At 37.7% G+C, this 72,089-nt stretch overlaps 1 protein-coding gene across 2 annotated transcripts; it reads left to right on the top strand.

Annotated features, from left to right (window-relative positions):
- Window positions 1-25,410: 25,410 nt before the first annotated feature.
- CUL4B (cullin 4B) lies at window positions 25,411-63,709 on the top strand. Of its 2 annotated transcripts, none has more exons than XM_036270834.1 (21): window positions 25,411-25,465; window positions 26,227-26,775; window positions 28,904-29,019; window positions 39,921-40,024; window positions 40,529-40,598; window positions 42,144-42,217; window positions 43,013-43,175; window positions 43,325-43,414; window positions 43,705-43,787; window positions 44,632-44,699; window positions 45,640-45,758; window positions 46,748-46,940; window positions 47,801-47,905; window positions 48,387-48,497; window positions 48,933-49,018; window positions 50,122-50,229; window positions 51,516-51,629; window positions 52,296-52,401; window positions 53,505-53,677; window positions 56,210-56,362; window positions 61,484-63,709. In XM_036270834.1, the coding sequence occupies exons 1-21, from the start codon at window positions 25,438-25,440 to the stop codon at window positions 61,577-61,579; spliced, it is 2,709 nt and encodes a 902-aa protein (XP_036126727.1). In that variant the 5' UTR covers window positions 25,411-25,437; the 3' UTR covers window positions 61,580-63,709. The 2 variants fall into 2 exon arrangements, with proteins under 2 accessions (XP_036126727.1, XP_036126726.1); XM_036270833.1 differs by having other exon boundaries at window positions 25,419-25,465; window positions 48,933-49,024.
- The last annotated feature ends 8,380 nt before the right edge of the window (window positions 63,710-72,089 follow it).

Here is a 72,089-nt window from a genome sequence, read left to right as displayed (position 1 = left end):
AGTTATCTGTACTTATGAGTCTGTTTCTGTTCTGCTTATTCATTTGGTTTGTAGATTCAATTGTTGGCAGGTGTGTATTTATTGACATTTATTGTTCATATTTTTTTATCTTATTTTTCTTCAAGAAGACCCTTCAACATTCATATAATACCGGTTTGGTGGTGATGAACTCCTTTAGCTTTTTCTTGTCTGGAAAGCTCTTATATGTCCATTGATTCTAAATGATAGCTTTGCAGGATAGAGTAATTTTGGTTGTAGGTCCTTGCTTTTCATCACTTTAAATATTTCTTGCCACTCCCTTCTGGCATGCAAAGTTTCATTTGAGAAATCAGCTGACAGTCTTATAGTAACTATCTGCTTTTCTCTCGCTGCTTTTAAGATTATCTCTTTGTCTTTAACCTTTTGCATTTTAATTATGATGTGTCACCTGGCTGGCATGGCTCAGTGGTTGAGCCGGCAACCAATGCACCAAGAGGTCACTGGTTCGATTCTCAGTCAGGGCACATGCCCAGGTTATGGGCCCAATCCCCAGTGGGGGGCATGCAGGTGGCGGCCAATCAATGTTCTCTCTCATCAATGTTTCTATCTCTTTCTCCCTCTCACTTCCTCTCTCTAAAATCAATAAAGAAAAAATTTTTTAAATATTATAATGTGTCTTGGTGTGGGCTTCTTTGGGTTCATTCTATTTGGGACTTTGTATGCTTCCTGGACTTGTGTGTCTGTTTCCTTCAACAAGCTAGGGAAGTTTTCTGTCGTTATTTTTTGAAATAGGTTTTCAATTTCTCGTTCTCTCTCTTCTCCTTCCAGCACCCCCATGATACAAATGTTGGTATGCTTGAAGTGGTCCCAGAAGCTCCTTACACTAGCCTCATTTTTTTTTTCTTTTTGCTCTTCTGATTGGGTATTTTTTGCTTCTTTATATTCCAAATCAATGGTATGCTTCTTGGCTTCACCTACTCTACTATTAACGCCCTGTAAATTATTCTTTATTTCGCTTAGTACATCCTTCACTTCTCACTGGTCTTTTTTTATGCTCTTGAAGTACTCACTAAATTCCTTGAGCATGCTTATAACCAGTGTTTTAAACTCTGCATCTGTTAGATTGCTTATCTCCATTTGCTTATTTGTTTTTCTGGAGTTTTGTTCTGTTCTTTCATTTGGGACAAGTTTCTTTGTCTTCTCATTTTGGCTGCCTCCCTGTATTTGTTTCTATGTTCTAGGTAGAGCTGCTATGTCTCCTTGGTTTGATAGGGTGGCCTATTGTAGTAGGTGTCCTGTAGGGTCTTGTGGCACAGCCTCCCTGATCACATCAGTACTCGAAGTACACCCCCCATGTGGACTGTACATCCTTCAGTTGTAATTAAATCTTTTTTTTTTCCTTTTTTTATTAATCCTCACCTGAGGACATTTTTTTTCTATTTATTTTAGATAGAGTGGGAGGGAAAGAGTGGGAGTGAGGGAGAGAGAAACATCGATGTGAGAGAGACACATCAAGGCTACCTCCCGCACAACCCTGACCAGGGCCAGGGATGAACCTCAACTGAGGTACATGCCCTTGGCCAGAATCTAACCCGTGACTCTTGGTCCATGGGCCAACACTTTAACCACTGAGCCAAACCATCCAGGGCATGTAATTGAGTCTTGACTGCTGTTGGTATGTCAATAGGAGAGATTTACTCAGGCTGATCAGCTTCAAGGACTGGCTATGACCACTGACCTCAGACCTCTGAAAGACATGGAAGATTAGCTGCGCAGGGGCCACCATACCGAGCAAGATTTACTTCAGCAGGGCTCTGGTACCCACTGAGCCCACCCCTTGAATGTGTTGCTTGTGGAGGAGGCTGGGTGGTAGCGCTTTGACATGGTCTGAAGCTGTCCACTGGGTGTGTTGGCTATGCGGCCTCCCTGGAGGCTCAGGCCAAGGTCAGCCACTGCCTATGTTCTACCCAAAGCCACCAGGCATAAGCTACAAAGCTATCTGCAGATGGTTGCTTCTTGTGCTGAGCTTGAAAGTCCCAAGGCATAGCCAAGCTGTGAACCAAGGCTGGCTGCTGCTATTGCTAGGTCTAGGGCCACTTAGTGACAGGTATGGGGCCCACTGAGAACAGATGCTGCTTGCTTGCTTAAGATATTTCAGGAAAATCAGAAGCATGAGCCAAGCCATCCCTATGATAAAGCCACTGGAAACAGCTTGGGTGGGCCTGAAAATTGGGTGGGGCAGGGTCTCAGGGAATCATCAGGGTGTGGCAAACAGTGTGAGCCAGGTTGTTGGAGTCCCAGATATGGTGCCCCTCTGCCAGCCCCCTGGGCAAAGGGCTGACCAAAGCAACAAAGGCCTCCATCATCATGTCTGTCCAAGAGAAAGCTGCCCCTCCAGCTTTCCTCCTGATGCCAAACAACTCAGTTCTTCCCAATATGTCTCTGGTGACTTTCAAGCTGCCTCCCTACCCATGCTGAGTCCAGAGAGAGCAGTCTGAGTACATCTGTGTGTGGGACCTTTAAGAGGAACTGCCTGGGATTCTAGCAGCTCAGTCTCCCTCGGTCTCAATTCACACCAATTTTTACAGCCAGAAGTTATTGTGACTTCTCTTCCTGGAACTGGAACCCTAAGCTTGGAGGACTGGTGTGGGACTGGGACCACTTGCTGCTCAGGGACAACCTTCAGAGCTGAGATATCTCTCCTGATTTTTATCTACCACACATGGGTGTGGGACTAGCCTGACCATGCCTCCACACCTCCTACCAGTCTTGATATGCTTTGTTTAATTTTGTACAAAACAGGACTTCCATTCAGCTCGGTTTCAGGTAGTTCTGCTAGATGGTTGTAACTTTGAAGTGGTTGTGGGAGGAGGCAAGTACATTTACCTACACTGCCATCTTGACAAGAAGTCTAAATCAATCAATCAACATTTTAAATATACCAAAAATAGTTTTACACATTCACAAATATCTATGTAACAGGCTGTTCATTGTTACATGATTGTCATAGCAAAAAAAAAAAAAAAAAAGGAAAGAAAGAAAAGAAATAAGCAAACATCCAAAAATAGGGGAATGGTTTAATAAAATATAGTATATCTTTACTACAAAATAGTACACAGCACTTAAACAGTATGAGATAGATCTCTATGTACTGTCATAGAAATATCTCCAAAGTACATTAGGTTTTATCCAAAGTATATTAAGTTTAAAAATCAAATTGTGAGTCCAAAGTAAGTAGAAGGAGGGAAATAAAGATCAGAGTGGAAATAAATGGCATAGAAACTAAAAAACAATACAAAAGATCAGTGAAACCAAGTGCTGGTTCTTTGAAAAGATAAACAAGATTGATCAGCCTTTAGCCAGACTTATCAAGAAACAGAGAGAGGACACAAATATAATCAGAAATGAAAAAGGTGAAGTAACAACTCACACCATAGAAATGCAAAGGATTGTAAGAAAATACTATGAACAATTATATGCTAACAAATTGGACAACTTGGGTGAAATGGACCAATTTCTAGAAACATACAATCTAACAAAACTCAATTAGAAAGAATCAGAAAACCTGAATAGACAACAACTAATAAAATTGAAGCAGTAAAAAAAAACCAAAACCTCCCAGCAAACAAAAGTCCTAGACCAGAGGGCTTTACAGGTGAATTTTACCAAACATTCAAAGAAGAGCTACTACCTATGCTCCTCAAATTATCCAAAAAATTCAGGAGGAAGGAAGACGTCCAAGTTCTTTTTTATAAGGACATCATTATCCTAATTCCAAAACTAGATAGAAACACTAAAAAGAAAAAAATGTATAGGCCAAAATCCCTGATGAACATAGATACTAAAATTCTCAACAAAATATTAGCAAATCAGATCCAGCAATACATTTTAAAAAACCATATGCCGTGACCAAGTGGGATTTCTTTCAGGGATGCAAGGCTGGTACAATATTTGTAAATCAATAAATGTGATCCACCACATAAACAAAATGAAAGACAAAAATCATATGATCATATCAATAGATTCTGAAAAAGTATTTGACAAAATCCAGCACCTGTTTTTAAAAGAACTCCCAGCAAAGTGGAAATAGAGGTATCGTACCTCAACACAATAAAGGCCATATGTGACAAACCTACAAACATCATACTCAATGGGCAAAAATTAAAAGCACTTCCCTTAAGATCAGGAACAAGACATGAAAGTCTGCTTTTACCACTCTTATTCAACATAGTGTGGAAGTCTTAGCCACAACAATCAGACAAGAAGAAAACATAAAAGGCATCCAAATAGGAAAGGAGAAGGTAAAACTGTCATTATATGCAGATGACATGATATTGTATATAGAAAATCCTAAAGAGTCCATCAAAAAGGTACTAGATCTAATAAATGAATTTGGAAATGTAGCAGGATACAAAATTAATATTAAAAAATTGATGGCATTTCTATATACTAATAATGAACTATCAAAAAACAAAACTAAGAAAACAACCCCATTTACCATCACAACAACAAAAGATACCTAGGAATAAACTTAATCAAGGAGGTAAAAGACCTATACTCAGAAAAGTATAAGACATTGAAAAAAGAGACAGAGGAAGATACAAACAAGTAGAAGAATATAGCATGTTCATGGATTAGAAGAATTAACATCACTAAAATGTCTATCCTACCGAAAGCAATCTATAGATTCAATGCAATCCCTATTAAAGTGCCAAAAGTATATTTCATAGATCTAGAACAAATATTCCAAAAACTTATATGGAACCTAAAAAGACCCCAAATAGCCTCAGCAATCTTGAAAAAGAAGAACAAAGTTGGTGAGATCAGAATACCACATGTCAAAGTGTGGTACAAAGCCACTGTAATCAAACAGGTTGGTACTGGCCCAAGAACAAGCACATAGATCAATGGAACAGAACAGAGACCCCAGAAATCAACCCATACCATGGCGGCCAATTAATATTTGACAAAGGAGGCAAGAGCATACAATGGGATAAAGACAATCTCTTCAATAAACGGTGCTGGGAAAACTGAACAGGAACATGCAGAAAAGTGGAACTAGAATACCAACTTACACCATACACAAGAATAAACCCAAAATGCATAAATGACTTAAATGTAAATCACAAAATCATCAAAGTCCTAGAAGAAAACACAGGCAGTAAAATATCAGACATTTCATATAGCTGTATTTTCACCAATACATCTCCTAGGGCAACAGAAACAAAGAAAATATAAACAAACGGACTACATCAAACTAAAAAGCTTCAGTACAGCAAAAGAAACCATCAATAAAATGAAAAGTAAACCCACTGCATGGGAGAACATATTCGCCAATGATACACCTGATAAGGGGTTAATTTCCAAAATACATAAAGAACTTATACAACTCCACACCAGGAAGCCAAACAATCCAATTTAAAAAAATGGGCAAAGCAAATTGAAAAAGGTGGCAGTGGGCAGGACCGGAGGGAAGGTGAGTGCATGAGAGAGTGAAGTAGTGTGTGAGAGAGTGTGAGAACACATGAAGGTGGATGACCAAACTCAAGCAGTGCAGAGATGTGGAGCAGAAGGTTCCTGTGCTGTGGACTGGAGCAGCCAACTACCATGGCAAGCCACTCTCCAAGGCGCTTCTCCCTGCACTGCAGGGAGGTCCCACCATTTTGGAAGATCCCGGGTCTTCCCTGGAAGGAAGCAAACTGAGCCCAACAGTATACTTGGCACCATCTGACCAGTGGACACCTGTGTCAACACAGACCACTGCACAGTAGCGGAGCTGCCAAAGTGCCGGTTGTGGAAGCTGCAGACAGCCAGGAGACCAGCACTATCCCCCACAGCAGCAGCCCCATCAGAGTCCAGATATACCCCCAGAAACAGAGGCTGGGGAGCAGACATCCATCCCCAGGCAACAGAAGCACAGACCAGCACCTGAGACCCATCCCCAAAAACTATAGCAAAGACTGAGCAGAAGTTGAGCCCCATGGTGCAGCAGAACTCCCCAGACACCAGCAGAAGGACCTCGGATTCCAAAGAGGCCTGTGTGACCCAGCAGCTCACAAGAGCGGTAGGAAGCCTGAGCCAGAGAGGGACTGATGAAATCCAGCTGCCCACCCATGGGACCTGCAGGGTGTGGGGGCACCAGAGAGGCCTGTGCAATGCAGCAGCCCACAAGATAGGCATAGAGCCAGGTCTCCAAAGGAACTGTGTGATCCAGTTACCCACGAGACCGGTGGGGTGCTAAGTCACCAGAGAGGCCTGGGCAACCCAGCAGCCCACCAGATAGGCACACAGCCAGGTCTTCAAAGGGACTGAGTGATCCAGCCGCCCATGGTATGGGCAGGGAGTGCAATTCCAACAGGGCCTGAGCTATACAGCTACAGGTGGCACCAGCGACCAGCTGGGAACACAGCTCCAGAGGGGCCACATGATCCAGCAGCAGTACCTAGAAGGACACAACAATACCAACCCCTATTAGTCAGTCCTCCAGGATCCACAGGAGGCAACAGGCGACATGCAACAAAACAATCTGGGAGACACAGTAGCCTTATTTGATATACAGTGAGCTGCAGACACATCCAAACATCCCTCAGCAGGTCTAGAGCTACCAGACAGCTAAAATGGGGAGACAAAGAAACAACATCCAAAGGAAAGAGAGAAAAAAAAAGAGGAATCACCAGAAAAGGAACTATAGAAAATGGAAGACAGTCACTTGTCAGATAAAGAATTCAAAGCAATGATTTTAAGGGTACTCAAACAATTTGGTGAGAACTACAAGCGACTTAATAAGAATTATGAAGAGCTCATTGGCAACTACTTCAGCTTACAAAAAGAGGTAGAAGCTATGCATAAAAATGAAGAGGAAATGAAGAATGACATAGCTGCTATGAAAAATACCTTAGAAGGGTTTAATAGTAGATTAGAAGAACCTGAAGACCGAATCAGCAACTTAGAAGACAATGTAGAAAAAATACACTCAAATAGAGCAGCATATGAAAAAAAAATAATATTTAAAGCAGAAGGAAAGTTTAAGGAAGCTGAGGGACAATACAAAACGTAACAACATTCACATTATAGGGATACCAGAGAAGAATAAGAGAAAGGAATAGAGAACCTGTTCGAAGAAATAATGACAGAAAACTTCCCTAAACTGGTGAAGGAAAAATTACACAAGTCCATGAAACACAGAGAGTCCCAAACAAGATGAACCCCAGAAGACCCACATCTAGACACATCATAATAAAATGGGCAAACATTAAAGACAAAGAAAGAATCTTAAAGGAAGCAAGAGACAGAAAGTTACCTACAAGGGAGCTCCAATTAGACTGTCAGCTGATTTCTCAATAGAAATGATGCAAGCCAGAAGGGAGTGGCATGAAGTGTAAAAAATAATGCAAGGCAAGGGTCTGAATCCAAGACTGCTCTATCCAGCAAGGCTATCATTCAAAATTGAAGGAGAAATAAAGAGCTTCATGAATAAAAAAAAAAAGCTAAAAGAATTTACCATCACCAAACCAGCACTGCAAGAAATGCTGAAGGGACTGTTGTAAGAAGAAGAAACAGAAAAAGAGAGAGAGAGAGGAACACAGGCATAAAATTAAAATGGCAACTAATAACTATCTATCAATAATTATCTTAAACGTAAATGGCTTAAATGCTCCAATAAAAAGACATAAGGTAGCTGATTGGATAAGAAAACACAACCCATATATATGCCGTCAACAAGAGACCCAACTCACAAGAAAGGACTCACACAGGATGAAAATGCAGGGATGGAAAAAAAAAAAAAAAAGCTAGTGTAGCAATACTCATATCTGACAAGATAGACTTCAAAACAAGGGCCATAATAAGAGACAGAGAAAGTCACTACATAATATTAAAAAGAGCAATCCAACAAGAGGATATAACCCTGGTACATATATACGCACCAAATATGGGAGCACAAAAATATATTTAAAAACTTCTGGAGGACTTCAAGGGAGAGATCAATAGCAACATGATCATAGTGGGACTTTAACACAGCACTGACACCACTGGACAGATCTTCTAGACAAAAAATTAACAAGGACATAGAGTCCTTACAAGACAAACTAGATCAGCTGGACTTAATTGATATTTACAGAACATTTCACCCCAAATCTGCAGAATATACATTCTTCTCAAGTGCACATGGGTCATTCTCAAAGATAGACCACCCGTTAGGACACAAAGCAAGACTCTACAAATTCAAGGAAACTGAAATCATATCAAGCATCGTCTTAGATTACAGTGGCATGAAACTAGAACTTAATTACAATAAAAACACACAAAAACATTCAAACACTTGGAGGCTAAATAGCATGTTATTAAACAATGAATGGGGTACTAACGAGATCAAGGAAGAAATTAAAAACTTCCTGGAAACTAATGAAAATGAACACACAACACAAAAATCTATGGGACACAGTAAAAGCAGTCCTGACAGGGAAGTTCATAACACTATAGGCCTACCTCAAGAAACAAGAACAATTCCTAATTGACTTTTTAACCCTACAACTTAAAGAACTAGAAAGTAAACAAAACAAAAAACCCAGAGCTAGTAGGAGGAAGGAAATAGTAAAGGTCAGAACAGAAATAAACGACATAGAGACTAAACAAACAATTCAAAAGACCAATGAAACAAAAAGCTGGTTCTTTAAAAAGATAAACAAGATTGGTGGACCTTTAGTCAGACTCACCAAGAAACAAAAAGAGAGAAACCAAATTAACAAAATCAGAAACAAAAGAGGAGAAGTAACAACTGACACTACAGAAATACAAAGGATCATCGAAACATACTATGAACAATTATACGTCAACAAATTGGACAATTTGGGAAGATGGGCAGATTTCTAGAAACACACAGCCTCCCAAAACTGAACCAGGAAGAGATAGAAAACTTGAACAGACCAATAACAACAAAGGAAATTAAATATATAATCAAGAAACTCCCAGCAAACAAAAGCCCAGATGGCTTCACGGGGAAGTTTTACTGAACATTCAAGGAAGATCTAATACACATTCTCCTCAAACTATTCCAAAAAATCTAAGAAGACGGAACACTTACAAACTCATTTTATGAGGCCAGCGTAATCCTAATTCCAAAACAGAATAAAGACACTACAAAGAAAGAAAACTACAGGACAATATCCCTGATGAACACAAATGCCAAAATCCTTAACAAAATATTAGGAAATCGGAACTAGCAATACATCAGAAAAAAAAATTATTCATCATGACCCAGTGAGTTTCATCCCAGGCATGTAAGGATGGTACGATATTCGCAAACAATAAATGTGATACACTACATACATGAAAGGAAAGATTAAAACCATATGATCATATCAATAGATGCTGAAAAAGCATTCAACAAAATCCAGTACCCATTTTTGATAAAAACGCTCAGCAATGTGGGAATAAAGGGATCATATCTCGACATAATAAAGGCAATATATAGAAAATCTACAGTCAACATCATACTCAGTGGGCAAAAACTAAAAGCATCCCCCTTAAGAATGGAAACAAGACAGGGATGCCCACTTTCGCCACTCTTATTTAACATAGTACTGTAAGCTTTAGCGACAGCAATTAGACATGAAGAGAAAATAAAGGGGATCCAAATTGGAAAGGAAGAAGTTAAACGGTCATTATTTACAAATGACATGATATTGTACATAGAAAACCCTAAAATCTACTAGACTTAATAAATGAATTTGGCAAAGTAGCAGGATACAAAATCAACGTCAAGATATCAACGGCATTCTTATACACCAATGATGAAATCACAGAAAGAGAAACTGAAAAAAACAATCCCATTTACCACTGCAGCAAAAAAAATTAAGATACCTAGAAATAAACTTAACCAAAGAAGTAAAGGACCTCTTCATAGAAAACTATAGGTCATTGAAAAAAGAAATAGAGAATGATATAAAAAAGTGCAAGCACATACCTTGATCATGGATTGGAAGAATTAACATCATTAAAATGTCCATACTACCTAAAGCAATCTATAGATTCAATGCAATCCCCATCAAAATACCATCAACATACTTCACAGAACTAGAACAAAGACTCCAAAAGTTTATGTGGAACCCAAAAAGACCCCAAATAGCCATAGCAATCTTGAAAAAGAATAACAAAGTAGGAGGGATCACATTACCAGATTTCAGGTTATAGTACAAAGGCACTGTAATCAAAACAGACTGGTACTGGCACAAGAACAGGTAGATAGATCAATGGAACAGAATAGAAAACCCAGAAATGGACCCAAGACAATATGCTCAATTAATATTTGAAAAAGGTGGCAAGAGCCTACAGTGGAGTCAAGACAGTCTCTTCAATAAATGTTGTTGGGAAAATTGGACAGCTACTTGCAAAAAATGAAGCTAGAACACCAACTTACACCATACATGAGAATAAACTCAAAATGGATAAAAGACTTAAATGTAACTCGTGAATCCATAAAAATTCTAGAAGAAAATGTAGTCAACAAAATCTCAGACATTATATGCAGCAGAATTTTCACTGATACATCACCTAAGGCAACAGAAACAGAAGAAAAAATGAACACAGGGGACTACATCAAACTAAAAAGTTTCTGCACAGCAAAAGAAACAGCCATCAAAACAAAAAGGGATCCCACTATATGGAATACCATAATCGTCCATGATGCATCAGATAAGGGTTAATTTTCAAAATATATAGAGTGCTCATGCAATTCAATAAAAAGAAGACACAGAACCCAATTAAAAAATGGGCAGAAGACCTAAATAGACACCTCTCCAAAAAGAACATATAAATGGCCAAGAGAGATATGAAGAAATGCTCAGCCCTGGCCAGTTTGGCTCAGCGGTTAGAGCGTCGGCCTGCGGTCCTGAGAGACCCGGGTTCGGTTCCCGCTAGGGGCATGGCCCTCGGTTGCAGTTTGTCCCCGGCCCTGGTCGGTTGTGCGGGTGGCAGCCACTCGATGTGTCCCTTTCACGTCGATGTTTCTCTCTCTCTCTCTGTTCCTCTCTCTCCCTCCCACTCTACCTGAACAAAAAATGGAAAAATGTCCTCGGGTGAGGATAAAAATAAATAAATAAATGAAGAAATGCTCAACATCGCTAAACATCAGAGAGATGCAAATTAAAACAAGTATAAGGTATCACCTCACACCTGTCAGAATGGCCGCCATCAACAAATCATCAAACAACAAGTGTTGGTGAGGGTGTGGAAAAAAGGGGTCTCTAGTACACTGCTGGTGCGAATGCAGACTGGTGCAGCCACTGTGGAAAACGCTATGGTGTTACCTCAAAAATTTAAAAATTGAACTGCCATTTGACCCAGTGATCCCACTCCTAGGAATATACCCTAAGAAGCCTGAAACACCAATCAGAAAGAATATATGTGCCCCCATGTTCTTAGCAGCACTATTTACAATAGCTAAGATCTAGAAACAGCCCAAATGTCCATCAGTAGACAAATGGATAAAAAAGCTGTGGTACACATACACAATGGAGTACTATGCAACTGTAAGAAAGAAAGCTTTCTTATCCTTTGAAACAATATGGAGGGACCTGGAGTGTATGATCCTAAGCAAAACAAGCCAAGCAGAGAAAGACAAATATCACATGCTGTCAATGATAAGTGGAATATAATGAACATAACAGTTCGAGGAATGGGGTAGTCCCAGAGACGTGGAAGTGGGGTACTGACTGACAATCCCCAAAAGAGGGGGTGGGGGGGAGATAAAACACAGAAGTTATATGTATGTATGCATGAACAATGGACATGGACAACAAAGCTGGGGACGGCTGGGAGGGAGTGGGAGGGGGATCAGTGGTGAAAAAAAGGAGACACATCTGTAACAAAAATAAATAAATTCATTAATTAAAAAAATAAAATGCCCTGGTAAATGTACACAATGGAATACTATGCAGCTATAAGAGAGAAAGATCTCTTATCCTTTGAGATGGCATGGAAGGACCTGGAGAGTATTATGCTAAGCAAAACAAGTCCAGCAGAGAAAGACAAATATCACATGATCTCTCTTATTTGTAGAATATAATGAACTAAACAAACTGCTGAACAAAATTAACCCAGAGACATGGACGTGGGGTACAGGCTGACAAGCCCCAGAGGAGGGGCGTTTGTGGGGGAAGAGATAAACCACAGAACTTACATGCATGTATGCATGACCAATGAACATAGACAACAAAGCTGGGGATGAGGTAGAGGGAAAGGGGAGGAAGGTGTCAATGGGGAGAAAAATGAGCAACATCTGTAACAAAAACAAGTTAATAAATAAAAATTTTTAAAAAAATGGGCAAAGGATCTGAACAGATACTTTTCAAAGAGGATATACAGATGACCAATAGACTCATGAAAAAAATGCTCAATGTCACTAATCATCAGAGAGATGCAGTTCGTTGAGTGTTGTCCTATGCACTGAAAGGTCGCAGGTTCAATTTCTGGTCAGGGCACATGCCTGGGTTGCGGGTTTAGTTCCCCGTCGAGATGTGTATGGAAGCAAGTGATAGATGCTTTTCTCTTTCTCCCCCTCCCTCCCTCTCTCGTTAAAATCAATTAATAATAATCATCAAACTACAATGAGGTATCACCTTACATCTCCCAAAATGGCTAACATCAATAAATCAACAAACAACAAGTGCTGGTGAGGATGTGAAAAAAAAGGAACCCTGGTGGGAATGCAGACTGGTGCGCCACTGTGGAAAACAGTATGGAATTTCCTCAAAAAATTATAACTGGAACTGTCATTTGACCAAGAGATCCTACTTCTGGAAATATATACTAAGAATCCCAAAACACCAATCAGAAAGAATATATGCACCCCTATGTTCATAGCAACACTATTTACAATAGCTAAGATCTGGAAACAGCTCAAGTGTCCATCTGTAGAAGAGTGGATAAAAAAGCTGTGGTACATTTTCACAATGGAATATTATGTACCTGTATAAAAGAAGCCTTTCTTATCCTTTGCAGCACCGTGGATGGAGCTGATGATTATTATGCTAAGCAAAATAAACCAGTCAGAGAAAGACAAATCTCACATAATCTCACTTATATGTAGAATTTAATGAATAAAATAACCTGACAAAAAAAAATAGGTCCAGAGACATGGATACATGGACAGATTTCACAGGGGAGGGGTGTTGGGGAATTGAAGAGATTAACCAAAGAATATAGATGCATATATTCATAGCCCATGGACACAGACAATAGTGTGATAAAGGCCTGGGGTGGGTGAAGGGGGGTAAACTCAGAGGTGGAAAAGACATCTGTAATACTATCAACAACAAAAAAAGGGCCCTGACGTGGAAAAAAAGCAAATTGTGGAGCTATGTGTATAGAAACGATACCATTAAAAATATCACAACTTTCTTTTAGTATATATACAAATATATATGTACATAAATACTGAGGAAAGCTATGCACCAAACTTAACAGTGAAGGAACACTTGCACATTTTATCCTATATTCTTCTATATTGTTTTTTGTTGTTGTTTTTAGTCCTCACTTGAGGATATTTTTCCATTAATTTTTAGACAGAGTGGAAGGGAGGGAGGAAGTGAGGAGAGAGAGAGAGAGAGAGAGAGAGAGAGAGAGAGAGAGAGATGTGAGAGAGCCACATCGATTGGTTGACTCCAGCATGCACCCTGACCAGGGCTGGGGATCAAACCTGCAACTCAGGTACATGCTCCTGACTGGAAATCGAAACCGTGACCTTTCAGTGCCCAGGCCAATGCTCTATCCACTGAGCCACACCAGCCAGGGCTTGTTTGTTTGTTTTTTACAAGAAGAATATGTATGTATGTCATTTGTATAAGTAAACAAAACTGAAAAATAACCATCAATAGAATCTAAATTGTGTGTAGAACTTCCATTAACAGTTGAAAAAAAAGAAATTCAGTCAATTCAGTAAAAGTAAGGAAAGGATGATGATTAGAATTTTTTAAAAAGTGACAGGAATATGTACATCTATATACAGTATACTATGCTGCCCTTTAAAATGGTGAGTTAGATCTATGTACACAGACACGGAAAGATGTCCATGATATACTACTAAGGAAAGTAAATAGCATCACAGAACAATTCATGGAGTAGGATCCATTTTTTAAAAAAGCCCAAACTCTGTATGTTGCTAAGTGTAATGAAAAAGATCTTTAATTAGCAACCTGTTAACTTTGGGGAGTGGGTTTTGTTGGGGTACTGGGAGTGGGGGGAGACATCACCTTATTTTGTACTCAAAGGTTCTTTAGACCTGGACATCTCTAAATGTACAGCTGATCATATTACTCCCTTCCCTGCTTGAAGCCCTTTATATTGGATTGAATTCAAACTGAAGCATGACTTATAATTTTCCCCATGATCTAAATCCTACCTGTCTCTCTGTCTTATTGCCTACTATACCCAGAAAGGCATACCACAAGTCCCTCACACAGCATAACACTTCATGTGCTTAAATTGGCCACAATTTTTCTCATTCCTCCATGTCTTTGTACACACTGTTCTCTTTTTCAAGTAACTCATTGGCCTCCTGTTTTCACATTTTGATACTATAAACTAAGTTCAGATTTATATAATTAATATACAAATTACAACTTTTTTTTTATCCTCACCTGAGGACATTTTTCCATTTTTTGTTCAGATAAAGTGGGAGGGGGAGAGAGAGAGAGAGAGAAAGAGAAACATCGACGTGAAAGGGACACATCAAGTGGCTGCCACCCGCAGAACCCAACCAGGGCCGGGGACAAACTGCAACCGAGGTAGGCGCCCCTAGCGGGAACCAAACCCGGGCCTCTCTGGATCGCAGGCCGATGCTCTAACCGCTGAGCCAAACCGGCCAGGGCAACAAATTACAACTTTAAGCTCCCATCTTGTGGACTAAGGAAAGTCTATTCTTCCACCAGGTTGGACCAGGTCAGATGGTACTTCCCCCAACCCCCATGTAATTTCAGGGAACCATAAGATATTCTTAAATGTTCCAAAAACCAGTCTTAGTTGTCATTTGCTGTCCCTGCCAGCTATTCTTTTTTTTTTTTTTTTTTTTTATTTTTGTTACAGATGTTTCTCCTTTTTTACCCCATTGACACCTTCCTCCCCATCCCCCCCCCCGCCCCTTCCCTGGCTTTGTTGTCCATGTCCATTGGTTATGCATACATGTATATAAGTTCTGTGGTTTATCTCTTCCCTTCCCCCACCACCTCCTCTTCTGAGTGTTGTCAGTCTGTACCCTACTTCCATGTTTCTGGGTCTACCCTATTCCTCAGACTGTTATGTTCATTATATTCCATAAATAAGTAAGATCATGTGGTATTTGTCTTTTTCTGCTTGCTTGTTTCACTTAGGATAATACTTTCCAGGTCCCTTCATGTCGTCTCAAAGGATAAGAGATCTTTCTTTCTTACAGCTGCGTAGTACTCCATTGTATATATGTACCAAAGCTTTTTTATCCATTCGTCTACTGATGGACACTGAGGCTGTTTCCAGATCTTAGCTATTGTAAATAGTGCTGCTATGAACATGGGGGTACATATATTCTTTCAGATTGGTGTTTCGGGCTTCTTAGGGTATATTCCTAGATGTGGGATCACTGGGTCAAATGGAAGTTCAATTTTTAATTTCTTGAGGTAACACCATATTGTTGTCCATAGTGGCTGCACCAGTCTGCATTCCCACTAGCAGTGTGCTAGAGTCCCCTTTTCTCCACACCCCTGCCAGCTATTCTTTCTTCAAACTGCTATGCTCCAGAGTTTAGCAGGTCACCACTTGCTATCTTTGACTTTTAAAAACATTTAATTATACAATTTTAATACATACAAAAGAATATCTGTGACATAATTTATGGAGCATAGTAATAAAACAAACATCCATGAACCCACCATAAGCTTAAGAACTAGAACACTACCAATGCTTTTGAATCCACCTGAATTCTCCCCACTTGCTTCCCTCAGGGCTATCCCCTATTATGTATTTTGTGTTTATTATTTCCCTTCTAAATTTTAATAGTTTTACCATATATATCCATAAGTTTTCCTTATTTGTAAGCTTTACAAGAGAGTTATCAAATCATATGTATTCTCTGTAATTTGCTTTTTCCTTGTTACATTATTTCTGTGATTTATGCATGTAGCTGGAATTCATTTTTCAATGCTGTGTAATATTGTGTTGTGTGAATATACCACAATTTATTTAACCATTCTGCCAAAGAATATTCTCTTGCCATTCTTTGATGTTTGTATCAAAGGTAATGTAGACTAGGGACAGAAAATCCTAAGTATGTTTTGATTTACTTTCTCCTTTTAAGAAAAATTTTTTTTTTTATTTTGTTCTTTTTTCCCCCCTTATTTGTGCCAGCACTAAACATTCTCCATATCTCTATTTTTAGCACTTAGTATGTTCAAAGTCAAGGGTCAGCATTTTTTTTTTCTGTAAAAAACTAGATAGGAAATATTTTTGTCTCTTTGGGCCTTAAGGTCTATGGCAACTACCAAACTCTGTTGTTTTGGCATAAAAGCAGCCACATAAAATATGTAGATGAATAAGGGTAGCAGTGTTCTAATAAAACATTCTTTATAAAAACAGGCAATTGGCTGAATTTGGTCCATTGGCTGTCATTTCTCAAACCCTGATTTCATTCATCTGAATCCCTATAATATTGTCCAGTCTTGTGGTCATATGTTCATTTCTGTCTCACTTCCTTCTCATTATCTTATTTCCCATGCCTTATCAGCCCCCCTCCAACCCCGCCTTTGTGATTCTGAGCTCCTGTAAGTCCAATTCCTGAACTAGTGTGACTCAAAGCAAAACCTATCACCAGTAGCCACAGCTCCAAACAGCAAGTAGGGTATAGGAGTAAGGCCTGGGGCTAAGAGGCCTAGGAATTGCTTTACAGGAGCAATTTTTCAACTGGTGCGCTACAAGAATTTTTAAAACATGCAATACTTGACTATTTAGTCAGGGGCACTGAGCTCTTTTTCCCTTAGATTGTCAAGTTTATAAAAATGACAACAGTTAACACAACAATAGCCAACGGTGTGTATGCTCTGTCTTGAACCATAAATATATAGATCATATAATAGTGTTGCATCTTATTGGTCACATCACATAATAAGGTTACATCTGAGACTGGTTAGTTCTTGTACCAGAAATCCTTATATACAAGTATAGGCACCTGATTTTTTAAAAAGTCACTTTGGAGCAAAAAGTGTAGGTAATTATTATTATTATTTTTTTAAATCAATCAAAATCATACCTATTTTTTAGTCAGATAGGCAAAGATATATTTTTTGGTGTCCCACAGAATTTTAGTAATTAGTTTATGTGTTTAATGAGATGAAAAGGGTTGAAAATCACTGCTTTATAGGATTTGAGACTGGGATATTGCCTTGATTTCTCACCTTAGCACTCCAGACTTTCTGGTTAAGGATGAAACTATTCCCTGAGAACTAGTCTCCTTGCAATTTCCTGAAAATGCCTTATTCTCTCTCACCATAAAGATTTAAACATGGGAGGGGGGAATCAGTGGGGGAAAAAGGAGAAACATCTGTAACAAAAATTAATTAATAAAAAAAAAAAAAAGAGAATGTATGTAGAACTGAAAACGGAAAAAAAAAAAGATTTAAACATGCTCTCTGTTTTCCTTCTTTGTGCCCCCTGCTCCCTCCTACTCCTATTGCCTGGCTAATTCCCACTTACCCTCAGGGATTTAAATTGAATTACAGTTGGCCCTCATTTATCGCGGTCAATCAGTTCCAGACTCTACCACCATGAATGAATTTCGCGAAGTAGGATTCTTTATTTACTATACAGTCCTCCCTCACCACTTTGTGCTTCGACTTTCACTGCTTCACTCCATCACAGTTCTTTCAAGCCTCAAAAGTCAAAGAGCGAAGTGGCGAGGGACGACTGTACTCTTTCTGGAAGTTCTTCTCCCCCCCTCTACATTTCTTCCACCCCACCCCATCTTACCTTTCTAGGCTGTGTAGGTATCTGTGTTCCTCCCGCAGCAGCCTTTATCTCTCAGTCCTGTAACTGTCTTCCTCACCCACTAGGCCAATTGAGAGCTGTTTAAGGGCAAGGATTGTCTTTGTATACTCAGTGACTGGATCATAACAGGTCCTCAGACATTTATTCAGTGTTTGCCTGGATTTGGCTAGCAGGAGGTAGTGTCTCTGTTGGCTGAGGGTCCAGCCAGAAAACCCACTGATTCTCTAGAGCCAAACTGCCACTGTCTCCTTGAATGTGCACTGCTTGCTGCTATGTTCCGCCTGCTTGAGGATGGCCTGGATTGAATCCAAGCTTGGCCTCCTTTTGGGCACTGTGATTTGGCTCATCTCAATAAAGGAGTTATTTTATTATACCTCATTTTTTTCTCCTGGTGAGAGGGACTCTGAACATCTTTTCCTAACTTGTCTATTTGAGACAATTTTATGGCATGTCCGCTTACTAAATTGTGAAGTATGAGAAATATCTGGAATTAGAAAAAACTGGGTTTGGTTTAAGTCTGTGGGCTTTGTGACTTTGACAAGTCATTTTAACCTCCTTCCCTGAACCTGTTTCTCATCTGTAAAATGGGGATGGCCCTGAGCTATCTCACACCATGGCTATGAGGACAAAATAAGATTGCATGTGAAAATGCCTTGAAAACCTGTAAAATCAATTGCAATTGGAATTTTGTATGAGTTCTATATTCTCTTATAACATCTAGCACCATGCCTTGCCTGGAGAAGTTAGTTGCTCCACACATTTTTGTTGAATGACCAAATGAATTGGCAAGAGAAATAATGCTATTGGTGGGAATAAAGAAGATTTAATAGAATCAGGAAAAACGGATCACTTGGCAATAGAAATATCCATATGGTAATGGTTCAGAATTTGGGCATTTATGAATAGTTCCAAACCTACATTCCTAATGTCTACTCTTTGTTTTTCTTATTAAAAATATTTAAATTTTCATGCTGGCCAGTTTGGCTCAGCAGTTACAGCATCAGCCTGCGGACCAATGAGTCACAGGTTCAAATCTGGTCAGGGGCACGTACCTCAGTTGTGGTTGGTCCCCGGCCCTGGTAGGGGTCTTGAGGGAGGCAACCAGTCCACGAGTCGCTTTCACATTGATGTCTCTCTCAGCCTCTCTCTCCCTCCCTCCTTCCCTCTCATGCTATCTGAAGATAAATGGAAAAATATCCTTGGGTGAGGATTAATATATATATATATATATATATATATATATATAAATAAATTTTTTTTAAACATGATTTTGTCAGGTAAAATGAGTTGTCAAATTTGACAAGATAAATATTATTTCATAAAGCTGGATTGGCTCAAGGCAATACTGTAAGGTCAGCAAAAATGTACTCTGCAATCTTTCTTCCCTTGACAGTAACTTTACACCCACCCCCACCCCACCCCCACCCCCACGCCCACTGCAATGCCTATTCCTAGTTCTACTTACCTCCAGGCACTTAGAACTTTAATATTATCTTTATCTCCCAAGAAGAATTCACCTTAAAAAATCTCCCTGGCTAATTTGCACTTGAAAAAAGGATTCCTAGAGAAGGAGGCTATTTTTTTTATCAAAAGGAGTGAATAAATAATTGAATTTTAGGCATTAAAGGGAGTACAAAGGCTTATCAGCATCATTCAAATCACAGTGGTACTCACTTCACCTTCAGTTATGGTCTCTAACCTGGAGGTATGTAGAAACACCCAAAGGGCCTTTTAAGAATACTGAAAATGGAGACCCTACTCACAGAGATTCTAATTCAGTTGGATTAGGTTTAGACCTGAGCAACGGTGTTTTTTTTAAAAGCTCCCCAGGCAATTCTATTGTGCAGTCAGAGTTGGGAACCACTGGTTTCAAACTAAATTGGTCCTGCTCTTGAGAAAAATAAAAGCTGAATGTCATTTGAAGATCAAGCCTTAAAGCAGGGTGAGGGTAGAGGGACTATGAGAATCATTGATAAAGTGAACAGGTTAAAAATAGGCCCAGCAACTGGATAATAAGCAAGTACTTGGCAGCATCAAAGGAAGAAGCAATCTATGGCTGATTCAGTCCTGACTCCCAAACCCCCAGGACAAATGGCCTGACCCTGTTCATCCTAAAATCTGCTTTCTACCTGAGTCAGTAATTTTCTCAGTAGATGAGATAATTTTACATACAAGATAAACGATTTTGTTACAAATGATATCTGTGTTGCTTATTTACATTTTACTGAGCCCTGAGGGTTCAGTATTTGTTGTTAAGTTGCCTTTTTTTTTTTTTTTTAATCCTCACCCAAGGACATTTTTCCATTTTTTGCACAGAGTGGGAGGGAGAGAGCGGAAGAGAGAGAGAGAGGGAAACATCGATGTGAAAGGGACACATCGAGTGGCTGCCACCCGCATGACCAACCAGGGCCGGGGACAAACTGCAACCGAGGTACATGCCCTTAGCGGGAACCGAACCCGGGTCTCTCCGGACCGCAGGTGGACACTCTAACCGCTGAGCCAAACCGGCCAGGGCTTAAGTTGCCTTTTTTATAAAGCAACTCCAAAATGGATAAAGGGTGAGTTTACATTGTGTAGTTGGATCATCTTTGCCAAAGCTTTGGCCTCCTCAGTCATCCCATTGCAGTGCCTTGCTTTCTACCTGAGCATAACAAAGCCCTTATTATGATATAATATTTGGTTTGCCTTTGCCATATTTCCCTGCTTCAAAGGTGGTCTTTCAGAAAAGTGCATAGAGATTATGTGCCACCTTTTACTCCAGTTAGTTGTTTTTTTCTGGACACATTCTTAAAGTGTGCTGCAAAAACATCTGTGGTACTTTGAGCAAGCCATGTCTCCTATTTTTATCAAAAATCACACCTATGGATAACAAAGCTTCCAGGAGTGTCTATCCATTAACAAGACCCTACTCTAAGATGTCTGGAGTAGAATCAAGCACTCAAGGGATTCCTTTGATCAAAAAAGGGAAACAGGTTACACACTGCCTATTTAGAGAGATGCCTACAGAAATAGGGGAATGGAATTTAGAAAAAACAGTCCATATGGTTTATATTTCTTCCTTTATGCATATATTAACCTTTATAAATACCTACAAATTTATTTACTTTATTAAAAGAAGGCCAATTTATAACTTTACCTCTTTTAGCAGTAAAGTTTAATTAATGTTTCTAATGTATGAATTGAACTCTCAAGATGAAAGATTCTAATATATGGAATATGTGTTAAGTTCCACATTTGGTTTAGTCTGATAATGGTCATAACTGTATGGTGTCCTATATTGCATGGCTCCATTATTGTGGTTTCAGTGACTCTAACCTTGAAAAATGTATTTTTATGTTGAGAACGTGTTTAACATTGGTTGGCAAACATTTGGGTATACAGGACATACCCTCATGTATTAGCTAGCCCGTTAGTTGATCCTTGACGTCAATGATGTTTTACATAGCAATATGGGAAGTTTTTCTTCATTTAGATTAGTCCAAGGGGCCAAGAAGACACAAAGTTTTGGTACTCACACATCATATAATATTATCTAAGTTGGGCCGGCTGGTGTAGCTCAGTGGATTGAGCATCATCCCATGGACAGAGAGGTCCCAGTTCGATTCCTGGTCAAGGCACATGCCCAGGTTTTGGGCTCAGTCCCCAGTAGGAGGTGTGCAGGAGCAGCTGATGGATATTTCTTTCTCTCCCTTACTCTTTCTCTAAAAAAAAATCAATACATTAAAAAAAATAATATCTAAGTTAGTATGTGCCATAAAATGTAAATGTTAAATTTAAAAATCACTATTAAGCCCTGGCCAGTTTGGTTCAGCAGTTGGAGCATCAGCCCATGGACCAAAGGGTCTCAGGTTCAAATTCCAGTTGCAGGTTCCATCCCCAGCCCAGTTAGGGTCAGTGCAGGAGGCAACCAGTCCATGTGTCTCTCTCACATCGATGTTTCTCTACCTCTCCCTCCCCACCTACCACTCTATCTAAAAATCAAGGGAAAAATATCCTCAGGTGAGGATTAACAACAACAAAAACAAAAAGCACTATTAACATCACATATACATATTAAGAAGTGCTATTTACTGAGGATTGAACTGGCACCAAGTAAAATGAGGTTGTAAAGTATCAAAAGAAAGATTATTACTAATCACTAAGAAAAAATATTTTTTCCACAAAACTCACTTAGGATATTTCATAGAAAACTTAAATAGTAGGTTGGACTACTGGGCCACTGAAAGTAAGCTAGAGCTCAAGAGCCAAGGATCTAACATATAACTCTGGAGCGTGAAGGGCTTAGATAACCATTTCAGATTAGGAGATATTATTACTAGAATGTAGTTGAATATTAACAAACACGCCCTGGCTGGTTTTGCTCAGTGGTTAGAGCGTCAGCCTGCAGTCAAGAGAGACCCGGGTTCGGTTCCCGCTAAGGGCACGTACCTCGGTTGCAGTTTGTCCCAGGCCCTGGTTGGGTCGTGTGGGTGGCAGCCATTTGATGTGTCCCTTTCACGTCAATATTTCTCTCTCTCTCTCTCTCCCACTCTATCTGAACAAAAAATGGAAAAAATGTCCTCCGGTGAGGATAAAAAATAAATAAATAAATAAATAAATAAATAATAAATAAAAACTCAACTATTCTTTATGTTACTTATAAAAGTTTATCTTTGGCCCTGGCCGGTTTGGCTCAGTGGTTAGTGTCGGCCTGCGGTCTAGAGAAACCAGGGTTTGGTCCCTGCTAAAGGCATGTAACTCGGTTGCAGTTTGTCCCTGACCCAAGTCATACGGGAGGCAGCCACTCAATGTGTCCCTTTCACATCGATGTTTCTCTCTCCTCCCACTCTACCTGAACAAAAAATGGAAAAATGTCCTCGGGAGAGGATTTAAAAAAAAGTTTATCTTTGTGTGGCAAAGCAGTTTTCTTTTACCTTTATGTCCATAGCCTTTCAGTTGCACTATTGTAATTTTAAAAACAGCTAGTACTGCCCTGGCCGGTTTGATCAGTGGATAGAGCGTCAGTCTGCGGTCCAGAGAGACCCGGGTTTGGTTCCCACTAGGGGTGCGTACCTTGGTTGCAGTTTGTCCCCGGCCCTGGATCGGTCGTGAGGGTGGCAGCCACTTGATGTGTCCCTTTCACATCGATGTTTCTCTCTCTCTCGCTCTCTCTCCCTCCCACTCTTTCTGAACAAAATATCGAAAAGTGTCCTCGGGTGAGGATTAAAAAAAAAACAAAAACGGCTAGTACTTCCATACATCATTCTAAGAAATATATTCATAAATTAGAACAGGGCCCATTTTTTGTTTTGCAAAGTGTACCTAGAAGAGGTACTTTTGGGCCATTATCAGCTGGCCCATCCTTACACCCTATTTAGGAATATAACTGCATGAATTAGAACTACCCTGTTCATAATCCCAAAAATTAGTCAGTTAATCCTCCCTTATAAGAACATGGCATTATTGTATTCTCATTCAAAGAAATATTCAATTCAGTAAGTATTTACTCTGCATTTTACACAGTTGTTCAGCATCCTGTGAAATGTGAGACACAATAAAGGAGGGATTAATGTTTTAAAATACTTTCCCTGGTCTTAAGGGTTTACAGTCTCATATTAGGCACCAAGAACAACATGGTACATTCAAAACAGACAGGAGTTCACCTTCCCCCTTTTAGGCCTCTATCTCCCTTTTCTGTGGCCTGGGAGCCTAAATTCCAGAGTTTAGCTCTCAGCTGGCTCATCAAACAGCACAAAGCTGATAGTGGCCCAAGGTGGTACCTTTTCTAGGAGGATTTGCATTTTAACCAAGGAATTTTTAAGACAAAAACAAAGTGAAAGCAAGCAAACAAAGCAAAGTGAGCCTGTGTAAACAAAGTTAGAAAACTGATTTATTCTTAAGGTTCTGATTGGTCTATCTCAAATTATAGTATATGAGCTGCTTTTAATACACCCACAATCCTGTAATTCCCCTGCTTTTAAAACTCAGCTTGCTTGCTGGTTTCCAAGTACTCTTCAGCCTCATCTTCCTTCCAATCAGACATCCTACTTTCCAGCCCCACTACATGTTCCATATTTCTACAAACAGGTCAGGCCCTCTCACAACTCCTGCTTTGTCTGTTTTCCACTGCCCAGAATACCTTTCTCTCTCTCTCTCTCTCTCTCTCTCTCTCTCTCTCTCTCTCTCTCTATTTTGGCAACTCCCAGTTTGACACCCAGCATAAACATCAATTCCTCTTGAAACTCTATTACAAAATTCCCCCACATTTCTTGTTTCACCTGTTTCCACAGCACTTTGTATATGTATTATAGTAGTGTTATGGAAATTAGTTTTGAAACTCTTTTCCCTCACTGGCTTCTCAATGTCAGGGACCTGGTATAGCTTCTGGCATATAAAGTCTTTTAATACATGCTTGTTGAATGTTTCCGCAGTTAGAATGATCAACAGGTTGGCGAATTTGGTTTTATTTAACATTATGTTCTCTGCTTTCCAATGCCCTCGGGTTAAATAAAAACTCCCAACAGAGAATTTACAAGGTTTATTGTTGCTAGTTTAACAAACAAAATTTAGAGGTTTGTTCTTATGAGTAACCCGTTTAAAAATTTTGGCTCGTGGAATAATTGGTAGAAAACGTTGGTTTTTGACAATATTCTCCTAAAACTTCTTTGAGACAAAGTGTGTGAGCTGAGATTTAGTAAAATAAGTGGCTTTGTTTATTTAGTCTGTAAACTACTGGGTTAATGACTAATGGGGTCGGGGTTGGTCCTGGGAATTATGTTGTATGTGTGTGAGAGGGGTGTTAGTTACCATCTGTTTTTTGGCCTTAGAATGCACCCTTAACTCTGGCCAGCCATCTTAGAAAATGCTCCTGGTAGGAAGGTAAAAGGGTTTGCAGCTACATTACTGAGAAAGGGATCAAGACTCAGGCCCTGTTCTGTACTAGGTCATTGGTGTCCTTGACATAAAAGAGAAACAATTTACAGCTCAATCGAATCAAAAACTCCTTTTCTTACTATCTAAACTCTGTTTCTTCTCCTTTCCTATCTTAACCTGATGACATTCCTCCCTAACAGCACACATAATGGCACGATTATGTTTTTCTCCATTTCGGGTTACTCCCTTCCTTGCGTTGCAACCCCTCATTCCTTTATCTCTTTCAAAGTTTTCCTTCTCCCTCCCCTTACTTTCTACTTCACGTCTCCCTCTGTCCCTTTCTCCCTCCTCCCCTATTTTCCCAGCTAGCTCACCCCGCCCCTCACCATCACTACCTTCCCTCCCCTTCAGGATCCTTCCCGCTCCATCTTCCACCACCCCCGCCCCCTCCCCCCGCCGGCCTCACGTTCAGAAAGCTCCAATTAGGAGCTCCGAAGGTGTCTCGAAGGCCCGCCCCTCCTCCCAGTCCACTTCTTACCCCCTTTTCCCCTCCCCCACTCCCAAGTCCTGCGGACCTGGGGGCTTCAGGATCTGGGCGCTATGAAAAGTGTCTGCTCAGTCACTTCCGGTAAGGGCGCTGCGGCGCGAAGCTTCCGCGGGACCGTTAAGGAGGGGGTGGGAGTTCTTCGTGAGCCCGGTGAGGAGAGCGCTGACAGGCAAGGGGAGCGGGAGAGTGAGAGGGGAGAGCGAGCGAGAGCCAGGTAGTCCGAGCATCTCGGGCGCCTGTGCCGCTGCTTTCCCGCCGCCTCGCCGCCTCGCCGCCTACCACCCCCGCCCCGCCGGACCCTGCATTGCTTCTCTCCACCCCCCTCTCACTCTCCGATTAGACACCGCCCCGCCCTCGCTGCCGCGTGACCGGAAGTAGCGCCATCTTTAGCCTCTTGTGCTATTGACAATAACAAGCTCTGGCTCTCTTTCCCCTCCCCCCAACCACGGCAGCTCCCCTCCCATAGAGAGGGAGAAAAGGAGGAGGAGCTGCAGCCTCACAGACTCACTGAGTCGCTCCTGCAGAAAAGGGGGAGAGAGAGAACGAAAAGCAGGAAAGGCGGACGGCACGGCCGTTTACCTGTCTGCCTTCTCATTCGCTCTCCCCCTCGTTCTGCTCACTCCTGGTGTCAGCCTATCCGCCTTCCCAAACCCTCCCATTCCCCCGGTGTAGCCCCCCCACCCCGTTCACTTTCCTTCCCGTCCTCTGTGTTTCTCCTCTCTTCTTTCTTCCCTTCCCCCTCTAGCATTGCCACCTTCTCCCCTACACGCACGCAGGCATATAAACGTAGGTTTTTGATGCTCCTCTGCCTGTTGACCCCGCTATTTTCATGTTTCCAACAGGTTTTTCTTCCCCCAATCCCTCAGCTGCTGCTGCTGCTCAGGAGGTCAGATCTGCCACTGATGGTAATACCAGCACCACTCCGCCCACCTCTACCAAGAAGAGAAAGTTAAACAGCAGCAGCAGCAGCAGTAGCGGCAGTAACAGTAGTAACGAGAGAGACGACTTTGATTCCACCTCTCCCTCCTCTTCCACTCCTCCTTTACAACCTAGGGATTCGGCATCCCCTTCAACCTCGTCTTTCTGCGTGGGGGTTTCGTTGGCTGCTTCCAGCCACGTACCGATACAGAAGAAGCTGCGTTTTGAAGACACCCTGGAGTTTGTAGGGTTTGATGCGAAGATGGCTGAGGAATCCTCCTCTTCCTCCTCCTCATCTTCACCAACTGCTGCAACATCTCAGCAGCAGCAACTTAAAAATAAGAGTATATTAATCTCTTCTGTGGCTTCGGTGCATCACGCAAACGGCCTGGCTAAATCTTCTACCACCGTCTCTAGCTTTGCTAACAGCAAGCCTGGCTCTGCTAAGAAGTTAGTGATCAAGAACTTTAAAGGTAACCAAGGCCAAAATCCATAATCACCTACTAAGGATTTGACACTTGAGCGGTCACGTGCTCTATTTATGTTAATATATTAAACAGTATAGAGGTGGCCTAATGTTTTATGCATAATCAGTGAGTTGGAGGGAGGTCCTTTTTTGGGTGGAGGGTTCATTTTCCGGGGGTGGTTGGTATCCTTGTGCCGAAGCATACACTAGGTGTTTATGTGCAGGATTTTGAGGACTGTTTCAGCCTATTGTATCTAATCTGTTATTCCTTATAACATTGACAATCGATATGAGTAAGCCGGATTTTACAGGTGAGAAATTTGTATTCTAAAGAGCTTTCTTTATTTCAGGTGCATAGTTAGTCTTGGCACTGCTGGGATTTTTATTTTTGTGATTCAGTAGGCCACATTCTCCAGTCCCTAGAAATGCAGGTATCAATGATGATTTTTTCATGCTCAAAGAAGATTTATAGTTAGATTTATAATGTTAAATACTGTATTCTTGAAAATCATTGTGGAAGCAATACTTAGAGAAAAATATTTATGATCTCTGCATTTCTTCCCAAAGGTAGGGTTTGGAAGTGGAAAATACTGTGTATACACAAAAGTAGTAACTCTGTGTACCACTAGTCTAAAGATAGGAACAATTACTACATTTGTGTTTTACCTTTAAAATGGGTTTTAAAGTACTGATCAGCAGCTTTTTGGGAAATTTGTTCATTTTTGTGTTTGAGATATGTGATTCAGAGTATTATGAATGCATTGATACAAATATAAAATTAACAATTTAAAAAATGTCAGTTGAGCTGAATTAATATGTATGTGTTGGCTGTGTTTCTGTTTTTCTGACTTACTTTTTCAACACTCTTACCTGGCAGGTAATAGATGCTAAACTGTTTGTTAAATGGAGAAGTAAATGAATGAACTAAAGTAATATTTGCCAGATAAATGCCTTGAGACTAAATACCAGTATTGAGAAAATTAGATTTTCCATGCTTGTGTTTTCAACATTAGTGTGGAAATCCGGAATATACTCTATTTTGTCTTAAGCAGAGGGTTATAGTATTGTTTATCTTTAACCTTTTCATTTTTCTATCACTCCTCTTCCATTCCTAGGCTCTCAAGAGTGTTGTAATCTTCCTGATTTAATAGTAGGCATCTCTGAAGTAGATATAAATTGTAATTGACTAATGTGTTCACTGTTTCACTTAAAATATATCGATTTAATAGCCAAGGATTTTTAAAGAGATAAACTATGATCCTAATTGTATTTGCATACTGGTTTCAGAGATTTTGTTTGGATTCTTTCTCTCCTTCTTAAACTAAAAATATATTATTAAGGTATCTAGATGTTTTAATTTAAAAAAATTCTTGTTGCTGATTAAAGAAATTTAAAGCCTGGATTAGCATATTCCTTTCCTTTCCTTTCTGAAAATGCTACATAGGTTCTGGAGTCATTTGGGTGTTTCAATTTTTTAAAATTTCACTGTGCTCATAAATGTAGTTTAAGTTCAAACCTGAATTAAAAATGGTTCTCTCCATTTCTGTAGACCCTGCATAAATGTGGGGGGTCAAGCAGACTTGGATTAGAATCCCAATTTTGCCACTGACTGATTATGGTGACCTTGGGCACACCATACTACATGAATCTTCCAGCCTTAGTTTTCTCAGTTGCAAAATAGGCATAATAATATCTAACTCAGGGCATTATTAGGAAAATTGAGATGTTTATAAAGTACCTTGTACATAATAGGTACTCAGTATTTTAAATCTCAGGTACAAAATTCATGTTGACTGAAGTAAGTTTTATACATGATGGAATGAGATCAAGATTGCTATTTTTTTATGTCATTCTTGAGTTTTTATTTTTTGAAGCAATACAGTCAATAGGAGAAAAAAAACCTCACCTTCCATTTTAATAGGCTAGTCAAAATGACTTAAATAGTATTCTGCCATTTCAAATTTTATTCTTTATACTAAACCTAATTATAGCGGTTACTTTAGTATTAGATGTAATAATTATAAAAGTCACATTTTTACCCTTAAAAAGTAGTAATACTATTATTGTATTTTATGGATCCTTCTGTTGCTCATCCTACATATGATTCTGATATCAACCTTCTATATGCTATCTAGATAAGCCTAAATTACCAGAAAACTACACAGATGAAACATGGCAGAAACTGAAAGAAGCAGTAGAAGCTATCCAGAATAGTACTTCGATTAAGTACAATTTGGAAGAACTCTATCAGGTATGTATTAATTTGGAACCAGATTTGGTCAGCATACATTGAAGTGGATATACATGGCCTTTACTTTCTTTGTTTATATTTTTTATATTTTAATTTTTTTCAATTGTAGTTTACATTTAATATTCTTTTGTATTAGCTTCAAGTGGACAGCATAGTGGTTAGACAATCATATACTTTACAAAGTGTTATCCCTGATATGGGTCCTTATGAAGCCTTTTAGTTCCCCTCTAATTATAATTTCTTGATTAATTTATGCATACTTTAATAAACTATGGGTATAATCATATTGGTATAAATTGGGCTTATCTTGGATCCTTTTGATTCGGATTTACAATTAGGAGTACTTTGGTATTGCAGAGGTTTTACCTATACCCAAATCCCAAAGATGATTTCTGGTGACATTGTCATTCTATTGTGGTACTTCTTGCTAAGTTGTGTTACTCACTTATAGGAAAGGCCTCAAGAAATGCAGATATTCTCCATATACTTTTCTCTACCTCCTTCCTATTAGCCTTTTGCAATTTCTTTTTCTTTTTATGTCCGTCTTACCTCCAGGGCTACAAGACACACTTTAGCCAAAAAATGAGCTGCAGGTTGTAGCCCAACAACTTGGTGTGAGATTCAAGTTTGTTTCTTTTGCTTAACAAATGGTTCTGTACTTGAATTGTTTAGTTTAAAGAATACTATTAAGGACAGTTATTGATTTAGTCTTTTTGCTACCAAAATATTTTGCCCTACTGTATTTTTAAAATTGATTTTAGAAAGAGGAAGGGGGGCAGATAGACAGAGACAGAAACTGACGGGCAATCAAACCTGCCACCTTTGGGTGCAGGGAATGATTCTCCAACCAACTGAGCCACATTGGCCAAGGGCTGCCCTACTGTATTTTTGACACAACTAATTCTAGAAGTTACTTTGCATTATAACATCAGCAGTTTCATATAAAAATGTTTCAGAGTCCTGTAATTTGTTTTTGTATTAATGAGTAGCTTATAAAAAATACGTTGTTTAGTTTAAAAGAATTCATGTGTTTTTTTGTGTGTTTTTTTTTGGTATCCTCACCCGAGGACATTTTTTGTTTTGTTCAGGTAGAGTGGGAGGGAGAGAGAGGAAGAGAGAGAGAGAGAGAGAGAGAGAGCGAGAGAGAGAGATGAAACATCAGCGTGAAAGGGACACATTGAGTGGCTGACACATCGAGTGGCTGCCACGCGCACGACCAACCAGGGCTGGGGACAAACTGCAACCAAGGCATGCGCCCTTAGCAGGAACCAAAACTGGGTCTCTCTGGACCACAGGCCAACGCTCCAACCGCTTAGCCAAACCTGCCAGGGCAGAACTCCTGGCATTTATTTATGTATGTATGTATGTATGTATGTGGTACATGTCCCTAGCGGGAACTGAACCCGGGACTCTTTGGTCTGCAGGCCAATGCTCAACCGCTGAGCCAAACTGGCCAGGGCAGAATTCATGGTTTTTATCTGTTCATTTTAGTTGCAGAGGTAGTATGATGATGGACAAACCCTGGATTAGGATCTAGTTTGGGTGTAATTACCCTTTTGATCTTGGGTAAGGAACTAAACCTCCCTCAGCTTTAGTTTCCTCCTCTGTAAAATAGGGGAAAGAGTATCTGTCCTAATTACCTCATGGGGTTGCTTATAAGAGTCAAATAAAATGTGAAAAACACCTTGAAGCACTATGATATAGAAACATAAGTCAAATTTTTTAATAAGCCACAGTGTGGCTTTCTCACTTGTAATTTGTCAATTGAGATCACCAGCTTCTGTTGCTGTGAAAATGAAATGAGTCTATGCATGCAAAACACTCAGAACAATGCCCAACCCATGCTAATAATGCTGTGTAATGCCATAAGCATTACAGTGCTGATATCTTAAGCATTATAATGCTATGTAAGTGTCAGGTATTAGTAGTACCTAAGCTATTACTTCAGGATAAACCCACTTCATTTGGCTATGTTGGTATATTACTTACATGGCTCCCAAGTTGTACAATAATAAAAGTAGAATTATAGAGTTAGAGTTGGAAAGGCCTTAAGAGATCATGTGGTCCAATATCTTCGTATAGTGCACATGGCAGCCTACAAAGGTTCATCTCTTATCTCATTTAAGCATTATAGAAACCCTTTGTGAAGTAGATAGGGTAGTAATTAGTATCCCTATTCTACTCATGAGGAAACTGAGTCTCAGGAAAGTTAAATAATGAGCCCAGAGGCATATTGACAGAGCAGGGGACTCACACTAAGATGCCCAAGTTTCTAGTTCAGTGCACTTTACCTACCATGTTGCCTCACTAGTACACCACAGCACTTCAGATACATCATATACTTTACAGTGTTTACTAGTGCATTGTTTAAAGCAAATAGTTTGACTTTAGGAGAAAAAGCTCCGTTATCAAAGGTGATTTTTTTTTTCATTTGTGCATATATAGGGTATTTATTTGGATACACTGTGTACAGCATCTTTAATTTCAATAATGTACTTTGTATAGTTCATATTTATGACATATTGATTGTGGTTGTTAACTTACTTGAATATTTTTCTAGAGGTTTTGGGTTCAAAAATATTTTTCCTGATAAACTGATTCTGTTAAATCCATTTATGTTTTAAGAGCTCATAACTTATATTTTTTTATGTTTTTTCTTTCTTGCACTTAATAATTATTACCTGCTGTTGTTCAGTTGCATTCCTCTACCTAAAATAAGTGTGATTATCTTTTCACTATTTGTGTTTTTCATAGTAATTTACTACATCTGCTATATTAAAGTCAAAAGCAGTTGTATCTTCAGCTCTTTTGTTGTTTTTGATTATGGTTTTATAAATCCTTCTTTGGATTCTCAAAAAGATTATTTTGAGATGTTCAAGTTCAAAAATGAGGATAAAAGGATAAAAGGAGTAAGATATTTCATACCATCTGAATTTCAGATGTTTGTTTGATTTTGACTGCTTAGAATATAATTTAAAAGTACTCTCCTAAAATTGAAACAATATAGAAGTATGTTGTATACCAAACAAAAGTTCTCCAAACCTCTCATTCTCCATCCTACCCTCTCTCTGTCCCTGATGTAACCACTTATTTGGCATATATCTATGCAGAACTATTTTCTGTGTATGCAAAACCATTTTGCTTTAAAGCTTAAGCAGGAAAGTCTGTAGTGTGGATTGCATGTACTGCCTCCTAAGTTTTTAATTTCTGGAAAAGAGCATGCTCTTCTGAGTGCATTTGCAGTAAGCAAAGGTTGTCTTTTAAATGTGATTTTTAAATGAGAATTATACCTGAGTATAAAAATTATCTTACCTTGACAATCGTGAACACTGTAAGAGTGAGGTAATGGTTAATGTTGTTTTTGTTTGTTTGTTTGTTTTGTTTGTTAGCTTGTTTTTAATTGACTACAGGTAGGAGTATGGTTACATGCACTGCTTTTTAGTTGATCAGCCTGCTTGGGATTAGAGATCTGCTACTCATGATAACTTTGGACAAGTCACTAAGCTTTGGTTTCTTATTTTAAAAATGGGGAAAACGAGCACAACCTGTATGGGAGGGTTGTTTAATTATAAACAAAATACTGGAAAAAAAGTACTTACTGCAGTGCCTGCTGTATATTCTGCTGTCATCAATGGTGATGATGATGGTAATAATAATGATGATGATAATAATAATAACTTGAGTCTTTAAAAAAGATATCTTTATCTTAGATTACATTTTATTATACAGCTCTAAAGCCACACATGTTTTCAAATTCTAAATCCACATTGAGCCAGAACAGCTGGCTGACAAATAGATTACATTCTAAATATGTATCGGTAGACACCATTAGGCAAATTGAAAAAAAAGAATAGAAAAAGAGAGGTGCTCTCTAGGAACAGTGTCCCTTGGCACTTTCTCAAGGATGTATCTTGTTTTTACATGTGATAGCTTAATAACTGGAATTTTGCTATTCTCATGTAACTTTTTACTAAGTAATATTTTAAATAATGGAGTTATTTTCCTCATGTTCTCAGCCTTTTTATGAATAGCTGTTTAGTGTTTTTAAACCGTTTACCATTCTTGGAGCTGGCTACATACTTCTATATTTCAGTTTTTTTTTATATATGAAAGTGTAACATTGAAAAAAAAATTTTTTTATCCTCACCCAAGGACATTTTTGCATTTATCTTGAGATAGAGCGGGAGAGAGAGAGGGAGAAAGAGAGAGAGAAACATCAATGTGAGAGACACGTCGAATGGTTGCCACCCACACGACCCCAACTGGGGCCGGGGACAAACTGCAACCAAGGTAGGTGCCCTTAGCGGGAACCAAACCTGGGCCTCTCGTCCGTGGGCCGACACTCCAGCTGCTGAGCCAAACTGGCCAGGGCATAACATTTATTCTTAATGTAAATGTATAGCTATTATCTTGGAAGGCAAGCCTAGTCCATTCTTCAATTCTGAGGAAAATAATTTTGTCTGTATTGATAATGGGAACTCTTATTTGGTTACATTTTTGTGAAATAAATCTTAAATAATGAACCTTTCTGTTGATTCAGTTATCAAATAGATGACCACAAGACTGGAAGCCAGTAGTTCTTCCATTTCAGTATATAGGTTATTATCCACTGTAAAATCTGGTTGCTTAATTTAGCAGTCAATGATTATAGGAGAGCAGTTAGATTCTTAGCAGAGATGGATAGCTAGTCTATATTGTGTTTTATGTAAGTTTGTTTATCTTGTCGCTCTGTTGGTGTTTTTAAGCTTAGTCTATCATGTTATGTAGTGCTTCCCTTTTTTATTAAAGCATAGTTAGCATATTAGTTTTAGGTATACAACATAGAGATTTGGCATTTGTATACCTTATGAAATGATCACAATAAGTCTAGTTATCATCTATCACTGTACAGAGTTATTACAATATTATTGACTGTTTTCCCTGTGCTCTACATTATATTCCCATGACTTATTTATTTTATAACTGGAAGTTTGTATCTCTTCACCTTTTTAATCCATCCATTAACCCCCCTTCCCTCTGTCAACTATCAGTTCTCTGTAGGAATCTGTTTCTGTTTTGTTTATTCATTTGTTTGTAGATTCTACATATAGTGAAAGCATATGGTATTTGTCTTTCTTGGACTTATTTCACTTAGCATAATACCCTCTAGGTCCATCCATGTTGTCTCAAATGGCAAGATTTCATTCTTTTTTATGGCTGAGTAATATCCCATTGTGTGTGTATGTGTGTATACCACATCTTCTTTATCCATTCATCTACTGATGAACGCTAGGTTGTTTTCAAAGGAAATATACAGATGGCCAACAGACACATGAAAAGTTGCTCAACATCACTAATCATGGCAGTGATTTTCAACTGGTGCACCACAATCATTTTTAAAACATGCAATACCTGGCTATTTATTTGACAATCTAAGGGAAAAAGGAGCACTGATCCTTTTCCCTTAGATTGTCAAATAAAATAATGGCAAACTACTCCTAGAAATATATCCTAAGAAGCCTGAAACACCAATCAGAAAGAATATATGCACCTCTATGTTCATAGCAGCTCTTTTCACAATAGCTAAGATCTGTAAATAACCCAAGTGCCCATCAGTAAGTGAATGGATAAAAAAGCTGTGGTACATATACACAGTGGAATACTATGCATCTGTAAAAAAGAAGGCTCTCTTACCCTTTGAGACAGCATGGAGGCACCTGGAGAGTATTATGCTAAGCGAATTAAGCCAGTCAGAGAAAGACAAGTATCACATGATCTCACTTATATGTGGAATCTAATGAACAAAATTAACTGATGAATAAAATAGAAACAGAGACATGGAAACATGAAACAGACTGATGAACCTTAGTGGGGGGGTGGTGAGAAGAAATTAACCGAAGAACTTACATGCATATATACATCACCTGTGGACATAGACTATAGGGTAGTAAAGGCCTGGGATGAGATGGGAACCAAGAGGAGAGGGGCTGTGGGGGAAAAAAGGGAGGAACATCTGTAATACTCTCAACAATATTTTTTAAAAATGAAAACAAACAATACAACAATAGCTGTTCAGAGTGAATGAATCAAAATTATACCTACTTTTTTGTCAGATCAAGAAAAAAACATAATTTTTGGTGTGCTGCAGAATTTTTAGTAATTAGTTTATGTGTGCCATGAGATAAAAAGGTTGAAAATCACTGCATTAGGGAAATGCAAATCAAAACCACAGTGAGATATCACCTCACACTTGTCAGAATGGCTATTACAAAAAATACAACAAATAAGTGTTGGTGAGGATGTGGAGCAAAAGGAACCCTCCTGTACCTTTGGGGAGAATGTAAATTGGTGTAGCCACTGTGGAAAAAAGTATGGAGGTTCCTCAAAAAATTAAAAATAGAACTGCCATATGACCTAGTAATTTCACTTCTGGGTATTTATTTCAAAAGATATATGTGCATTCCTGTGTTCATTGCAGCATTATTTATAATAGCCAATATGGAAACAACTCAGGTATCCATCAATAGATGAATGTATTACCCGTCTTTTTACCGAATTGTTAATCACTACCATCTCTTCTGCTTTAAAAAAATGTGCAAATTCTTAGGTCTTGATAACGTCAGTCTTAATTAAGCCCTTTTTTACTATATGTAAAAAAGAAAAATCATTTGGGCTTCCTTTCTACAAATTCTTAGTTTTTGATATATTGTGAATATCTTGTGTTAGCCATTTTTACTAGATATAAAAAGAGATTTAATTTAGATTTTATTGCCTTATCAGTTGTTGAAAAGTTTTTTGATGTATTTTGTTTCTTTAAACATACGGTTTGAAAAATAAGATGCAACCCATTAGGCCAATGACCAGAGGTCAGTACCCTGGTGGGAATTTAGTATTTTTCTTATTTCTGTCATTATTAAATCAGAAAAAATTCTGGATTTCTTCCTTTATTGTGTTTAATTCTTTTTTAAATCCTCACCCAATGATATGTTTATTGATTTGAGAGAGAGAGAAATATCGATCTGTCAGTTGCCTCCCATATGCTTCCCTACCAGGGATCAAACCTGCAACCTAGGTATGTGTCCTGACTGGGAATTGGACCTGTAACCTTTTGGTGCATGGGATGATGCTCCAACCAACTGAGCCAACCAGCCAGGGCACTATATTTAATTCTTTATTTTTTGCACTCTTTGTATTGTTTATCCTTACTTGAATACTTTTTATTTATTTTTTTGTTAATCCTCACCTGAGAGTATTTTTTCATTGATTTTTTTTTTTTTTTTTTTTTTTTTAGAGAGAGAGAGCAGAAGGGAGGGAGGGTGGGAGGGAGAGGGAGAGAAAGAGAGAGAAACATCAATGTGAAAGTGACACATAGATTGGTTGCTTCCTGCATGACCCCAGCCAGGACTGGGGATTGAACCTGCAACCCAGGTACATGCCCTTGACCAGGAATCGAACCCCAAACCTTTTGTTCTGTGGGCCGATGCTCTAACCGCTGAACCACTCTGGCCAGGGCAGTACTCTGTTTTTTATTCTAGTCTTCTCACCCCATTTCTACTCCTTCCCTTGTCCTAGATGTATTCTGTGCCTTTGCTGTTTCTTAAATTCTATATTCCCCAAAGCATCAAATTTTATCTTCTATAGTTTTGCAGTTAATTTCCTACATGTTTATATTTTCTTTGGAGTGTCTTTTTTTCAGAAAAACACATTTTTGATATGACGTGTGGATTTTGGAGGGGAGGGGCTAGGATTTGGAGGAAGAAAGGTCAAAACCTTGCTAGAATGTTTTTATTTTATATCTGATTACGTTCAAAAAGGATTTAAGGCAGCATTTTTACCAGTAATGATTGTGAGCTTAAGTGAAAAGATAGTTTTACTTAAGGGACCTGTATTACTCTTATCTAGACTGTTTAATACAAATAGTTGCCTGTGAAACGAGGTTAGTTTTGTAATAATTATACTAAATCAGACTTCCAGGGATTTCCAAAGTGTTTAGTGGAATGTAAAATAATTAGTACATTTCTAAAAGTACGTTTCAAAGATCTGGAATAAAATAGAGCTTATCTCAAACTTCTGCGTAGTGATTTAACTTTCTTTTTCTTCTTTTGTTAATCCTCACCTGAGGGTATTTTTTCACTGATTTTCAGAGAGAGTGGAAGGGATTGAACCTGTAACCCTGGTATGTACCCTGACCAGGAATCAAATGAGCAGCCTTTGGGTGCACGAGAAGATGCCCAACCAACTGAGCCACACCAGCCAGGGCACATACATTTATTTTATGTACAGTGGATTGACATAAAATGTATTTCTCAAAAATTTTTGGAAGCCACTATTTTAGGCACACATAATTGTCCCAAACATATCTTGCTTAAAAGTGAGGAAAGCAGAGTGTTTAGATCACAGGGTGTGTAGAAGATTATAAACACACATGAGACTAAAATAGTAAGATTAAGCCTTGAATGTCATGCTAAAATAAAAAGTGTAGTGTGGGGGTGAGGAGATAGAAAGTGTTTTGTTGGATAAGGCAAGTATTTAAGCACTTTGAATACTTAATATCTGTATACCTATCTCAAAGCCCCAAAATATTACAGAGTCTGTAGTGAAAAGTTTCACCCCATCCTCCAACCCCCAGCTCGTTTCCCTCTCCACAAATATTGCTAAGGGAGGGTATCTTTCCAGAGATTTATTTGTGTATGTAAAAACAACTCTGTGTTTTTATTCATTTTCTCTCTTTTTTTTTTTACTTAGATGATAATAGGCCCTGCACCATACTACACTGTTCAGTTCTTTGTGTTTTTTTATACCTATGATGGAATTTCTCTGTAATTGTACTTGAAGAGCTTGATGGAAGGTTGTTGAAGAAGGGAAATTACTAGATCAGGTCTATATGTTCAGCAGTCAAAGCTAAGTTAGAGAAGCAGAGTGTTCTCTTCCAAATTGACCTTCAAAATTCACTTTAGATATTCCTGCCATTCTTGTTTTTCTTTCCTCTAACATCTTAAGCCACCCTCCAACTAAACACAGGTGAGACTGTATGCATATTAAGTCCAGCTTACCCCGGTATGTACCTTGACCGGATATATCTCACTATTCCCACTAGCTTTCTATTCATTTCTTTACCTCTGCTCAGGAAGCCTTTCCTGACTTGCTCCTACCATAAAACTGCACTAGGGGCCTCATCTCTATGCTTATCCCCATCACAGCAACTAACACAGCGTATTATAATTATATTTTTCTCCTTGTACTATAAAAACCTCTTCTATGTGCAGCACACATTGCTAGTTATAGATGTGTTAGTATTTTATTTACCTGATTCAAAGCCCAAAAAGTATTAAAGAACATAGAGATTTGAGCACATGGTCTTTTTCTGTCATTAAGGAGAATTGGGGGACAGGATATATACATGAAGGCAAGTGGTATTGACTCAGTGACAAGTCAGTGTGGTAAGATTGGTGATTGTGCCAGGTGAGTCACTAGTTGCTGAGGCAGTTAAGGAAAGCTTTATTGGAAGAAGTGGGACCTAGTTCAGTAGTAAGGGAATATGTTGTCTTGTGTGAGAAGAAAAATAGATGTGTTGAGAACTACTATATGGGAGAATGAGGAACACAGCAGAAGGGAATGGAGAAGTAGGACATAGAGAAGTACTGGAAGTGAGTGGGAAATGTGGAGAAGATGAAGTAGGAAGATGAATCTAACCAGGGAAATGAAAATGCTGAGAAAATGAGTCACTCAAAACAAACACTAAGATACAATAAGAAGAATCCTAAAGGAAGAAGGGCGAGTCCATAGAGGACCAATATGAACAGAAAGGCACATGAAGAAATATAAAGACACCTTTTAGGCATTTGTGGCCTAACCCAAGGAAGGCACCATGGAAAGTGGCCAATGGAGACTCAGCTTCTTATTCCTTCTTAGTTGCTAGATCTAATTGGACTGCTGTTTCCTGGTGAGTTGTAGTGACTCCTTTCCATCAATGGTAGAAGTGGTTTCCTTTAAATTTTCTTTTCATTTGCTAATTCATTTATTGAACCTGCATACTGGCAATATGCCTTGCAACTACATATTTATAAAATTCCACTCCAACCAACAAAACTTGGATGCTCCCTTAGAGTCAACTTTAATGGAATTTTTGCCTCCTTTAGTGGTAAGAAAGGAATCCTGGTGTTATACTTAAGTCATTACTAGTTGGAACTCTAGATTATATCAGAGCTCATCCTTTTACCATGGCTGTTGTTTTAAATTGGAAAATCTTTTGATATACATAACAAGAAACTCACTGAAATTTGAAGTTTGTCCTTTTAGGAGCTGAGTTTAAAAGAAGACCAATTCAACTATTAGAATGAAGTAAAAATACAGTCATTTCTTTTGTAATTAATGTTTATTCAGTTGCTCAAATTTTAAAGCCTATATTTATTTAAATGTTTTTAAACTGAAATGATGGAGAAAAATTCTTAGTGGTTAATTATATCCTACTTATAATACTGCTAGAAGTAATTTTTGCATTGTTCTGTTCAGGAAAACCAAAGTACAAATTTTTATTCAGTGGTGATCAGACTGCCCAACCTTTCTGATAAACAATTGATGAAATTATTTTTTAGACTCAAAATGGACTTCTGCTTATGAAAACAATGGACATTTTAAAGAACAAGACAGCATTTATATGTAGCAGTTGTTTTAAATTGAATGTCTTCAATGGGTTGATTTTCCCCATCCTTAACCTTTACAGCCATAATCAATATATTAATTTGTGTTTTTTTGGTATATTATGAAAAATTCACCACCCACATTGATATCTTGTTTTACTTTGTGTTTTAAATGGATGCACAGCTTATGTGGTAGAAATACCAAAATATTGAGAAATATTTATGTAAATAATTGAGAACCCTCCAGTCGTTCCTTATACAAGTATGTGTTTAATCTTACAGGCTGTAGAAAATCTATGTTCTTACAAGATTTCTGCAAACTTGTACAAACAGCTGAGACAGATTTGTGAAGATCACATCAAAGCACAAATTCATCAGTTCAGAGAATATCCTTTAAAAAACAAAACATCTTATATTTTTATCTTCTGTTCCCTTCTTATCCTTCACTATTTAATCCTGCTTGAAATGGAATACCTGTTTTGTAGATTTGTCATTTTTGTTTATTTTGCTTCTAGAGAAGGAAGAAACAAATTTCTTATTTTTTTTAGCTTTAATTAGGGTTGAAGTCTACTTTGTGATATTAATGTAAATAGAGGTCCTAATATCTTTACCTTTTTTTTGTCCTAATAAATTTCCACTTGAGGAAAGATAATCTTCTAAGGAAATCATAAACTGAAAACACAATGCTCAGTTATGTGTAAGACTTGTTTTTAAAAGATATTTTTAATGAGATCTATTTTTTTACAGTTTAAGAAATGGCACTTTGTTCTATAATTAAGTGCTATGCAGGTTCATTTAGTATGTAAGGTATTCCATATTTAAGACGTGCTCTTACATTGCATATATTATTTGTACTACGCACTTTAAAATATCCTTGACATATGTCCTATGGATTCATTGGATAGTGTTCTTTTTCTAAAGAAGATTGATAGATGCTGGCAGAACCACTGTAGACAAATGGTAAGTTTGAAAAAGTATTACATTTCAGCTAAGTAGTGTAGTTAGTAAAAAAATTTCTTCAGATACAGGAATGTTAGTTTTAAAAGCTTTGTAATAGGGGCCTGCCTCAGTATCTGTTCTTTGAGTTGTACCTCAGGATCATTTTTATTTTTGTCACACCTAACCAAAAAGTATTTATCTCACTAAAAACGTTATATTTTGTAAATCTTTTTAAAAATATATGTTATTGATTTTACAGAGAGAGAAAGAAAGAAGGAGAGAGAGAAACATTGATTGGCTGCCTCCTACACAACCCCTACTGGGGATCTGGACATGTGCCCTGACTGGGAATTGCACTGGTGACCTTTTGGTGCATGGGATGATGCTCAACCAAATGAGCCACACCAGCTTTGTCAATCTTGATGGATATCTTACCTACCATTTGATTACCTGTGAAGATGCCTGATGGTCCTGTATTTTAGTTCATTCACATCACAACCTTTTACTTTCTCCCTAATCTGGTGTGATTTTATACCTTATGTTCTGCAAATTAAAAATCTTAAAATTCATCCTCCCCTGCAAGTACAATTTAAGGCAACTTCTCCTTGAGCAGTGTTACTGAGAAAGAAGTATATGCATGTCCCCTTGATTCCTTTTTTTTTTTCAGTTACATTTTTTTTTATTGATTAATTTTAGAAAGAGGAAGGGAGAGAGAAACATCAGTTTTTCATTCCACTTATTTATATATTTGTTGTTGAGTGTAGTATGTGCCCCACTGGGGATCAAACCCGCAACCTTGGTGTATCGGGATGATGCTCCAACCGAGCCAAGACCTCAGTTTCTTCTCAAGTTGCAGAGAAGTCATAGGATCTTTTTTTTTTTTTTTTTTATCCTCATCCGAGGACATTTTTCCATTTTTTGTACAGACAGAGTGGGAGGGAGAGAGAGGAAGAGAGAGAGAGGGAAACATCGATGTGAAAGGGACACATCGAGTGGCTGCCACCCGCACGACCAACCAGGGCCGGGGACAAACTGCAACCGAGGCACATGCCCTTAGCTGGAACCGAACCCGGGTCTCTCCGGACCGCAGGTGGACGCTCTAACCGCTGAGCCAAACCGGCCAGGGCTAGGATCATTTTTTAAATACGCTTTTATTGATTTTAGAGAGAGGAGAGAGAGAAACATCAATCGGCTGTCTCCTGCACGCATCCCAACCAGGGATTGTGCTCACAACCTGGCCATGTGCCCTGACTGGGAATCGACATGGCAACCCTTCAGTGCATGGAGTGATGCTCAACCCACTGAACCACACCTGCTAGGGCCATAGGACCATTCTAAGTGTCCCTTTTCTGGAAACTACAGCAAGGATTAAGACAATAAGAGTAGTTTACTAAAAAGGTCATGGGTATATTCTGAGGTAAATCTGTTTATCTGTATGTTTGATCCTAGTAGTTCAGTATGTATTCAAGTGAATCCTGCAATTTTATTCTTATTTTATTGAGAGAAAATATTTCAGCCTCACAAAATATAAAAATTGATTGACTTTTTATTTTATTTTATTGGCAGATCATGATCAGGAGCATTTTTTTGTTTCTGGATAGAACTTACGTTCTTCAGAATTCAATGCTACCATCCATTTGGTAAGGATGCTAGAAAAAAATTTTGAAAAGATTTGTTACAAACCATAGTGAAATCTTAATTACACTAATTGAAGCGAGTAAGTGATACTGTGAATATTCTAAAAACTCACATCTAGCTTCTAAACTTTTATTTATAGCAGTTTTACTTAATTATGTTTTATCTATGCTAATATTGGCGATAACTAACATTCCCTGAGCCTATAATAATTTATGATAATGTTTTTCTAAGGGAATTAAAGTTTGCTGTGAATTATCTATGAGTGTGTATTATTTTGTTGCTGATCAATAGTTTGCACATTATCTTTTAACATTATTATGGAAAATTTCATGTATATATGAAAATAGAATAGTATAATGAGCTCTTTCCCCTATAATGTACCTAGCCACCATGTACCTAGCATCTACCTATAACAATTATCAGAGTTGCTGATTTTTTAGTACTAAAGCCAGATGAAAATGACCACTTAAGCCTTGATTAACAGTACAGTGAAGACCATTTTATGACTGAACTAATTTTGTCTCTTAATTTGACCAAGGAAGAAATCTACCAAAGGAGATAATATAACAAAATTTAGTTATGGAGGAAGACGGGAGTTTAACTTTAGTTCTCATTAAAGACAAAATGAGTTTACTGTATACTTTAGCTTAATAATGTTACTTAAAATTAAATGTGTGGATTTTATCCTTTCACAATGACTGCTTCAAAGCCTAGAGTTCTAATTAATATGTATGTCTCTCCAGAAGTGGTATCATTTTTAATTAATTTAGATTATATATGTATATTTTTTATTTTAGGGACATGGGACTGGAGTTATTTAGGGCTCATATTATAAGTGATCAGAAAGTCCAGAATAAGACAATTGATGGCATTCTTCTGTTGATTGAGAGGGAAAGGAACGGTGAAGCAATTGATAGAAGTTTACTCCGAAGCCTTTTAAGCATGCTTTCTGATTTGCAAGTAAGTTAACTACTTCGCTTAAATACAGAGCTGATGGCTATCCCTAGTTTGATGTGTGAAAACCAAATGTGTAGTGCTGTTCACATAGAAGACATTTAATAAATATTTGATGAATAAATGAACTCCTTTATTTTGTTTCTCACTCCTAGATTTATCAGGATTCTTTTGAGCAACGATTTTTGGAAGAAACTAACCGGCTTTATGCAGCTGAAGGCCAAAAGTTAATGCAGGAAAGAGAGGTATTTTAAATCATGATTAATAAATACACAGTGTCTCACAATAGACTTTATAGAACATATGCTTCCCTTTGCATTTATCTTCCCAACATTGTGATGCTTTTCTCTCACTTAGGTGCTCCTTTCTTTTCTTTCTTATTAAAGTTCAGAATTCTGGATCATAAACTCTGTCTATAATTTTACATATGATTCAATCCTGTCACATTTGACAGGGCTGCTCCCAGGATCTCGTGGACTTGATACTTTCAGAATGATTTATGGGGAGGAAAATAATATAAAAACTATCTTTGTAGGTTCCTGAATATCTTCACCATGTTAACAAACGTCTAGAAGAAGAAGCAGACAGACTTATTACTTACTTAGATCAGACCACCCAGTAAGTATGACATGCTCTGCCTAATAGCCTTAACCTGTTTTGTTGAATTGCTTAAGGCACTTTAGGCATCCTCAAACAAGTTAGTAACTGTTTTCAGGTATGACTTGAGATTTTTAAAAACATGTTTTCATTGATTTTTTAAAGAGAGAGGAAGGGAGAGAGAGATAGAAACATCTATGTGACAGAGAAACATCCATCAGCTGCCTCCTGTGCACGCCCCCTACTGGGGATCGAGCCTGCAACCCAGGCATCTGCCCTGACTGGGAATCAAACCAGGACCTCTCAGTCCATGGGACAACATTTAATCCACCGAGCCACACCAGCTGGATGATTTGAGATTTTAACAATTGTTTTTATATTGCAAACTTCAAGTTGTTATTTTCTCTAGTTAATTGGATTTGATTAAGGATATGATTATTGGTTGCATGTATGTGTTTAGGATATATTTAAAAAAACAGTACTAGAAGCTGATGTTATCTTTGAAATCTTCAGGCCGATGAAAATTCAGTGGGTGTTCATAGGAGAAACTGTTTTTGTGCTTCCCTAAATATTACCAAGCAAGTAGCTCCTGTAAGCAGCATAGTTTCTTTACCTTCCTAATAAAAGCAGAGAAACCTGAAATAGCCAGCCACGGCAAGACCTTGGAAATGTTTATTTCATAATGTAAATCAAGTTTTTTCCTTCTTTTAGGCATAGAGTAATGCTGAGCATCGATAAATTTATACATAGGATAGGAATATTAAAATGAACATAAAATGAGCTATTTGATTTTTTTCACCCAGAAGAGGATTTAAAATTTCAACAAAGTCAAATCTCAATAATTCTAAACTTTTTTTCCTTGTAGGAAGTCATTAATTGCTACTGTAGAAAAACAACTTCTAGGTGAACACTTAACAGCAATTCTTCAGAAAGGTAATTGGCAATTTATAAATCAGATTACTTTTAAAATGGTAGCAGAAAACAATTAGAAACAAATTTTAAAGATTGACCTTTTAAAAGCTTGATAGCATGTGGTGGCTGCATTTCTGAGGTTGGACACAACCCCTTTTTCCTATTCATCACAGTCAACTTTCAAGAGCTGCCTTTTTCCTTAAAGATACAGGAACTGAGATGAAAGGAATTCACTAACACTGGTAAAGAAACAGTGGGAATTTGTAAATTCTTGACTTAATTTGTAATACTACAGTAAGGAAAGTCATTCTTTTTTGCATTAAAGTGTTTTTGTTCGTAGCATATAAAACCAAGCATTTCTACCAAGCACCGCTAAGTGATCTAAGAGTATACCCTGCATTTACTTTGATAATGCCAGAGATAGGCAAAAGTCTTTTCTCTTCAACCATCTTTTCTTTTGTATAAAATGAATATATTTTAGAACTTGAATGTAGTTACACTGTTATTTCATTCTGAAAATCAAATACCTTAGGACTGCATTTAAACTTGGTTTATTAACGTATGGTTCTTGATATATTGCAGATCATATCCAATACTCTCAAATATAGCTATGTATGCTAATGCCAGATATAATATGGCTACTACACATGTGAGGTATTTATAATGTGGATTTATGTAAACCACTTTTTATAAATTGGTTTATACATCTGATCTACCATGCTAAATAGTACAAACCATTACACAATTATTTTTACTTTTCTGTAGGCTAAAGTTTCCTATATTTGGTTTTTACTTGGAAAGGTGATTGTCTATTTGGATTTAATTCAAAGAAAATCTCTATATAAAATTCACAGACTAGTTATCGTTCAGACCAGTATTGCATAATAATTTAACCTAATTTTCACTAAAATACCTGACATTTCTGTTTACTTTTTTAACACCAAAATGTTTCAAATTTCAGGTTTAAATAACCTTCTTGATGAAAACCGAATTCAAGATTTATCTCTTTTGTATCAGCTCTTCAGTAGAGTTCGAGGGGGAGTTCAGGTACTCTTGCAACAGTGGATTGAATACATTAAGGTATTAACAATTAATGTGTGATTTTTTCCTCCATCATGGTTTATAATCTGTACACCCAGAGTGCATATCAGCAAACATTTCTTAATTGTTAGATCCAGTTTTTTTTAATCCTTAGAGGGCATGCTTAGAAAAAGGAAGGGGTAGGGAGAGAGAAACATCAATCGGTTGTCTTCTGTTTATGCCCTGACTGGGGATTGAACCGGCAACCTTTGGGTGCATAACCAGTTAAGCCATTCCAGTCAAGCCCAATATTTTTTAAGTAATGGCAGTTTTGAGAGCAGTCAACCTGAGAATGATAGCTATACGGCCAATGAGCAATAAAAAGTTTACCTTCTTGATATCTGCCATGATTTCTAGCTCCAGTGCATATAGCAGTGAATATGGAGAGGACTTTTTTAGGATCCAAAATTTCTTTCCTTAAATCTTACACTGAAGGCAGATTGCCATTTTTAAAACTTCTTTAAAATTATGAAAAAGCACCTAGAGACTACAATTATGGCTCGTTATGATATTGTATACCCAGTAGTCATCCGTTTTTTCCTTGATACAGATGAATGATATCAGTCTAGATGTTTTATTATGTTATTTTTTCTTTACCTGACTTCAGAAACAACTTTAGTTTACTTTTTGAGATTTAAAAATATGTATTCCTACTTAAAATATGATTTTGGGCCCTGGCCAGTTTGGCTCAGCGGTTAAAGCGTCGGCCTGTGGTCCGGAGAGACCCAGGTTCAGTTCCCGCTAAGGGCACGTACTTCAGTTGCAGTTTGTCCCCGGCCCTGGTTTGTTGTGCGGGTGGCAGCCACTCGATGTGTCCCTTCACATCGATGTTTCTCTATCTCTCTCCCTTCCTCTCTCTCCCTCCCACTCTATCTGTACAAAAAATGGAAAAATATCCTCGGGTGAGGATAAAAAAAAATATGATTTTGGGATTCTTTTCATCGTGAATAATTAAATTCTAGTAAAAAGTGGTAATTTTTGTTGTTTAGGCATTTGGCAGCACTATTGTAATTAATCCCGAAAAAGATAAAACCATGGTTCAAGAATTGCTGGATTTTAAAGATAAGGTTGACCATATAATTGATATTTGTTTTCTGAAGAATGAAAAATTCATCAACGCCATGAAAGAAGCATTTGAAACATTCATTAATAAGAGACCAAACAAACCTGCTGAACTTATAGGTATTTTTCTAGTTTCTTCTTCCAGTTATTTAATGTTCTTTTTTATTCATAAAATTTCAGTTAATCTGAAATTTTGTCAAGGTTGTAATAATATGTTAACACCGTTTATTTGATGTTGCTTAGCTGGTAGTTTCTAAGAACCTGGATGTAAGGAATAAGTCCCTGAGGCTAAAGAAAGACTTAAAGCCAACCTGTCAAACATAATGTTCTTTCATGTAAGACAGTACATTGGGCCTTATTTACTTTTATTTATAATAAGCTTGAGATCTGTTTTATAAGCCCACAGCAATTTGAAGGTGGGGCAGGGTGCTGTTTTTAGAGGCTCTCAGTTAGGGGTACAAGAAAGGATAGAAACTAAAATTGCCAGTGAGAAAAGGAAAATGCCCAGGAGAAAAACATACCTAATAATCTGGGCCCATTTAATGTAAGGCTGTGGTATACTGTAGTGCTTCTAATATACCCCTTAATGTCAGAAGAGGATGTACTCTGAGAAGGCCTAGGATCCTCTGCAAAAAGAATGAAATTTCATTGCTGTAGTACTTTCACTTAAAATTTTTGCAAATTTTGCTTTCTACTTTGTAATGTATATGGTTTGTTTTAGTAGAAACATAGTGTTTAAGATTGCTCACCCTTGTAAAATGGACACTCTACTGGAAAGTACATTAGATCTGGAGCCACAAGACTTGGGTTTGAGTTAAGGCTGTGTATTTACTAACTCTGTGACATTGTTTTAAAAAATGCATGTATACCTCTGAAGAATTGAAAAACTCAGTATGTCATACTTCTGTTTGGGTATATGTAATGCCTACTACATTATGGATACACATGATCACTGAACAACGAACTTCCCTCCATTTTAGCTAAGTATGTAGATTCAAAGCTTCGCGCTGGCAACAAAGAAGCTACAGATGAGGAACTTGAAAAAATGTTGGATAAAATTATGATCATATTTAGATTTATCTATGGTAAGTTTATTTTTGTTTTAATATTTTTCTTTTAAAACATAGCACTCAACAGAGAAATTAGCAAGTATAAGCAACCTGGAGGGAGTATTATTTGGGAGTTAATGTAAAATTCTATTTGAGATATTTAAAATTCTATTATATTCCTTGTATTTAATTTCCCTGTGTTTTGACTTTTCCATTATGAGGAGCCTTGGTTTTTGTTACTTGTTTTAATCTCTAGAGTATTGATACTAAAGCTACTAGTTGACTAAAGTTTTTCTAAAGAAAAGTCAATTTAGTCTTAATTCTTTATAGCAAGGAACTTTTGACATATGTGATACAAATGTCTTCCTCTAATGTTTCTTGCATTTAACAATCTTGGAGAAGATGTATAAATTTAAATAACTTGTAATAATGGTGTGATTTATTAAATACTTCAAAGCAATTTTGTCAGAACTTTTATTGGAATATTGTTAGAGTTGTGTTTTATTATTTAACTTAGGCAAGGATGTTTTTGAGGCCTTCTATAAGAAAGATTTAGCCAAACGCCTGTTGGTTGGGAAGAGTGCATCTGTAGATGCTGAAAAGTCAATGCTCTCCAAACTTAAACATGGTATGTTTGTTATTCTTTCTGTTCATTTTCTTCTTTGATTTCTGGGGGGAAATGTTAGCTTAGTTTTTACTATTTTGTCAATTATTCTATGTTCATATGATGAAAATGTAAATTGAGTAAGCTCATGAGGTTTCCAATCTATTGTTGCACACATATCCAGAGCTGTTGTGATTTTTAAAAAATAAAACATAGTTTTTGTTTTTATTATTTGCATAAAAGTTTCCCATTTATTTTATTCCTGAATAGGAGATAAGGTTACTATAGGATTAAAGAGTTTGATTCTCAATTAGTGGGGCATACACTTTGGGGTAGGAATTTTTTATTCTTATGAATAGTTACAGATCATATTTCATGCTAAAGTAAGTATTACATTCATGTTTTCAATGTTAAACTCTTTGTTTTTAACCACTTTGAAATATTATAAATGTATAATAGAATGTGGAGCTGCTTTCACCAGCAAACTTGAAGGAATGTTTAAAGACATGGAACTTTCTAAAGACATCATGATTCAGTTCAAACAGGTAAAAGTGAGTTAAACTCTTACTTACTTCCTTAAACTTAAATATATTTAGTTATCTCCTTGCTGTGGTTTGTACTGAAAAGGCTAAATAGAAACATGTTTTTGTAAATATTTCATAGCAATTTAAATTATGTTTATAGTAGAGAAAAAAATCACCAATGAAATGTAAGTATATTTGACCTACTTCGGTATTCTCAGTGTACATCCAAAATAACACAAAAATAGAAATAAAATGTAGTGAGCTGAAGTCAGGACAAGAAAACCTGTAGCTAGATAGTGAGAACAGAATTTTCTCCAGCATCTAATATTTGCATGTTGAAAGCTGGCAATGAGAGGGAGAAGATGTGGCAGTAGTTGTGCAAGGCCTTTGGGGACATTGGGAATGAAAAGCTAGATCCACGGTTTCACAGATGCTGTTAGAAGGTGTTTTTGAAATATTTAAGAGCATAGGTATAGTGAGAGCAAATTATATTTTCCTCTCTTACGAGTTTTAATAATGACTTCTTTACCATTATATTGCCACAGTGGAGAATGAAAGTTGAAGACTCAAGAGAAAGATTAGGGTCAGTAGGATCATGAACCACATGGTAGCTACAGGATAGGGTTTATCTGCTTTGCCCTTTCCCCTTTTTCTTCCTTCCCCACTTCAGGTCACCCCCTGCAAACAGGCGGTGATGGAGCAAGTGAAAAACTGGAGACTTGGGCTGGCTGGTGGGGTGAGGAATGGGGGTTGCTGCAAGGTGTTCCAAGCCACATAGGGGTTTCCAAAGGTGGGGACTGCAGGTGGTATGGGGAAAACAATGGAGAAGAGATCCTATAACAGCCCATCTGTATGTGAGAAACTACTTACGTTGATAATGCCTCTAACAAGGTCACGTGATCCTTGTGTGCCGTTGTAACAAAATGTTAACCAATGCACTTTTGTAGTGCATTTAATATAGGCTTCATTTATAATCCTTTAATAGTTGCCTTTTATTTTAGAGATGTTCAGTATTTGCATGTAATGTTATGATGGAGAGCTCCTTAAATGGGTCATTATTATGAAACTAAATGTATGAACTTTTAATTTTAAGATCTCAGTATGTGTGTTTGATCTTATTGTAGTATATGCAGAACCAGAATGTACCTGGGAATATTGAATTAACTGTGAATATCCTAACAATGGGTTATTGGCCAACCTATGTGCCTATGGAAGTTCATTTACCACCAGAGGTAAGAGTTGTTGTTTAGGACTTGAGTTATAAACATAGAAACACATGACACTTCTAATGTGTTTGTCATTGAAAAGTAGACACTTTTTATAGAAGTTTGTATCAGTAAGCACACCAATACCAAATACCAACTATTTTAATATTTTACTCTTCTATTTATATTACTCTTTTTAAAAATATGTTTTTATTGTCTTTTTGGAGAGAGAGGAAGGGAAAGATAGAAACATCAATGTGAGAGAGATACATCAGTTGGCTGCCTCCTGCACGCCCCTACTTGGTATCAAGCCTGCAACTCTGGCATTGCCCTGATCAGAATCGAACTGGGACCTCTCAGTCCATGGGATATTGGTCAATATGTCAGTCTGCTGAGCCACACAAGCTGGGCTATTTATATTACTTTTATATTAATATTATTAGAGTATAGCTAAAAGATGCCAAGTTTCTGGGTTCAGGGCCAATTTCCCTGACTCTTTCAGTTCCCAAGATTGTACTCACCACTCTGCTTATCTCTCAAAAACTCTTGCCCATGTGACACCCAGCTGGTGAGACTCAGTGGACTAAGAGGTCCCGGTTCAATTCCTGGTCAGGGAACATGCCCAGGTTGTGGGCTCGATCCCCAGTGAGGGGTGTGCAAGAGGCACCTGATCTATGTTTCTTTCTGACACTGCTGTTTCTTTCTCTCTCTCTAAAAAATCAATAAAAACATATTTAAAAAATTCTTGCTCATATGTCACGTGAGGGTTGGATTGCTGAGTGATGGGTGCTTGAGTAAATCATCCTAACTCCTTGGGAAAATGTCTAACTCTTGACTGAAGCTTAAAAAAGGGGTTAAGTCTAGACAGATAGGTACTGAGAATCATCCATGGAGATAATCATGGACACTCAGGGAGTAGGTCTCCCTCATTAGGAAGAAGATTATAGAAACAGGAAGAAAAAAGCTGAGGCAGAACTTTGGAAAGGTCTCACATTCGGCAGGTAGTCAGAAAAGGAACCTGGAAAGGAAACCAATGAAGAAGCAATAGTGATATAAAGGATCCAGCATGGTGAGAGGCACAAAAGGCAATGGAGGTGAATGGGGATGATTAAAGCAAGAGTGTGAAGACTGATAAATGCCATTAGATTTGGTAGTTGGTGGATCATTGCCTTTCATCAGTGATTGATCAGTGGACCTATTGGATAGTCTTAAAAACATCCAGAAATCAGTATACATGAGGTGTAAGTATAAAGATGGTGAATGTGTGATATTGGAAACAGTGATTAAATAAAGCTTTATTTTATTTACCGTAGATGGTAAAACTTCAGGAGATTTTCAAGACATTTTACCTAGGCAAACATAGTGGCAGGAAACTTCAGTGGCAGTCGACCTTAGGGCACTGTGTGCTAAAGGCTGAATTTAAAGAGGTAAGTGGATGTTCCCCAAACTTAGTTTTCACCTTCATTTTTGATATTGAGGTCATCCCTTCTAACTTGTTTATAAATTTATCCTTAATATCTGTTTGATAGTGATAGCTTGTCACAGCTTTCTGTATATTATAAGAATGTGGTCTTTTAAACAGTAGATTTAACCCTGCTGTAAAACCAAAAACAATAACCATTTTGCCCACTCTTTCCCCACCTGTGGATGTAGAATTCACTGTTACTTCTTAACCGGAAACTTCTTTTCTTGTGGCTGGGGGCTATCCAGTAGAGTTCCTGCAGCTTTTTATGACTTACCTGAATGAAAAATGCATTTGAAATAGTGATTTCTTGCTATTCATGATAAATATCTGTAATGACACATAAGAAGACTAAGTTATTAATTTTCATAACTGTTGTTCAGTTTTAATTAAAAGGCTTTAAAAAAGACCTGTAGAAAGGTCACTCAATCCTTCCTCCTTTAAGGTAGGGCCACACCTAAGCTCTACACTGAACATACTGGCTTTTCTGGATACTGTTAATCCATGTATATAAGTCCGATAATTGACAAAAATGCTTTTTCTGCAAGAGATTAGTTATTTGATTAATGTTTCTTGTGTTTTTTTTTTTTTTAAAAAAAAAGATTGTCAAATACTGTTATTTCTCCAACAGGGTAAAAAAGAACTCCAGGTCTCTCTCTTTCAAACACTGGTGCTGCTAATGTTTAATGAGGGAGAGGAGTTCAGTTTAGAAGAGATCAAGCAGGCTACTGGAATAGGTTTGTGTTGAATCAATTGATTAGCAAGCATTATTCAGTGTCTATATGTGTACTCCGCTAGGTTAAGAGCTCTGGGGGGATACAAAGGAATAATCCCTCTCTTCAGCACTCATCATGTAACCACTGGGAAAGGGCAAAATGATACTTGAAATAATTTCTAGTACCAATCTGTGGTGCTGACTAGCAGTGTTAGGAATTTGGACTGGTACAATTGGGAAAGCCTTCATTAGGGGGTGGGACCTTAGCTGGGCCTTCAAGTTTTAGTTAGGAAGAAAGCATATGCTGCAAATAGAAATATTTGGAGAAAAGACTTGGAGGTAGGAATGAGCACAGTGTGAGCAGGAGTTTAAAAGAGTTTAACTGCAGCACAGAATAGGCAGATAAAAAGTTAGATAAGTAAGATGGGTAGAGCATGGTCTTGGAGAGCCTTACAAGTCTAGCAAATGAAACCTACATTGTCAGGTGTCAAGTGTGTGACATAATGGAAGTGACTTATATGGACAACTTACTCAGTAAACAGTAGGGCAGCTTGGAGCATGAAGAGGTTCCAGTCCAGAGACTAGTGGGGTAATTCAGGCATAAAGTGATAGGGGGCTTAGACTAGAATGAGGCCATTGAGAATGGAAAAGAGGCATCTCTGAGGAAGCAACAACTTAACTAAATAAGTGAAGGATGAAGGAGAAGGAAAAGTCAAAGAAGACTCCAGGGTTTCTCACTGGAATAGGTTGGTAGCTTTACAACTAACAGTTGGAAAGGAGACCCAGTTATATGGGGAAGATGTTAAATACAATTTTGAACATATTGTAGTTGGTGATAGTAAAAACAACCAGGTGGAGGTGTCCTTTAAATGTAGGACTGGAGAAAAGTGAGATGTCATTTCTGAATGACTGGTAGTTATTTACATGGAATGATAATTGAAGTCTTTAGAGGACGACTAGGAAGAAAGCCATTGGATAGAACAGAGAGGGAGTCATTGGTGACCTTGGGGTAAAAAGGAAACAGTTTTAATGGAGTGATGGGGTGGAAGCTAGATTGAGGTTAAATGTAGCTATTCTTGTTGATGAGCTAGTAATAAATGACTTAAGCCACTATTTCTTCTTCAGAGGATGGCGAGTTAAGAAGAACACTGCAGTCTTTGGCCTGTGGCAAAGCTAGAGTTCTGGCGAAAAATCCAAAGGGCAAAGATATCGAAGATGGTGACAAATTCATTTGTAATGATGATTTCAAACACAAACTTTTCAGGATAAAGATCAATCAAATCCAGATGAAAGAAACGGTATTTCTTTTACAGTTTCCTCGTCCTAATGCCTGGAATTATGTGTTCATAATAAAAATATATAAAGAAGATTTTCTACCTATAATGCTACCACTAACATTAACATTATCTATGCCTATATTTATTTTTTAAATGTTTTTATTGATTTCAGAGCGAGGAAGAGAGAGGGAGAGAGAGAAACATCGATGAAAGAGAAACATCAGTTGGCTGCCTCCTGCATGCCTGCTACTGGGCATCAAGCCTGAAACCCTGGCGTGTGCCCTGACCTGGAATCAAACCAATGATTCCTTCCTGGTGCATGGGATAGCACTCAACCAACTGAGCCACACTGGCCGGGCTGTATGCCTATATTTAGCTCAATGTATTTCAGTATTTAATTTTGCGGTTTTTTGGGGGGAGGTGCACACAGTTGGACCTGATACTCAACATAGTTTTATATCCTGCTTTTTGTGTTTATTATTAAATCTTTAGACTTTTTTCATGCCATTAAATATCTTGATAAAATGGCAGATGGCCACACAATATTCTGTTACATGGCTATTATAATTTATTCAACAATGTCCGATATTGTGCAATTAAATTCATAACTTTTTATAATTGTAAATAAAACTGTAAGAAACCTCTCTCTACCTAAATCTTAAACTCTCTGAGCATTCCCTTATGATAAATTAATGGAAGTAGATCTTTTGGGTCAAAGAGTATGAACATTTAAGAATCTTAATACATTTATGTTATATTGTGTTCCAGAAAGACTTTACCAATGTATTCTCTGTCTAGCAGCATGACTGCATGTCTTAAAAGTGCCTGAGCCAGCCCTGGCCGGTTTGGCTCAGCGGTTAGAGCGTTGGCCTGCGGTCCGGAGAGACCCGGGTTCGGTTCCCGCTAAGGGCACGTACCTCGGTTGCAGTTTGTCCCCGGCCCTGGTTGGTCATGCGGGTGGCAGCCACTCGATGTGTCCCTTTCACATCGATGTTTCTCTCTCTCTCTCTCTTCCTCTCTCTCCCTCCCACTCTATCTGTACAAAAAATGGAAAAATGTCCTCAGGTGAGGATGAAAAAAAAAAAAAAAAGTGCCTGAGCCAGCACTAAGGATTGTATTTTCTTTTTTAAATCTTGACCAACTTTCTTGATGAAACATCTGAATGATTTAGTATTTTTGAATAACAGTGAATATTTTGTTGGTTTTTGCCTTTTGAATTTTTAATGATTTATTAAGGAAACCAACAACTATAGCATTTCTTGAAACCAGTTGGTTTCAATTCTAGTAGGTTTAATGTAGGGCTTGAGAAAAAGTTTTAATTTGGGACAGAGGTCAGTAACTTAAGCAAGTTCCTGTCTTGTTCACGTTCACATCAAAGGTATGATATTCCCTTAGAAGATTACTGTCACCTTTTCAAACATTTATGCTGTATCAGAAAGAAACTACTGGCAAAAAGCCCAAACTATTCTTTTGATTTAGGTGCTAAAGATTAACATTTTTCCTTTAGCATTAACATTGGTAAACTGACTCCTGACCTCTTAAATCTGTTAGTCTTTCTTTTTAATCCTCACTGGAGGACATTTTTGCATTTATCCTCAGATAGAGCGGGAGGGAGAGAGCGGGGGAGACAGAGAGAGAAACATCGACATGAGAGAGACACATCGACACTCTGCCACCCATACAACCCCAGCCGGGGCTGGGGACAAACTGCAACCAACGTACATGCCCTTAGCAGGAACCGAACCCAGGACTCTGGTCCACAGGCTGATGCTCTAACTGCTGAGCCAAACCGGCCAGGGCTGTTAGTCTTTCTTTTAATAAAAGAACAGTCTGTTGATTTTTAGAGAGAGGAAGGGACAGAGAGAAACATCAGTGTGAATGCAACATCAGTCAGCTTCCTCCTTCACTCCCCTTACTGGGGATCGAGCCCAAAACCCAGGCATGTGCCCTGACCCAGAATTGAACCAGCAACCTCTTGGTGCACCAGACTTGGCCCAACCAACTGAACCACACCAGTCAGGGCCTAAATTTAGTCTTGAATGAATATAAGAACTAATAGTGTGATTTCTGATTTATGTATTATAAAAATTTATTTTAAAAAATTTGATTCCATTAGTTTAGCTAGTTAGTACCATACTGTGAGTCAGATGTCAGAGTAAATTATTTTTACAGAGAAGCTAATGTCATACAGAAATCTATTCAATAACCTCTTGTGACACATTTAGAAGATTTCAAGAACAGAGTAAAAGAAAATGATGAATTCTGCATCAGATGGTCTCTACTTCTAAAAAAGCAACTCAAAGGTGTTTTTGTTTTTTTCTGTTAACTAATATTGGCATTACTTCATAGATACAGGGCAATATAATTAGGACAGAAAGGAGTTATGTTTGTTGGGGGATTTTTTTGGTCATTTCCTGTATTTATAAAGTCCCTTTAGATAATTCATCATATTTAACGCATTAACATTGTGTCATGTTCCTAAAACGTATAATTAGTGTAAATAGTCAAGTTTTACTTCAGATACAATTCCTAAGTTTGAAACTTTTTTGTTAGGTTGAGGAACAAGCAAGCACTACAGAAAGGGTATTTCAAGACAGACAGTATCAAATTGATGCTGCAATTGTGCGAATTATGAAGATGAGGAAGACACTTAGCCACAATCTCCTGGTTTCAGAAGTGTACAACCAGTTGAAATTTCCAGTAAAGGTAAGTACTTCTGTTTTCATATTGAGCTTGTTATATATAAAATAATACATTAGATTTTCAAACACATCTTACAAACAGATTAAAGCCTCAGGATCATTTACAGGAGGGACAACAACGTATTTTAACTATGTTTTTTAAAGTTGATTTTAGAGTGAGAGGATATCATTGAGAGAGAGAAACATCATTTGGCTTCCTCCCATACACACCCTGACCAGGGACTGAAACCATATCCCAGGCCTGACCAGGAATTGAACCTGCAAACTTTTGGTGCATAAGACAATGCTTAATCAACGGAACCACACCAGCCAGGGCGAGAGACAAAAGTTTTTTGTTTTTTTAATTTATTTTTGTTACAGATGTTTCTCCTTTTCCCCCCCAGACACCTTCCTCCCTATCCTGCCCCCTCAAGCATTGTTGACCATTGGTTAGGCATACATGCATATCAGTTCTTTGGTTTATCTCATCCCTTCACTCGGCCCCCCTTCTCTGAATTTTGTCAGTCTGAACCATACTACTTTCTATGTCTCTGAGTCTATTTTGTTCATCATCTTTTTTTGTTCATTATATTCCGCAAATAAGTGAGATTATCTGGTATTTGTCTTTCTCTGATTGGCTTATTTCACTTAGCATAATACTCTCCAGGTCCCTCCACGTCATCTCAAAGGATAAGAGATCTTTCTTACAGCAGCATAGTGTTCTATTGTGTATATGTACCACAGGTTTTTTATCCACTCATCTATTGATGGACACTTGAGCTGTTTCCAGATCTTAGCAACTGTAAATAGTGCTGCTATGGACCAAGGGGTACATACATTCTTTCTGATAGTTGTTTCAGGATTCTTAGAATATATTCCTAGAAGTGGGATCACTGGGTCAAATGGCAATTCCACTTTTAATTTTTAAGAAAACATCATATTGTTTTCCATAGTGGCTGCACCAATCTGCATTCCCACCAGCACTGTAGTAGAGTCCCCTTTTCTCCACGCCCTCACTATCACTTGTTTGATGATTTGTTGATGGCAGCCATTCTGGCAGGTGTTAGGTGATACCTCATAGTGGGTTCTTTGTCTTCCTTTTGTTGAGTTGTATGAGCACTCTATACATTTTGGAAATTAACCCCTTATCTGATATATCATTGGCAGTTATGCTCTCCCATATAGTGGGTTCCCTTTCTATTTTGATGGTTGTTTCTTTTGCTGTGCAGAAGCTTTTTAGTTTGAGATAGTCCCATGTATTAATTTTTTACTTTGTTTCTCTTGCGTTAGGCGTTGTATCAGGGAAAATTCTGCTGCATATGATGTCTGAAATTTTGTTGCCTACATTTTCTTGTAGGATTTTTATGGATTCACATTTATAGTCACATTTAAGTCTTTTATCCATTTTAAGTTTATTCTCGTGTATGGTGTAAGTTGCTGGTCTAGTTTCATTTTTTTGCATGTAGCTGTCCAATTTTCCCGACACCATTTATTAAGGAAGCTGTCTTTACTTCACTGTATGCTCTTGCCACCTTTGTCAAATATTAATTGAGCATAAAGTCTTGGGTCAATTTCCAGGTTCTCTGTTCTGTTCCATTGATCTATATTCCTGTTCTTGTGCTAGTACCAGGCTATTTTGATTACAGTGGCTTTGTATTATAACCTGATATCTGGTATTGTTATCCCTCCTACTTTGTTCTTCTTTTTCAAGATTTCTATTGTTATTTGAGGTCTTTTTTTTGGTTCCATATAAACTTTTGAAGTTTTTGTTCTAGTTCTGTAAAATGTGTCGTTGGTATCTTAATGGGGATTGCATTGAATCTATAGATTACTTTGGGTAGAATGAACATTTTAATAATGTTCATTCTTCCAACCTAGGAACAAGGTATATGCTTCTACTTTTTTATATCTTCCTCTGTTTCTTTTTTCAGCGTCCTGTAGTTTTCTGCAAGTAGGTCCTTCTTTAAGTTTATTCCTAGGTATCTAAATTTTTTTGCCGCAATGGTAAATGGGATTGTTTTTTTAGTTTCTCTTTCTGTGAGTTCATTATTGGTGTATAAGAATGCTGTCGATTTCTTGATGTTAATTTTGTATCCTGCTACCTTGCCAAATTCATTTGATAAATCTGGTAGATTTTTGATGGAGTCTTTGGGGTTTTCTATGTACAATATTATGTCATCTTCAAATAATGACAGTTTCACTTCCTCCTTTACAGTTTGGATCTCTTTTATTTTTTCTTCATGTCTAATTGCTGTGGCTAAGTCTCTCAGTACTATGTTAAATAAGAGTGGTAAAAGTGGGCATTCCTGTCTTGTTCCTATTCTTAAGGGAAATGCTTTAAGTTTTTGCCCATTGAGTATGATGTCTGTAGGTTTTTCATATATGGCCTTTATTATGTTGAGATATGATCCTTCTATTCCCACATTGCTGAGCGTTTTTATCAGAAATGGGTGCTGGATTTTGTCAAATGCTTTTTCAGCATCTATTGATATGATCATATCGTTTTTAATTTCTCATGTTCATGTATAGGATTCCAAAAAACCGTTGTTGGCATATGTGGGCAGACAGAAGAGGGAAAACTTTTATAAAAGCTCTTATACTTGAAAGTTTAGCTGCTAAATGAGTCTTTGAAATTTTCAAGTTCACTCACTCTATTTCTTTTGAAATTCTTTGTTATGTTTTTCTCCTCGAAATACCTCGTTACAACATAGGGAATATAGTTGATAATATTGTAATAACTATGTATAGTCCCAAATGGGTACTAGAATTATCAGGGGGATCACTTCATAAGTTATACAATTGTCTAATGACTGTCCTGTACACCTAAAACTAATATAAAATAATATTGAATGTCAACTGTCATTGAAATACATATATGTATTTATTTATATAAATAGCTTGATATTTGACAAATCTGGTTATTTTAAATTAAATTTTTTGTTTAGTTAGCTTATATGAGTGTCCATTAGAAACCGTACATAGATAACTAGCTATCATTAGCCATCTTTTTGAAAAGCAGTAGTTCTGCTAAACTGAAATTGGTTTTTGAATGGACGTTCCAGTGTAAATGCCCAATAATAAAGAGGCGTAGACAGTGTGGTGGTGTACTGCACTGTTTTCCAAGTTTTAGACAACTTCCAAACCCTTGTGATGATAAATACTTGGTGGAGTTTGGCTAGACCCTTGGCTGTTGGGGTTGTCATGAGCTTTGGGCTCATTTTTCTTTTATGAAGTGGGATAGTAGTAGTATTTACCTTATAGGATTATTGTGAGGCTTAAATGAGATTATAAATGTAAATAAACTTAGCACTGGGAGTGGAATATAATAAGTGCTCGTTAACTGTTAATGCTAATAAGGTAGGCTTTGTTTTTTTCTCCAAACCTAACACTGCCTCCTCATTACCACACTGTCACCCTCATTCTCTGCCTGACAACCATTCACCTCCAGCCAGAGAGATCACTGAAGCTAGAGAAGGTAAGAGGATCACTATAATAAATATTGTGCTGATATTCTAGGTTCACCATAATTAAGAGAAGGCCATTTTGATTTTCAAACCTTGGAATTACTGGGTGATATTATGGCTGAGATTTTGGCTGCCCCATCAGACTACTTTCCCTCTTTAACCCTCTTGATCAAGTTGTCATTTTACACAATCTGAAAAGTTCTATTAGCAAGCAAGATAATATTTTTATAGGCTAAATACAAAAGACAGTGGAATTTTGTCATCCGCCAGCTAAGAATACAATAATGAAAACAAACATAAGCTTTCTAAATTTTTTTGCAAGTAGGATTCAAAAATCCAAATCATTTATAGTAGATAACAGTTAAATCTTACATTAAACCTGGAATACAAAGATCTGAATTATTAGATGATAATTCACTTAACAAGCCATTTGTTGTAGTATTCCTGTAAACAGCGATTTCTGCGGTATATTTTTTTTGGTTCTTTATTACATTTATTATTTTATTTTATTTTTTAGAGAGAGAGGAAGGGAGGGAAAGATAGAAACATTGATGTGAGAGAGAAACATGCACATCCCTTACTGGGGATTGAGTCTGCAACCCAGGCATGTGCTCTGACCAGGAATCGAACTGGGACCTCCCAGTCCATGGGATGATGCTCAGTCTACTGAGCAACACTGGCTGGATAGTACATTTATTTTTAATCCTCACTTGAGGATATATTTATTGATTTTTAGAGAGGAAGATAGAGAGAGAGAGACAGGAAGACAGACATTGATCGGTTGCCTCCCATATGTGCCTCGACTTGGAATCAAACCCAAAACCTAGGCCCTGATGGAATTGAACCAGCAACCTTTTGGTGTACAGGACGGCGCTCCAACCAACTGAGCTACCCAGCCAGCGCTTGCACATTTTTTATTTAATAAAAGTGCCTCCTGACTTTGAGAACTAGCTTTTACCCAAATTTAAGATCTAGCCGTCTTCTCAGATTATCTTGGCAAAATTAAATAGCATTCTATCTCTCTAAACTTACAGTATTTTTCATGTGAAGTATGAGTTAGTCTTTTGTATTTGTGGAGAGAATAGCTGGTTCTTAGAAGACCTCTTTAAAATAGAAAGTGTTAACCCTGGCCAATTTTGCCTAGTGGTTAGAGCTTTGGCCCGTGGACCAAAGAGTTGCGGGTTCGATTCCAGTCAAGGGCATGCACCTCAGTTGTGGTTTGTTCCCTGGCCCTGGCTTGTTCGGGAGGCAACTGGTTGATGTGTCTCTTTCACTTCGATGTTTCTCTCTCTCTCTCTCTCTCTCTCTCTGTCCCCCTCCCTCCCCCCTCCCTCCTCCCTTCTTCCCTCCCTCCCTTCCACTCTATCTAAAAATCAATTGAAAAATGTCCTCAGGTGAGGATTAACAAAAGAATAAATAAATAAATAAAATAGAAAGTGTTATATGACAAGGTGTGACAGTGTGTGTATAGTTTAAAACATTTCTTAACCTCATTTATTTTCATTATACTTTATCTTTTAAAAACAGAGATTTTAAAAAGTAATATTTTTAATAAAGAAGATTAAAATACATTAAATCGGGAAGCCAAACTGTTCTTTTTTTTTTTTTTAATGAGATATTGGTAAATGGTCTTAAGCCAATGAATATGAGCTTTGCACTGAAAATTTGCCTTTCTCTTACAGCCTGCTGATCTTAAGAAGAGAATAGAATCCTTAATTGACCGGGACTACATGGAAAGAGATAAAGAAAACCCAAATCAGTACAACTACATTGCATAAAATTTTGGCCTTGGAGCATTTTGTGTTTCATGCTGTAGCCAGTGGATAAACTTAACTTGTTGATCCTATATTGTTTGACTTCTTTTATACTACCAATGACCAAATGAAGCAGTGTAATGGAAATAGTTGAGTGGACATTTTCAGTGGTTAACATGCCCATTAAAAGAGTAATACTTACCTTTGAGAAAAATGTCGTTGAACTCTTTGCATGTTATTTAGTATGATGTGCAGAAAACTCTTAAGAAAGTACTTGGTCTTCATGATTCCTCTTTGGAAATGGGGAAGAGGTCCCTATGGCTATTAAAAAAGGGGGGTTCTTATACACCATTAATTATGAAGCAAAGGTTTACTTGCTTAAAATGTCATTTAAAGATACATAAACTGCATGCAAACTTTATTTGCTGTACAGAGTTCTGGATGTATTTATCAAATAGAAAAACCACCCTGGACTTGGTTGTTCACCTGTTTTGTGATTTCCCTTGGAAAGAAAAATAAGTTGTCATAGCTAACGATATTTTACTAAGTAATGTTGTGTTACACTCAAAGGGATGTTTTAAAAATTTATTCAGAAACAAGTTTTCAAGTAGGACAGTTGCGTATATAATCTCTTGTATATACACATCCTCACATATTCCACTTATGGCTATGGGATGTGTGTATATGGCTTAGCCCGAAGTTTACTGTGCCTAATTAACAGGTACTTATAAAAATAGCTGAACTAGAACATTGCTGATCATTTGTACTAGAAGAACAAAGTGGGAGAGAATAATCCAACTCTTTCTTCATATTAAAAATGAATATAATACGAACAATACAAAAGAGACCAAAACCCGCATATTTTGTAAATTTTTACACAACTGAAAATTCATCGACTAGTTTTCAACTTCCTTTAGAATTTAATGTTGTTTAAACAATTTTGTTTTTAACTTGGACCAATTGTAGATTGTTACAGGCTTTTTAGGATTTAGCATTCCTATTTTTTCTACCAAAGTTTTTTTGGGAAGCAACCCCAACTCTATGTTGGTAAATAAGCCTTTACTATAATTTTTATTCTGACTTCCTAAAGCCCTAGATGTAAAGGTCCTCCCTCATTTTCTGTACACATTCCCTAGATCAGAATTTCAGATTCTATATCATGCTGATCTTATTTCTTTCAAAATTGCTTGAAGAGTTCTCATAATGACTGGACACCTACTTTTTAGGGGAATGTCCTAGGAATGTTCAGACATAGAAAATAGCAAAAGTATTATTCTTCAAATTGATAATGTGAGTAAAAGGCTTCTCTTTACCACAAGTGGGTTTTTTTTGTGTGTGTGTGGTGGGGGGGGTTTGTTTTGTTTTGTTTTATTTTGTATTTGTTTTTCCTTGAAGCTTTGAAATTAATTGATCATGAAGGAAAAGCAGAAAATTTTGTTCTGGTTTTAAAAAAAAAAAAAAAAATAGAACCGCTTTAATGCTTTTTGCAGCAGTATATTTCCTTGACTATTTGGAGCCATAAGGAAGAATACCTAGGTTCTAGCTGGTGACTTGGTTTTTGTGTTTGATATTGTTTTCTTGAGTTCTTAAAGACCTGTGAACAGTTATTTTAACAAAGTTGCCTGTGTCTGTCTAATTGGGTCAATGTGCACATTGTTGTGTAACAACATGTGGTATTTCGAATACCTTCCTAACTTTCTTTTGAACAGCCATTACCTTTATATTCTCTGCTCTTCTGGTGTTTCCGTATATGAACACATCTGACAAGGAAATGCAACTATTTTGTTTGCCCTTTCTCCATACTGAGCCATCTACATCAGTGTTCTAACTCATCCCTGATGGTCTCTAAGATATATAGACTGTTCCACAAGACTTGGTAGTAGTTATTCTTAAGAAATTTTTAGGTAGAATTGGTCCTGTTAGGAAGAGACTCTTGGTGTCACCGTGATCATCTTGAAAGCTGGTCCCTTCCTCGAGGCTCTTATTTTTGAAAACTTAATGCTAGTTCAGCTGAAAAATTGGCAAGACTATTAAAAAACAAGTCGAGGGGAGCTGTTTAAGAAATTGAAAAGTAATTGAAAACATTGGATAATTGTGACTTTTCAATTGTTCTGTATCAGCTGAATTTTTGTGCTCTTTTCCCTGTGTACGTACGTGGTGGTTCTATTTTTCTCCAATAAAACTTTTATTTAAAAAAAGTTTCTAGAGAAGACCTTTAAAATTCAAATGTTGTAAGAAAGTTATAAAACCACAGACCTTAAAATCTTCCTAGTGATTTCTTTTCCCGGATTCACATATGTCAGTGTTTTTATTTTTAAAAATTTCTGTTTTATTTTTGTGGTGGTTTAGTGATGATGCCATAGGAATGTGGAAGAGGGAGGAGGGTATGGCAAAGGGTAACATTCCCAGGAATACTCAAGGTGGCTGGATAATTCTTAAATATTATTTTATAAAAATCAAGTAGAAGTATAAACATTGTTACATTCAAATCCTCAAATTCAAATAGTTGCATAAAGTCAATATGAAACTAGTCTAGATTTACGTTGAGGGGAGAATAAAAGATTAAATGCCTTTATTTTGCGGCCCTTGATCTGACTTTTCTGTTATTGTGTTTTGGGCCATGTACTCACAGTAAGATTCTCCTCAAGAGCTTTACCAAACCAGAAATCAAGAAGCCTTTTCAACCTAGTTCCTGAGTCTGTTGAAAGGCCTCAACATGGTGTCTTGCCATACTCTTGAAATTCTTATCTTGTACATGTGTGTACAGTTCAGGAAATCAGTTTATTCTATTTAGGCATCTGGGTCTCAAGATTTTCAGAAGTTTGTTTTTTTTAATCTTAGCATTCATAAGTTTTCCTTTTTCAATAGCTATTTTTTGTTTATTTTAAAGACAGTTCTATGAATGGCAGGAGTATTATAAACTTGTTCTGTTCTGCCATCTACATAAAATTTCCAAACAAATTGTTCATTAAAAAGAAAACAGCATTACTAACAGGAATTTGGATAATTATGCTTTATATAGTATCCATGCTAGTGCTCCATTAATCAATACTTTTCCTACAAAAAAAAATTTTTGCTTTGCATTTAAATGATGAAGAGATTTGTTCACTTGAAACACAGTTCAAATTTAACACTTTGTTCAATCATTTTCCCTTGCTATTTAAAAAAGGGTTTTTCTTTTTTGAACAGATACATAATATACTTTTTAAATGATGTATGATCTAATTTGAAGGTTACAAAAACACAATACTTTTAAAACCACCATTCAGCTCCTTTTTCTTTGATTTTCTCTCTAACTTCACAGGATGATAGAGATCCTCTTTATTCTGCTTTTATAAATTTTTCTTGTCTCTTAATCTCTGATGTCAAAATCTTTGAGATTGCGAAGGTATACCCAACCAGAGAGAAGGATTTTTCTTACAATTGAATACTTAAAACCATATCCTTTATATGCTCTAATATTAATCTTTTTTAATTAATTTATTTTTATTACAGATGTTCCTCTTTTTCCCCCCATAGACACCTTCCTCCTTGCTCCAGCCCCTGTCCCCAGCCTTCACTGAATTGTTACCTGTGTCGGTTGGTTATGCATATGTGCATATCAGTTCTTTGGTTTATGTCCCCGACACTTGCACACACCCCTTCCCTCTGAGTTTTCTCAGTCTGTTCCCTACTTCCATGTCTCTAGATTTATTTTGTTCATCAGCTTGCTTGTTCATTATATTCCACAAATAAGTGAGATCTCATGTGATACATATCTTTCTCTGGCTTATTTCACTTAGCATAATACTCTCTAGGTCCATCCAGGTCATCTCAAAGGATAAGAGATCTTTCTTTCTTACGTCTGCATAGTATTCCATTGTGCAAATATATCACAGCTTTTTTATCTCCTTATCTACTGATGGACACTTGAGCTGTTTGCAGATCTTAGCTATTGTAAATAGTGCTGCTGTGAACATAGGGATGCATATATTCATTCTTATTGGTGTTTCAGACTTCTTAGCATATATTCCTGGAAGTGAGATCAATGGGACAAATGGCAGTTCCATTGTTAATTTTTTGAGAAAACACCATAATGTTTTCCATAGTGGCTGTACCAGTGTGCATTTGCACCAGTAGTATACTAGAGTCCTCTTTTCTCCACATCCTCACTCACACTTGTTGCATGATGATTTGTTGATGTTAGCCATTCTGGCAGATGTGAGGTGATATCTCATAGTCATTTTTAAAAAATATTTTATAAATTTAATTTTGTTACAGATGTTTCTCATTTCTCTCCCATTGACACCCACCTCCCCTTCCACCCAGCCTTATCCCCAGCTTTTTTCTCTATGTTCCTTGGTCATGCATACATGCATGTAAGTTCTATGATTTATCTCTTCCCCTACAAACCCCCACCTCCATGTCTCTGAAATAATTTTGTTCAGCAGTTTGATTAGTTCATTATATTCCACAAATAAATGAGATCATGTGATATTTGTCTTTCTCTGCTTGGCTTGTTTTGCTTGGCACAATACTTTCCAGGTCCTTCCATGCCATCTCAAAGGATATAAGATCTTTCTTTCTTACAGCTTCATAGTATTCCACTGTGTACATGTACCACTGAGTTTTAATCCACTCATCTACTGATGGAGACTTCAGTTGTTTCCAGATCTTAGCTATTGTAAACAGTGTTGCTATGAACATAGAGGTACATATAACTTTCTGATTTGTGTTTCAGGTTCCTTCCTTCCTTCCTTCCTTCCTTCCTTCCTTCCTTCCTTCCTACCTACCTACCTACCTACCTACCTACAGATGTTTCTCCTTTTTCCCTCACTGATTCCCCCCTTCTCCTCCCTCCCCACCCTGTCCCCAGCTTTGTTGTCCATGTTTATTGTTCACGCATACATGCATGTAAGTTCTTTGGTTTATCTCTCCCCCACCACCCCCTCTTTTGAGGATTGTCAGTCTGTACCCCACTTCCAAGTCTCTGGTACTACCCCATTCCTCAGACTGTTATGTTCATTATATTCCACAAATAAGTGAGATCATATGATACTTGTCTTTCTGTTTGGCTTGTTTCCCTTAGGATAATACTTTCCAGGTCCCTCCATGTCGTCTCAAAGAATAAGAGATCTTTCTTATAGGTGCATAGGACTCCATTGTATATTATGTACCACAGCTTTTTTATCCATTCGTCCACTGATGGACATTTAGGACGTTTCCAGATCTTAGCTATTGTAAATAGTGCTTCTACGAACATGGGGGTACATATATTCTTACTGATTGGTGTTTCAGGCTTCTTAGGGTATATTCCTAGAAGTGGGATCACTGGGTCAAATGGCAGTTCAATTTTTAACTTTTTGAGGTAACGCCATAGTGGTTTCCACAATGGCTGCACCACTCTGCATTCCCACCAGCAGTGTACTAAAGTCCCCTTTTCTCCACACCCTCGCCAACACTTGTTTGATGATTTGTTGATGGCGGCCATTGTGACAGGTGTGAGGTGATACCTCATAGATGTTTTAATTTGCATCTCTCTGATGATTAGTGATGTTGAGCATTCCGTCATCTGTCTCTCTTGGCCATTTGTATGTCCTTTTTGGAGAGGTGTCTATTTAGGTCTTCTGCCCATTTTTTTATTGGATTTTTTGTCTTCCTTTTGTTAAGTTGTATGAGAACTCTATATATTTTGGAAATTAACCCCTCATCTGATGTATCATTGGCGATTATGGTCTCCCATATAGTGGGATCCCTTTCCATTTTGATGGTAGTTTCTTTTGCAGTGTAGAAGCTTTTTAGTTTGATGTAGTCCCATGTGTTCATTTTTTCCTTTGTTTCTCTTGCCTTAGGTGTTGTATCGGTGAAAATTCTGCTGGGTATTATGTCTCAGATTTTGTTGCCTACATTTTCTTCTAAATTTTTTATAGATTAACGAGTCACACTTAAGTTTTTTTTATCCATTTTGAGTTTATTTTTGTGTATGGTGTAATTTGGTGTTCTAGCTTCATTTTTTTGCATGTAGCTGTCCAATTTTCCCAACACCATTTATTGAGGAGACTCTTTTGACTCCACTGTATTCTCTTGCCACCTTTGTCAAATATTAATTGGGCATATTGTCATGGGTCCATTTCTGGGTTCTCTATTCTGTTCCATTGATCTATCTGCCTGTTCTTGTGCCAGTACCAGTCTGTTTTGATTACAGTGGCTTTGTAGTATAGCCTGTAATCGGGTAATGTGATCCCTCTTACGTTGTTCTTCCTTTTCAAGATTGCTGTGGCTATTCGGGGTCTTTTTTGGTTCCATATGAACTTTTGAAGAATTTGTTCTAGTTCTGTAAAGTGTGTTGGTATTTTGATAGAGATTGCATTGAATCTATAGATTGCTTTGGGTAGTATGGACATTTTAATGATGTTAATTCTTCCAATCCATGAGCAAGTAATATGCTTGCACTTTTTTATATCTCCCTCTATTTCTTTTTTCAATGACCTACAGTTTTCTATGAAGAGGTCCTTTACCTCTTTGGTTAAGTTTATCCCTAGGTATCTTAATTTTTTTGCTGCAGTGGTAAGTGGGATTGTCTTTTTAGTTTCTCTTTCTGTGAGTTCATCATTGGTGTATAAGAATGCCGTTCATTTCTTGATGTTAATTTTGGATCCTGCTACTTTGCCAAATTCATTTATTAAGTCTAGTAGATTTTTGATGGAGTCTTTGGGGTTTTCTATGTACAATATTATGTCATCTTCAAATAATGACAGTTTCACTTCCTCCTTTCCAATTTGGATCCTCTTTATTTTTTCTTCATGTCTAATGGCTGTGGCTAAGACTTCCAGTACTATGTTAAATAAGAGTGGCGAATGTGGGCATCCCTGTCTTGTTACTGTTCTTAAGGAGAATGCTTTCAGTTTTTGCCCATTGAGTATGATGTTGTCTGTAGGTTTTTTTATATATGGCCTTTATTATGTTGAGATATGATCCCTTTATTCCCAGATTGCAGAGCGTTTTTATCAGAAATGGGTGCTGGATTTTTGTCGAATGCTTTCTCAGCATCTATTGATATGATCATATTTTTATCTTTTATTTATGTGGTGTATCACATTTATTGATTTGTGGATATTGTACCATCCTTGCATGCCTGGGATGAAACCCACTTGGTCATGATGAATAATGTTTTTTTTTATGTATTGCTGGATCCGATTTGCTAATATTTTGTTAAGGATTTTGGCATCTGTGTTCATCAGGGATATTTTCCTGTAGTTTTCTTTCTTTGTAGTGTCTTTATCCGGTTTTGAAATTAGGATTATGCTAGCCTCATAGAATGAGTTCGGAAATGTTCCATCTTCTTGGATTTTTTGGAATAGTTTGAGGAGAATGGCTATTAGATCTTCTTTGAATGTTCACCACAAAGCCATTCGGGCCTGGGATTTTGTTTGCTGGGAGTTTCTTGATTACATCTTCAGTTTCCTTTGTTGTTATTGGTGTGTTCAAGTTTTCTATCTCTTCCTGGTTCAGTTTTGGGAGGCTGTGTATTTCTAGGAATTTGTCCATTTCTCCTAGATTGTCCAATTTGTTGGTGTATAAGTGTTCATAGTAGTTTTCGATGATCCTTTGTATTTCTGTGATGTCATTTGTTACTTCTCTTTCATTTCTGATTTTGTGTATTTGGGTTGTCTCTTTTTGTTTCTTGGTGTGTCTGGCTAAAGGTCCACCAATCTTATTTATCTTTTTAAAGAACCAGCTTTTTGTTTCATTAGTCTTTTGAATTTTTTAAATGTCTATGTCGTTTATTTCTCCTCTGACCTTTACTATTTCCTTCCTCCTACTATGTCTGGGTTTTTCTTTTTGTTTACTTTCTAGTTCTTTAAGTTGTAGGGTTAAAAAGTCAATTAGGAATTTTTTTGTTTCTGGAGGTAGGCCTGTAGTGCTATACACTTCCCTTTCAGGACTGCTTTTGCTGTGTCCCATAGGTTTTGTGTTGTTGTGTGTTCATTTTCATTGGTTTTCAGAAGTTTTTAATTTCTTCCTTGATCTTGTTAGTACCCCATTTGTTGTTTAATAACATGCTATTTAGCCTCTAAGTGTTTGAACGTTTTTGTGTGTTTTTATTGTAATTGAGTTCTAGTTTCATGGCACTGTGCTCTGACACAATTCTTGATATGATTTCAGTTTTCTTTTTTCTTTTTTTTTTTTTTTTTATCCTTACCCGAGGACATTTTTCCATTTTTTGTTCAGGTAGAGTAGGAGGGGGAGAGAGGAACAGAGAGAGAGAGAAACATCGACGTGAAGGGACACATCGAGTGGCTGCCCCCGCACGACTGACCAGAGCCGGGGACAAACTGCAACCGAGGTACGTGTCCTTAGCGGGAACCGAACCCGGGTCTCTCGGGACCGCAGGCCAACGCTCTAACCGCTGAGCCAAACCGGCCAGGGCTCAGTTTTCTTGAATTTATAGAGACTTGCTTCGTGTCCTCTCATGTGGTCTATCTTTGAGAGTGACCCATGTGCACTTGAGAAGAATGTATATTCTGCAGCTTTGGGGTGAAATGTTCTGTAAATATCAATTAAGCGCAACTGATCTAGTTAGTCTTGTAAGGACTCTATGTCCTTGTTAATTTTTTGTCTAGGAGATCTATCCAGTGGTGTCAGTGCTGTGTTAAAGTCACCCACTATGATCATGTTGCTGTTGATCTCTTCCTTGAAGTCCTCCAGAAGTTGTTTAATATATTTTTGTGCTCCCATATTTGGTGCGTATATGTTTACCAGGGTTATATCCTCTTGTTGGATTGCTCCTTTTAATATTATGTTGTTGTTGTTTTTTATCTTCACCTGAGGACATTTTTCCATTTTTTTTTTCAGATAGGGTGGGAAGGAAAGAGAGGAAGAGAGAGAGAGAGATAAATATCAACGTGAAAGGGACACATCGAGCGGCTGCCTCCTGCACGACCCCACCAGGGCCGGGGACAAACTGAAACCAAGGTATGTGCCCTTAGCGGGAATCGAACCTGGGTCTCTCTGGACCGCAGGCCAATGCTCTAACCACTGAGCTAAACTGGCCAGGGCTCCTTTTAATATTATGTAGTGACCTTCTCTGTCTCTCATTATGGCTCTTGTTTTGAAGTCTATCTTGTCAGATACAAGTATTGCTACACCCGCTTTTTTTTTTCATTTCCATGTACTTGGAAAAATTTTTTCCATCCCTTCACTTTCATCCTGTCTTTTGTTGTGAGGTGGGTGTCTTGTAGACAGCATGTATATGGGTCGTGTTTTCTTATCCATTCAGCTACCCTATGTCTTTTGTTTGGAGCATTTAAAGTCATTTACATTTAAGGTAATTATTGATGGGTAGTTATTTGTTTCCATTTTAATTTTATGCCTGTGCTCCTCCCTCTCTCTCTCTCTCTCTCTCTCTCTCTCTCTCTCTCTCTCTCTTTTTCTTCTTCTTAGAACAGTCCCTTCAGCATTTCTTGTAATGCTGGTTTGGTGGTGGTAAATTCCTTTAGCTTTTTTTTTTTATTATTATTTGTGAAGCTCTTTAGTTTTCCTTCAATTTTGAGTGATAGCCTTGCTGGATAGAGTAGGCTTGGATTCAGACTCTTGGCTTGCATTACTTTGTACACTTCATGCCACTCCCTTCTGGCCTGCATCGTTTCTATTTAGAAATCAGCTGACAGTCTAATTGGAGCTCCCTTGTAGGTAACTTTCTGTCTCTGTTTTGCTTCCTTTAAGATTCTTTCTTTTTGTTTTTTTATTTTAATCTTCATCTGAGGATATGTTTAATTGATTTTTAGAGAGAGAGGAAGAGAAGGAGTGAGAAAGAAAGAGAGATATCAATGTGAGAGAGAAACATCGAGTGGTTACCTACCATATGTGCCCCAATGGTGGGGTCGAACCCACAATCTGGGTCTTAAATCCATGACCCTTTGGTGCACAAGATGATGCTCCAACCAACTGAGCCACACAGGCCACAGTGAGTTTTATTTTATTTTAATTAGTTTATTTTTAAAATCCTCACCCGAGGATATTTTTCCATTTATCTTCAGGAAGAATGGGAGGGGAAGAGAGGGAGAGAAAGGTAGAGAGAGAAACATTGTTGTGAGAGGGGCACGTTGAATGGTTGCCTCCTGCACATCCCTGACCAGAGCCGGGGATGAACTGCAACCGAGGTGCATGCCCTTGGCTGTAATCGAACCCACAACTCATTGGTCTACATTCTAACGCTCCACCGCTGAGCCAAACCGGCCAGGGTGAGTTTTAGTTTATTTTAGCCAAATTGATAACAATTGCCAGGAAGCAAGATCTCAAATGCTCTTATAATTTTACTTCTGTATTTGTTTGGCTATTCAAATTGCACTAGTCTCATTAAATGAGTTAGGTAGCTTTTCTTCTTTTTTTAAATTTTATTTTACTTTTTATATTTTTATCATTTTATTGTTGTTACAGATGTTTCTCCTTTCTTTTCCCCATCGACACCCTCCTCCCCATCCTTCCCACCCTATCCCCGGCTTTGTAAGATTCTTTCTTTGTCTTTAATGTTTGCCATTTTTATTATAATGTG

This window comes from Molossus molossus, unplaced genomic scaffold (genome assembly GCF_014108415.1).
Source record: "Molossus molossus isolate mMolMol1 unplaced genomic scaffold, mMolMol1.p scaffold_m16_p_2, whole genome shotgun sequence".
NCBI lineage: Eukaryota > Metazoa > Chordata > Mammalia > Chiroptera > Molossidae > Molossus > Molossus molossus.
Note: the sequence above shows the minus strand (reverse complement) of the source record. Positions and strands in the feature narration are given on the sequence as shown.

Bases quoted from the DNA above. Each gene is read 5' to 3' on its own strand.
- CUL4B (XM_036270833.1), top strand. From the start codon at position 25,438: ATGAAAAGTGTCTGCTCAGTCACTTCCG. The intron at 43,176-43,324 runs GTAAGTTAACTA...TCTCACTCCTAG, and splicing joins GCATGCTTTCTGATTTGCAA to ATTTATCAGGATTCTTTTGA. The intron at 50,230-51,515 runs GTAAGAGTTGTT...TATTTACCGTAG, and splicing joins AAGTTCATTTACCACCAGAG to ATGGTAAAACTTCAGGAGAT.